General features: G+C 42.1%; 3 protein-coding genes across 3 annotated transcripts; 2 read left to right on the top strand and 1 right to left on the bottom strand.

Moving 5' to 3' along the window:
* Positions 1-14,230: 14,230 nt before the first annotated feature.
* ankrd6a (ankyrin repeat domain 6a) lies at positions 14,231-21,535 on the top strand. Its single transcript, XM_070920664.1, has 13 exons — positions 14,231-14,380; positions 14,515-14,613; positions 15,191-15,289; positions 15,451-15,549; positions 16,349-16,447; positions 17,472-17,549; positions 17,700-17,804; positions 17,989-18,150; positions 18,581-18,730; positions 18,906-19,058; positions 20,198-20,474; positions 20,712-21,013; positions 21,350-21,535. The coding sequence occupies exons 1-13, from the start codon at positions 14,231-14,233 to the stop codon at positions 21,533-21,535; spliced, it is 1,959 nt and encodes a 652-aa protein (XP_070776765.1).
* Positions 21,536-29,267: 7,732 nt separating this feature from the next.
* Positions 29,268-31,907, top strand: gja10a (gap junction protein alpha 10 a). Its single transcript, XM_070920976.1, has 2 exons — positions 29,268-30,677; positions 31,869-31,907. Exons 1-2 carry the CDS (start codon positions 29,268-29,270, stop codon positions 31,905-31,907), a joined length of 1,449 nt encoding a protein of 482 aa, XP_070777077.1.
* Positions 31,908-37,851: 5,944 nt separating this feature from the next.
* On the bottom strand, positions 37,852-53,818 carry bach2a (BTB and CNC homology 1, basic leucine zipper transcription factor 2a). The gene is made up of 4 exons (XM_070920975.1): positions 53,552-53,818; positions 47,266-48,684; positions 39,673-39,879; positions 37,852-38,292 (listed from the first exon to the last, which is right to left on the bottom strand). Exons 1-4 carry the CDS (start codon positions 53,816-53,818, stop codon positions 37,852-37,854), a joined length of 2,334 nt encoding a protein of 777 aa, XP_070777076.1.
* Between the last annotated feature and the right edge of the window lie 3,497 nt (positions 53,819-57,315).

Here is a 57,315-nt window from a genome sequence, read left to right as displayed (position 1 = left end):
GTCAGAAGCATACTGCACTTTAGGGGATAATGTTTCATTTCAAAATAGTTGTTGGCAACATTACCGAGAGCATTAACACTTGCTTTTACAGGATAATTTAATGTGCAAGATTCTCAGAGTTGTAAATGTAGTTGCATAAATTGCATTGATTAAAGTGCACTTACCGCCAGAGTCCATGTCCGTCCTTGCAGACAGCCCCAAACAGAATGTCCCACTCCATTACATCAAGCTGCAAGTGATCATTTTAAGACGGTATACTAGCATTTTTTTTTTTTAAAGCTAACTATTATCCTTACCTTTTTGTTATTATAACCCTTGATGTGCCATTCCAAATTGCCATCATTTCATATCAATAACTTAACCAATAACTAACTCTTTTTGCCACACATAAGCACTCAAAATCTACACGGAGAAAATATTCAAATTAACTTGCATATCATAAAGGCAATATCTGAATTCAATTCAATTCAATTCAATTTTATTTATATAGCGCCAAATCACAACAAAGTCATCTCATGACACTTTACAAAATAGAGCAGGTCTAGACCGACTCTTTATAATGTTATTACAGAGACCCAACAGTTCCCACCATGAGCAAGCACTTTGGCGACAGTGGCAAGGAAAAACTTCCTTTTAAGAGGCAGAAACCTCGAGCAGAACCAGACTCTAGGTGGGCGGTCATCTGCTTTGACCGGTTGGGTTTTAGGGAGAGAGAGAGAGAGAGAGAGAGAGAGAGAGACACATAGAGACATAGAGACACAGATAGACAGACAGACAGACAGACAGATAGGTAGGCAAAGATGTATGGCAGCACTAACAGTAGAAATAGCTGTAATATTAGCTGAGATTAATAATAGGAGCTTTAATAGTGACAGAACTACGACTAAACATAATAACTGTAGTGATGAGAGTCAGGCAGGCCCATGGCGGCAGCAGCACCCAGGCGTACCAGGACCACGATCCACAGCGACCTACGAGTCGACAAAGCACAAAGAAACTCCGGGGAAGAAATAAAGTTAGTAACATGCATTGGACTGTGATGAATGTGCAAAGATGAAGAGGGAGAGGAGGAAAGCTCAGTGCATCATGGGAAGTCCCCCAGCAGTGTAGGCCTATAGCAGCATAACTAGGGGGCTGGTCCAGGCAGGCCTGAGCCAGCCCTTAACTATAAGCGTTATCAAAAAGCAAAGTTTTAAGCCTACTCTTAAAAGTAGAGAGTGTGTCTGCCTCCCGGACCCAAACTGGGAGCCGATTCCACAGGAGAGGAGCTTGATAGCTGAAGCACCTTACAAAACAAGACTTGCCCCACTCTCCACTGCAGATCTCCGGAGCCCAGTACCTAGGAGAGAACCGTTTATATGGCCCCAATTTTGACCACAGAATCTCCCCTTTTTTCATATTCCATACATCTTCGAGAACTGGAAATTTAGAACATTTCAGTTATTTAAAATGAATATAGTGTGTGTGTATCATTATTATACTTTAGGTCACATTACTGAATGGGAGGTACCATTGCTATGGATGGATGGACTCTCTCTTGCTGATGTGGCAGGTGGAGGGTCAGAGGACTTGATGGCAGGAGGAAGGTTGGCAGTATGTTTGGCAGGGCTGGAGGGACTAGGCGGTGGTTGTGGTGGGGGGGCAAGGGGAGTTGCTAACTTTTAGGGTTAGCTTGGCTGGAATCCTCTCCTCTGGCTCAGCGAGAGGAATAATTTGGTCAGTATTGGCCACTGTTTTTGTCACGTTGTTAGCCAGACTAACAGTTTTCCCCCTTTTTAATATACAAAATTGTGAATGGACCCAGCATCACCCTCCATTTTCCCTTCATTGTTATTCTGTTTTTTTTTTGTTGTTGTTGTTGTTCTCCAACTTTAAAGTTGTCCTACCATCCTTTTTTTCCAGCTTGCATTTCTGGATTTATTTTCTTGCGTTTTCTGTACATTCTCTTGTTCACTTGTCACATCATCAAATGCTCCACTTTTTCTGTTGTCACCTAAAGTACAAAAATGCCAAGTGGTGTTATATTTTGAATATTCCACAACAAATACAGCCACAAACCTAATACTGCTTTGGCACCTCAGATGGGTATCTTGCCTTCCTGCCAAATATTAAATAATAAGGATTGTGCTGGGTTGTGAGACATTGTGGACCAGAAAATTCCACATTAGATTAACAGCAGGCATTTTTTTTTATCACTAAATCTATAGCATTCATGGTGTGTATGATATCTGCCAATTTAACAATATACAACTCACCTCTGGATGGTGCCATTAAACTTGTCACCCAAGCCATTGGTTTGAGGGTGGTATGGTGAGCAGAAGCTCTGTTGAATGCCAAGGGCTTCACAGAGTCTGACATTCACCTTAAATTCCATTTTGCAGAAAACAAGTCAGCATCTACCGTATGCTTACTGAGAAATAAGTAATGTTTCTCATCAGTGTTCTACTTGCCCCTTGGTCTGTCAGCAGTCTCTGAGGTGAACCCAATGTGCATACAAAATCAAGAATACAATTGGTCACCTCCTCTGCAGACTTATTCTTCAGAGGGTAGGCCTCTGCCCACTTTGTGAAATAATCAGCCATTACACAAATGTACTGATTTACTACCCTCAGTTACAGTGAGCTTCAACAGGTCCATCCCAACCAGTCCAAATGGCCCCGTTACCTGGAAAAAGTTGAATGATAATTAGACATCTGTATAGGAAGTAACTGGTATGTAAGCACATTTGGCTGCATGGGACTCGCAGTTGCACAAATAACCTCATCTCTATTGGGTTGTACTGTGTCTTTTCTGTTAGACTGGCCTGCTTTGCTTGGCAATCTGGACACTGCACAACCTGAAGCCGAATAATCAAGTTAATGTATATCATAGGCCTTTGGTCAAGCAGAACTAGTAAATGAAGGGTTGGTTTTAATTGAATTAATTCAATTATTGCTTCGATCTGATCGACTTGTTTTGTTAAGTTGGCCTTAATGTAATATAACTGAGGTAAATTTGGGTGACCCTTCTGACTTACCCATTTGCGGATGTCAGCTTGGAGAAATGTGGATCTGGACCTGGAGGAAAGGAAATCTACGTTCAAATCTGTAAAAGCTTATAAATGAATGACTAAGATGACGTTTGTTACGTATAGACGACTTGTGATGTGAAAAAAAAAGCAGAAACCCACAGTAAATAACAAATCAAATTACATACTTCTATGCCCACCCCCTGGAGAGAAAAAAAAACACTGGCAACTGAGTTAGCTTACAAAATTGGAATTTTAATAATTGCAGTGTAGGAGAAAGCCTGAGAGAGCACTGTGGAATACTTCCAGCGCACCAGTTTGTCATAAAATCCAAAAAAAAAAGAAATGAAAAAAATCTAACTATGATCATTAGGCAATACATTTTAAAAGTATACAAGCCTGCGAATAGAGAAATATTCTCACCAATATGTTTGACCAAGCCCATCAGTTCCCTGTCCCTCGACAGACTTCTGTCTTGGACCAGCGATGACACCTCCTAAAAAGCTATTGTATCTCTCTTCAGCCACGCCCTCTTCCTTTGTCCATAGACAGTTACACGTGCATGAAGACACTGGTGCTGTCGTCCGTTTTCTGTCCATTCGTGACCACCACACACAAAGTGGGAAATGGATGTCCACTGCCGTTTCTGTTCCTGTACGAAATAGTAATTATTATAAGTTGCAATTAGCACATTGGAAAGACATTTTCAAACAAACAATATCAACCACACATAAAAAGTTGAGATATTACAGCATTTGATCCCTTACCTCTGTTTTACCCTTGCATGTTGCAGGAAAAACAACACATGAAAGAACATATATACATATATATATACATATATATATATATATATATATATATATATGTATATATATATAATCAGTAATCTTGACACATTTGCAAAAAAATCCATCCTGCCTCATTACACACCAACACTGGACCATGAAACCAGTTCCTCCCGTCCCCATGTTTTACCCTTACTCAAAATCTTCTCCTAGAAACCTGTGAGGAAAAATGTGTAGTCAAACATTTTTGTCATGGCTTTTGTGTTCCAAACTTTTGACTGGTGTTGAAGAAATCATTCAAGCCCACTCCAGAGGTTTGTTGAGCCTGTGAGCTGACCCAGAGTGATGACTTTTATACAGTCAAACAAAGGCAATGATCAAACAATATTCAAATAGTAGTGATCAATGGGGATTGTAAGGCAGTGATTAGACGGGATGCAGCTGGGAACAACTGGTATTGTATACCCATTAACACAAATTAGAAATCACCACGTCAATCTGATGTTTTGAGCTCAGGGAATTCTGTCCTCATCATTTTACAAATAAATGGGGAGCAGTCCATGGTCATCGCCTCCACATCAGCCTTGGTTCAGGATCTTGGTCATACCCCAGCTTCTCACCCAGTAGGAGAAGTAAAAAAACATGACGTGATCTCACAGTGCTCGCCGGCTTATCCAGGTGGCCGTCAGCCTGGGAACTGTGGAACGAGGTGCGAGGAGGGCTCTCACAGCAGGATGGGGGGCTGTGATGAGGATTCAGTTTGTTGGCCTGGTCCACACTGCCTTCAACTCCTCTGTTGTTGGTTGGCCTGTAACCCGTGATGGTTCTCATTCCACTCCAGACCTCTGATGTTGTTCTGTCCCTCTTCTTTGCATTCAGGATGGCCTTGATGTCCTTTGTCACCCATGGCTTGTTATTTGAATAACAATGAACAGTTCTTGCTGGGACAGTGGAGTCGGGTAGGTTTTGGACCCAATTGCAGCACAGATACAGGCAGGTATGTTTGGTAATGACTTTTATTTTCAGCACGTGCAGGGAATAATGCAGACATGTAAAACTGGAAACAATGCAGGTCTTGCTTCTGACCGTTAACCCCCAGAGGCTCTGCGGCGCGTCGTGAGCTCGGCTCAGCTGAGCCGAACCAGGGTGGAGGTGAGTACGGGTCAGGTAGACAGTTCTTGTACTCACAACACAGCTGGCAGTAGACTCTCTTGGGGAGCCGGTCGGTCCAGAACCAGTGGAGCCTGTAGCTGAAGCCGAACCACCAGGAAGGGGCTGATGAAGGGAGGGCTGCAGGCTGGAGGCGAGGAGCCAACAGGCGAGTATGCGCAGACGGTGGTGTGTGTGGCGATACTGTGAGTCTCTGATCCACTGAAAGCCACAGGGGAGAAGATGACTGAACTCACGCTGTGGAGTCGATGCAGGGAATCACCAAACAGCCCAGGGGAGAGGCAGACAGAAACCAGCGATCTCACGTTGGGGAGACATGGCTTATATCTATGGCTTATATCTGTGGAGAGGGTTATGGTTAGGGTGCGTGGAGGGTCAGGGGACTCCTGGGTCATCGTTCAAGCCCCTGGGTGTAGTTGTGCCCAGTTTTAGAATCCAATTTTTTTCTGCTCTCTTTCTCTGCCCACCAGTCCAACAGTCAATAGACTCTAGATCGGATATTACTAGGTGGTTAATAGAGTGTATTTGGTTTTCCTGAAATGGGTTTATTAATCATCTCGCGAATTATGGGGGGTGTGGGATAAAAAGAAAATATGATCATTGAATGGGTGAATGAGACTTAGCTGTAAAGCGCTTTGAAGCCAAATCAAGGCTAAATGTGAGTCACCCCATGAGACTGAAGATGACACATTGACTACACTGTGGTTAATAAATGCAGCATATATATGCACAAAACCAAGTCTCTGCAAAATTATTTGTAACTTTTATGTAATCACAGAGAGCTGTTCCGGTCAAGGCAGATGACCGCCCACCCAGAGTCCTGGTTCTGCTCGAGGTTTCTGCCTCTTAAAGGGGAAGTTTTTCGTCGCCACTGTCACCAAAGTGCTTGCTCATGGTGGGAACTGTTGGGTCTGTGTAATAACATTATAAAAAGTTGGTCTTGACCTGCTCTATTTGTAAAGTGTCATGAGATGGTGAGGGTTAGGGGTGTCAGGGGGAGAGAAAAAGTCTTGGAACAGATCAAAGTTCCACAGTGCCTGGAGCACATTGGACAACGCCTTGGTGCGAGCTGTTAAAACTAAACTAAACTGCCATCACAAACAAAGCATTATTTATTCACATTTATTCATCAGAGCATTCACAATAATCGCTCAAAACCATCAGGGGGAGGCGAGGAAACAGCTGTTTCTACAGCTGCTGTTTTACAATATGCTGCCAAAAGTTAACTTTTGCTTCATTTATGGCGGTGGTTCCTTTGCTGCAATTACTCTTGATATTATATATTCAATACGCGCTGCTCTGTGGCCATGAAATTATCTTGAATTAATGTGACAAAGTCATGAAATAAAATCTGATCTCATCAGCTCAGAGTTGGCTTTGTGAACCGGATTCATTCCAGTTCTGTTCGGGTAGGCTCATTCACGACAGACTGTACACGACAGGCCCTGCTTTTTCTGAGCCTCCTTTATGAAAACACCCTGAAAGGCGACAATGGATAATTCTTTTTATCCATGGTCCAGACCAAATGAAGCATGAGCATGACAAGTGTCAGGCACATCCTAGTGAATGTCTACCAGTTTCTCATGTCATAGCACCTGATGATCTCTGAAGTCTGACCAGTGGATTTTCATGTTTGATAAGAACTACACAGTATGTGACCCAGCTGCCATTATATTATGACCTTACTTGAATTTCAATTTAGCTGGAGATTGTTTTTTCTTCTCCTCTATCCCATTTTGTTATCATGTGCAACAAAAGCTCAGATTAGAATGACAACTTTCCCGGCGAAGCAGATCAAGTCTAGAGACTTGACCTGGGAGTCCTGATCCTAATCCACACGGAATGCATTTCAGAAAGATTCACCAAGACTTGCAAGCTGGCCCTAATACAGTGTGTGTGTGTGTGTGTGTGTGTGTGTGTGTAATGGAGATTTAAATCACGCTATTCCTCAGACGAGCTGGAAGTCAGCTGTCACTTTGTTGTACTTGCACATCACAGATGAACCGGCCATGAACACCATTAAACCCTTTTTACATGACAGTGTGCACGTGTAGTTGGAGGGTTAAAGGTATTATTGTACATGTATGTACTGCTCCCATTCTCTCTCTCTCTCTCTCTCTCTCTCTCTCTCTAAGCTGTAATGCACTTACAACAGCTGGCATCCTCTCTCGGCACATCTTCCCACACTGAGTAGCCAGCCTGCTGTTGTTGCAGCAGCAGCAGCAGCATCATCCTCTTACACACCACAAACACAGATACAACTCTTCGAAAGGCTTGTTCTGGATTTCGCAATGGATGCTCCTTTTTGCTACATCGGGAAGGAACAGAGGTCGGGCAGGCGCTATGGAGGATAAAGGTAAAACGTCTGGAACCGGACAATGCACTTCTTGTTTGTGAGAACCGGTAACTGAGCAAACGTTTTTAACGAAAGCCAGCCTCGTGTGGAAATGTGCTTTTAACATCAGCAAATGCTATAACTTCTCTTTAGCGTCCTACTGAACACAGTTTCTTACGAAGGTAAGCAGTATACTATTTGTTAGACCATTTGCTAGCCTTTAATTAGACATACCCCATTTGCACTATTCTTGCTCGCTCTGTGCTTCTGTTATGTCAATTCAAACTTTATGCACAAGTGCTATTTTAACCCCTGCAGTCATAGGGCGGTGACATGAATGTTAAGGTTAAAGTTCAGCTTTATTGTCATTATGCGACACAGGATTGTACAATGAATTTCAGTTGTAGCCCCCTCCCTGCTACACACACAGAAAATGTACATGCAGATATTGAAATATTTAAATCAGAATAGGGTACAAACAAAATGACAATAAAATGCGTGTAATATGAGTGTTTTTTAAATTATAGTGCAAATGGACTTGGTTATAGTGGGAATGAGGCAGTGGTATGGTAATGTGCAACACCAGGATAACGGAAAGTTCCATGTCATGTATTAATGGTGGAATGTGGTGGATGAGGCGGAGTTGTGGAGTCTCACAGCCTGAGGAAAGAAGCTGCTCTGTAGTCTAGCGGTATGACAGCGGACACTTCCGTACCCAAGTTGCAGTCGTGGGTGTACAGCGTGAACAGGAGGGCACACAGGTGTCTGTTCACACCTGGCATTAACATGCGCCTCCAGTGACCACCTGTGATTGGATATCGCCATTGTCACATTGATTGCATGTTGCATTGTTGTTGTTGCAAATTAGACTGATTAGCTGAGTCTGTGCACGCATTAGCCAGATCGCCGTATCTGTAAAACGTCTTCTTCTCTTGGACTGCTCAAAGATTCCCGCTGCTCTCTTGGTTCCTTTTCCCTTTGGGCGAGTGGGATGCTGGCCAAGGGCTTACAACCTTCAGATTGAGAATGGTATGAAATTCTAAGGGTGGTGCCCCAAGGTGAATTTAATGCAAGTTAAATTCTGTTACTCACTATGAATACTAATTATATCTATCATATCTGAAGTTGAGTGCAATCACTCTGCTTCATTCTTTTGCCCCTTGAAGCTCGTATTTATATAATGTTTGTTTAACCTGTACATAAACAGAAATGTAAAAAATACCAGTTTGTGATTGGGGGTGGGAGTGGGGGACTGGACTGGAACAATTTCTGGACAAACAACAGTTCATCCATCCATCCTGTACTTTGCTGCAGCATTTATGTCTGTTGCCCGGGTTGCCCTGCCAAAGACAGTGTTACGGTCTCGGGCACGATGGTACCACCAAACCTGGCAACCTCACTGTGATGACAAGACTCCAGGATGCTGCACACAGTCACTACACTCACTGTTGTTCATCAAGAAATACATTTTTTCTTTTTGGTGTAAAAGTTAAACAAACAAGATAGAACATATTAATTAGCAAGCACCAGCCAGAGATGTTGCGTGAGCTTTGAGATCGCACAGAGGCGTTTATGCTTTTTATGGTGATCTGTTGCAGTACTCTTCGAAACGGCGGGGGGGTGTATCTGTCTTTTATCTATTAAATGTGGTGGCAGTCTCTCTCTCCATGAGTCCAGAATCATGTGGCCGTCCCCTGTGGTCTCTCATCGAAGGGGGTCGTAGAGGTGCTTGAAAATGACGTACCGGCTTGGGCCAGTCTAGTTTCACAGGCACGTTGAAATGTGGTCCCGCGTCAGCTTGCGGAGCCTTCGGCATGGTGCGATGATGTCATTTTAGGTGCACGGAACCTTGCACCAGAGACACTATGGCGACCATGAATCCAGCTGTAGAGGTGTTGGTAGGTGTATTTTTTCCACTTTGGTTCAAAAGTTCAATATTTCCTGTCGTTTCCCCCCTTTTTCCAGTCTGTATGCTGTTGAGATTTGAGCATGCAGCGGACACAAAAGCAGGACACAGAACTCGAACAATGGTTTAAAAACGGTTTATTAAGAAAGTCCAAGTTATAAATCAGGGGTGGATGATGGCAGAACATGAACATGTTGGCTTGAGAACCGATGGCTCGAGTGAGCAGTTTGGCAGGGCAGGTGTGGCAGTGGATAGTGAACAAGGCCCTCATTTATAAAACAGACGTATGATCAATTTTGATCGTAAGTATGGCTTACGCAGAAAACCATGTATAAGTAGTTATTTATAAAACCTTACTTTGAAATGGTCTCATCTCTAAGCAAACCCCCGACTTGATGTAAGTGACTCTCCTGCTGGTTTTGTCTGGGTACCACAGTTTGGGAGGCATACGTGCCCAAGTCTGTGGTGAACTTTGCATTTGTTTTATGAACAATGTGACAGGAATTATCAGTTAAAGGTGTGACGAATTAATTGCTAGATGCAAGGTGTATGTATAAATACTGTGTTGAATTAGAAAGAAGCAACCGTGGCTGTTCTTGTGTTATTAGAAGGCATTAAAAACTGTTTTCAGAGACTGGAATGACGTTTCTTTTTGCGCCTGATGATCCGTGGCTTATAAGTTGCTATTGTCTCCCAAGAAATGCTCTGTTAGTTGTGCGTGGATTTAGCGCCTCATCTTGAAAGGAAGACACGCCGTAATCATGCAACACACGCATCTATCCAAGTTCTGTCGGCTTTGGGATATAAGGGGGAAATCGCTCGTATGGAAGGTGTCGTCAATTTTAAGCTCATTTGAGATTTATAGATCACAAGTGGGTAAGTTGCAAGGGGGCAGGGGGCAAAAAAATGGAAACAAGAGAGAAAACTGGAATTTCAGCAGGACCGTGACATTAACACGCAGACATGAGATTGATATCCATCTTTTTCCAAAAATATGGAATTCCTTTAAGACTTTCACACAGCACTTTAACACAAGAAGGTAGAAGAAGATGGATTGGGGGACAGGGAACTGCAGATAGAAATGCAATGTCATTTCCTCTGAGCCACGCAGGTGACCCTTGACCCTCAACGCAGATCAGACCATGTTGGCCCAGAAAGCACAATTCCCTTAATTCTGCAATCCAAATGAAACGACATGAGATGAGAGAGGTTCCCGTCTGATTTCTGCATGAAGGTACAATCTGTGATCCAAACGTCAACAAACGGCTCATGATTCTGATTGGTCCCTTGAAATTGCATTCTGTATGCCTCAGGACATCCGGATGTTGTTCTAACTGATACCATAGGATAAAACTCCACTCCGTTGAGCCACGTTGAGGGCAGAAAGCATGTCGCTGTATGAGGTGAATATAAATTCACAAGGACTAGAACCAATAGTGATGACAGTGATTATTATACATATTTCATAAAGGGCATTCAGTTATTTAAAATGTTGTTTGATGTTGAATTTCTCAAAACTCAATTTAAACTAATAGAAAAGGACAAGTTCATCATTCATTTGTCATTGGACATTTGTCTGTATATGTTAAATGTCAATGCTTGCCTGTGGACAAATGTCACAATTTAGCAGTTTCAACAAACCTGTTGAGCACTGACTGAATGACTCTCTAAGTTACACAGCAACGAAACTGAATGAATTACATGCAAATGTACTCATTGGAAACAATGTTTCCCCCTTTATAACTGGTACCAGTATATCATTCCTTCTAGGAAAGGAAACTGAAAAGGTTTGGAAATGGTTTATGTGTAAATTGACTAGTAACTATAACAAATATACGGAGCCAGCCTTCATTGCGCGGGATAAGAATGTGTATTTATACAGAGAAAAGATTTTGAACAATTGTATGTGATACAGATGGGATTAGTGAAGACTTAAGAGTGAATGATGAGCCCTAAGTGTCTCAGTGTTGTATGTACACATGCTTTGGGCTCAATACTGTTTATACACCACCAACAAAGATTAAAGGCATGGAGCATAATCTGACTATCAGCTCAAATACTGCAGCGTTTGACATGAAATCCTCCATTTGGGTCAGATACTTAACATTAAAGGAGTGGGACGGTCAATGCGAGAATTCAGGTCAGTGGTATTTAGTGAGTGAGCCAACAACATGCTAGTGAGGACAATACCTGACATGTATGGTCTGAATTTCATTTGCCCCCCCCCAAAAAAAAAACAAAAAAGAAAAAAGATCTGGATTGATGATCTGTCAAAGCAAATCGAAGTTGCCAAAGTTATTCCCCTCGTGGTGTGACTTTTCCACTTGGTGGGGCTGCTAAATCTTGGAAGGCTATCCACCGTACTGTCACGTAATAAATAATAAATAATAATAAAAAAACAACAACTGTGTATTGGCCAGAAAATAAAAGGAATATTGAGAAAAAAAAGAAAAAAAGAAAAACATCCGCACTATGGCCAGATTTTTGTCAACCCACCCAAGATAGTTTTCACGGACATAAAACCATCCTACAGCCACCTACATGGGCGGATCCAGTTATTTTTTGATGCGGCGTCAACCAATAGGGTCTCCGCCAGGCGCCCTTGTTCAGCACGCGGAAAAAGACAGCAGCGCCTTTTCTATTTGTCATCGCACATTTCTGTTATAGTGTATAATTTATGTGAGAGTAACAACTTAAATTTACACACACACACACACAACACAGAACACAAACGATTTTTTCATTAAAATATGTATTTCACAATTGGAATTGCAGCTACCTTAATGGACCACATGCCACTGTAGTTAACTATAGACTCTATTATAGAGTCTATTTTGCTGTTTTTCGAAAAATAGTACCAAAAAAAATGCACATAAGAGGATTCTTTTTTTAAAATCTAGATTCTATACAAACACCAGTGTGGTTTCCAGATTTTTCATAGGTTCACATTCGTCACTCAACTCGTCAATCCTCAGATCTTCATCCTCCTAAACCTCTCACTTGCAGAGTGTCAGTTTTCAGTAAGATTTAGAGGGACCCAGTTATGGAATATCTTTTCCCAAAATGTTACAAACGACAATAATTTGCATATTCATTTTGTGTTCTCTATAGCTGTGAAATTTTAACATTGTTTAGGTGGAGGCTTCATATATGGGGGAACTACTGGGAGCTGGGCATGAGCTCCCCAAAAAGCCTCAGATGAAAAATTTAGGGGGAGCTCTACAGTATTGTTGTTTTTGGTGTCACTGTTTTTTTTTCTGTATACATTTATATTTTCCTGTATATTTAGGTTCCTGATATACATAACAGTATATAAATAATAGGCTAATAGTAAAGGACTTGTCAACGTGCGCGTTCATTCGTGCATAACGATTTACGATAATTAGTGTCTAATAAACACAATGCTGTCTATTCCTGCTGTGGCCATCCATGTGTGGGGTCGCATGTTCATAATAGAGTGCTTCAGGAATGAGTCCTAAAATGAGGAAATGAGCCAGCATTTTTACACTTCCTGTTCGCTCGTCTGGAAGTCAGTGGGTTTTTTTTGAATGGGTTTTTGGTTAGATGCCTGAAGTAAGGTCTGCGGTTAACGCAAGCTGAAGAGATTTCAACGTTTTGTTCTACGACATAAAACACGCCAGTAGATACCCCCACTCGTGAATTTTGAAGCTTTTAAGTGTCTTAAAAAAGGCGGTTGGTAACAAGGGGCTAAATGAGACTACAGAGGTTGTCACGGACATTAAAAGTCATCGACTCACTAGTCCGCCTTTACAGCCTCGTTGTGTTCATACTCTACATTTATCTGTCTATATATCTATATCTATCTATATTCTCTTAAAAGTGAAGCTTAGCGGTGGTGACGTGGAAGTAACGCGACTGTGGTGTAGTTCCTTTATAGCCTAACGTTTTTACTTCTGCTGATTCCATTTACGCGTCAAACATCATATAAGTGGTGTTCATTAGTGAAGATTATCTTGCTGAACAAAACGTGTAAGTATCATAAACTTTTGTTTTGCCACAGAGCTTATTTTCTGCATTAATCCAAAATCCCATGGAACAATCCCGTTGGCTTTTTGTCGAGGGAACCAGGGCGTTGCTAGCTTCCGGGTTCGCCTACAAAAATACATCACCCCAGCTGCACTCTATTATCATGGGATGCAACCTTCTGTTTCTGGTCAGTTTAACAATAACTAATGTAAACCATTGCCACTGTGCGTTGGCATTTTTATTGTTTCTCTTTTCCTTCAGATTTTATTTTCATTTCCATTTTGTCAGTAATTATTATGATTTTTCCAAATGGAAATGGGATGGGATAAATACCAAACATTATGTGCAGGCAAACGGAGAAAAAATTAATTTCAATTTGATTAAATGATTTGATTTTAATATTGGCACTCCTGGACTTTCATATCCTGTAAACATATTATCAGTTGGACTGAAGTCAGGTGACTGTCACGAACAAAATCTTTGGTTATGTTTTCCGTATATTTTTGGATCATTGTCCTGCTGCATTATGATAAAATACCAATATACAAGTCCTATACCTGATTTTATCCTGCTGTACACTTGAGCAGCAGCCAGATGGATCCAGCCGGTGGATTAAGTATTGTCGGCTGTATTTAATTCTGCGACACACATGCTCATGTAACTGCAAAGTCAACAAACACACACACACAGAGACAGAGCCAGCAGTACTCAGTACCCAGGGCACTCGATTACAGCAGTGTAGGTAGGCCGCTCTCTCTTCATCCCATCGCAGCATCAACTCCTGCAAAGCAGAAAATCCTTGGAAGCACCAGAGCTTTTCTAGATATTGTTTCAGTTGAGTTCAAATGTTTTATTTTTGTGACAACAGGAAGTGCAAGATCCGTCATGCCTGAGCACTGCAGGGTTGAAGTCATTCATCTGAAGGTGGGTAGGAAAAGGACACTATTACTGACAAATGTCTGTCACTGTTACAGAGGTGTTGTTTTTGTTATGCATGGGCCTATGTGCATAAATGTGTGTGTGTGTGTGTCTCAGCAGTGATGAGCGAGAAGGAACTGGCCCATGTGCCTCCATCACCGCGCCAGGGCCAGGGTCACCAGCCGGCCCTGCACCGAGCCGCCATGGTCGGGAACAGCGACGCCGTGGCAGCTCTGATTCAGGGCGGCTGCGCTGTGGACCTGCAGGACAGAGTGAGTGGTGGCTGTGCACGTGGAGAGCTCTCTCACACACACCCACGGGGGGGGGGGGGGGGACAAAAAAAAAGAATTCTCAATTTGTGTGGTCAATTTAAACTGATAATAGTTTGTGATGCGATGTGTTTGAGGACGGCAACACTGCGCTGCATGAGGTGTCGTGGCACGGCTTCTCTCACTGCGTCAAACTGCTGGTCAAGGCGGGAGCTGCTGTACACATCAGGAACAAGGTAGGATTATAATAATAATAACAACACATATAATAATACACTTTATATAGGTGAGAACATGGCAAGCCATAGACAAGAGACACAGCCCGCTATTCTATTGTACATTATTGTACAGTATTGCAGCGTAATTGTGCTTTTGTAGTCTATTCAAGGCACCACAATCAAAGCTAGCAGCAAAGGACTGTGTCTCGAAGGAAAGACGTTTGAGAACTTTATTTATTTTGCAGTTACAGATGTAATGCAGCGTTATCTCAGTCAAGGTTCTCCGTCAGTGAAACAATATAACGTCATCAATACAGAAATTTAGGCACCATTTCTAATTCTTTTGTTTGGCTTACGGAGCCCTCGTGGGAGCCCAGACTTCGTTGTACCCCACATTTGCCTTCGCCAAATGTCACAATGTCAAAACCTCATGCCATTCCAACCCAAACCGTAACTAACTTTTCTAGTTGCTTACATGTGCGTTCTAATGTGACAAAGAATGGCTCTATGGACCAGACAACCTGCCAAATACCACTTTAAATATCGGGTTGCAGAGCTCTATTTACTCCGCAGTAACTGTATTACGTTGATCCAGGCAGGAAACACGGCACTCCACCTGGCCTGCCAGAACGCGCATGCTCAGACTGCTCGCCTTCTGCTGCTTGGAGGATCCGCGCCGGACGCCAAGAACAACGTGAGTCCTCCAGCATCCCACCGCGCAGCTAATGCAGACTAATAAATGATTAAAAAAAAAAAAAGTTCCCAATGGGCTGGAAAAAGTGAGAAAGAGCCTCTACAATGCACTTGATGCATCACATAAAACATGAAACTAAGAACTCTTGGTCTTGGTTCCAGATGGGTGACACCTGTTTGCACGTGGCTGCTCGCTACAACAACCTGACCCTGGTGAAAGTCCTGCTGACGTCTCTGTGCCCCGTGGCCGAGAGAAACCAGGTGCAGTGTTTTCCGTGTGATTGCAGCCGTAAATGAACAACTGAAAACATCCCTCACCCATTAGCAAGAGCACACACGCCAGAGAACACACTGTGGGTCTTTTCAGTCATTTGAGTCATGTGACATGTTGTATGTGCGACATGTTGTCTTTTGTGTGTGTGTGTGTGTGTGTGTGTGTGATTTCGGTGCTGCATTTGTCTTGTATTTGCAAGAGGCCTTGTGCACGCAAAGCATCGCTGGCGTGTGTTCACTAATATGGTGTGTTTGGTTTTGCCTGCGAGTGTGAAAAGGCAAAAGTTCAGTTACGTTCCATACAGGAGGTATGGCATAAGGTAACGCTTTATTTCATAATTTTCCAGTAAGTTGCCAGGAATGAACTGTGGAATTTGGTAGTAATTATTATGGGAAAAAAGGGACAAAGGGGAGGAAGTATTCAGATCCTTTACTTAAGTAAAAGTATCAATACCACAGTGTGAAAATACTCCATTATTAAGTAAAAATCCTGCATTTTAAGTTTAGTATATAAGCATTATCAGCTAAATGTGATGAAAGTATCAGAGATAAAAAGTACTTCATTCATTTATTATTGGAAACTTTATTTGTTGAATTGCACGCTTGCCTGTAGACAAATTATACATCGTTGCATGTTCACTTGATCTACCACGCGGCGAAAAAAGTACAGCTTTATTACACAGTTGGACATTATGAAATGAAGTGTTACCAGTACAGAAACTGCAGACAGTAATGTACTGTATATGTGTGTGTGTGTGTGTGTGTGTGTGTGTGTGTTTGACTGTAGGGAGGAGACACAGCTCTCCATGTGGCCGCTGCTCTGAACCATAAGAGGACAGTTCAGCTCTTACTGGAGGCGGAAGCTGACGGAAAAATCAGAAACAATGTAAGCTGAATGCTTAGTCCCTCTGCAGGTTCACAACTGAATTGTTCTGACATCGCAACAGTATCAAACTGTTATTTCATTTTTTTTACCCCCTTATTCCTAGACACAGTAACAAGTGGTGCTCCTAACAATATTATTATGTGTCCTTCTCTGCTATTGCTCTGTTTTGCTCTGTGAAGATAATGGCACATTTAATTACAACTAGATAGAAACACCATCGCCACCACCAAAGCATTATTACTATGAGTGGTAACAGCTTTCACAGTCTCAACGAGTTAATAGACTGTTACCAGAGCACCCATGCTTCTTTAGTTGATGTTACTGATTGTTTTCACAGAAGATCTGACTTTGCCCTCTCAGAGGTAGACATTTCAACCTGTTATAGTGCTGTTTTAAAGGTCCCATATTGTAGAAAGTGAGATGTCCATACCTTGTTTGATTATAAAGCAGGTCTGGGTGCTGTATAAATACTGCGAAAGTATCAAAGCGCTCGGTCCACGGAGAAACGCACACAGCCTGTATTCAGACACTGTGCCTTTAAACGAGTCGCCAGGACTTCCGTAAGGTTGTGATGTCACAACTATGCAGCCACGCCCCCCCAGCAGGTCATGTGCTCCAGGTACAGCACTCCCCAAATACAGGGACACTCATCCACCCGCTCAGTCTGTCTGAGTTATTGGAGCCCTCTGCTCAGGAACTACTCTTCAAGTGTTTGGAGGTTGTTCAGTTTGTCTAAAACGGCTTGTTTCAGACAGGGGGGGAACTGAGGGGGCTGCAGAAAGGGCCAGGAGAAAATAAATAAGGACTTTTTTCAACTGTGAATCTTGCAAAGCTACTCTAGTGGAGTCCCAGTATAAAAACATAGAGCTGGAAATGAGCACAATGTGGGGTCTTTAAACCAGCGGAAAACTGTGGCAATGCACAATACTTATATTGTACCAGATATAGCTAGAAGCTAATTTTCTTTAGTCATGTGACATGTCATGGCGGTTTCGAGTGCTTACAATGTGCTGTTCACTTCCAGGCAGGTAAAACGGCCCTTGACAAGGCCAGAGACAACAACCACAAAGAAGTGGCCCTTCTCCTGGCCAGAGCTCCTCAGGTTGGTGTCTGCATTATAAAGTGATACCTAGATTCTATTGGGTCATATTTTTAAGATACTTTAAACCAAAACACTAGGGTGTACAGTGTCCAGAAGTGTTTCACTCTGAGCTTATAACTTATCATAATACAGTTTTGTAACTGTCTTCAGATACATCGCTTCATGCGAGGAAGAACAATAAGGAAACAAAGAGGAAGACTGAGAGCTGAGCGCAGGGCCCAGTCTGTCCCCAAAGTAGAAATTCTACCAAACAAAGTAAGAAAAGACCAGAAACAATAACTCTTTATAGCATGTGGAGGTAAGAGGATTGGTCTCAAGAGCTATCGAGAGAACTACTACAGTTTAGTCTTGAACGTTTCAGAGATTAAAAATGATTCCAGCATTTGCTATCGTTGTTTCATTGTCTTGCTGTACCCTCTTGTCTGTGTGTCCTGTGTAGGACAGCAGCTCTGTGGTGGAGGAAACCCCCAGCAGTGAGCAAATAGAGAGCAGAACTGCAGTCAAGGTGGGTCCTCACCCGCAGCAGCAGCATTACCACGAGACCCCGGCCACCGTCAGCAGCCCCTACAGCCACCACAAGAGGAGGCGAGTCAAGCAACAGGTAGGAGAACAACAGGGACTCCAGGACCGGCGTGCTCGGCTCCTCCTCGTGTGTTGGGTCTCTGTGATGATATTATAAAGAGTCGGTCCAGACCTGCTCTATATGTAAAGTGTCATGAGATGCCTTTTGTTGTGATTTGGCGCCATGTAAATACGACTGAATTGAAAATTGACTTTGCTAACATACGATATGGCTTGTAGTTCATATATTTAAGGATTAGTTCTTCCAGCACACAATTCTTTGAGAGCTCCGTAAAAGAACTGTTAGGGGCTGCAAATCAATCTTTTCCCTCCCCTCTGAGGTTTGTTGTCACCTGATCCAGCTGCACCTTGCCGGAACGATGAACGGGGTCGCCACTTTCTCCTGTAACGGAGCCGATGATTGTGTGAAGGATTTCATTAACAGTGTGTTACTCTCACCCAATTTGCAGGCTCTGAATGAAGATGAAGGTCTGAGAAAAGGCAGGGGTGACTCCCACAATAAGAAGTGTCCGCTCTGTGACAACGGTGAAGACACCCAGAATGGGAAAACCTATCAGCTTTTCACACTGTACCGGGACATGGATGGCAACGTCAGACAGGTCACTGAAAGAATAATCAAGTTAAAGCTGCGGTTTATCGGAGCAGAGTTTGAGAAAGTCTTGGTTCTAAGATTGAACATGTCCAGCGTGCTGAACTCAAAGATGAACCATATTAAGCAGGGCACTCCTTCCTTCTGAGTGTGCAGTTTCGTGACCTTGCGACCGTTCTCTTTAGGCACCAGCCAATGGATGCCGCTGTAAGCCCCTGCTCAAGAAGCTGGAGGGCCAACTGAAAGCCACAGAGGAGGGGATGAGGCTGCACATCCTGAAGGTCCACGAGCAGGTCAACAGTCGACTGAGCCAAATGGACCGCAGGAGCAGACACCGGGTCTGCCTCTACTATTGTCTCCGCTCACAGATCACATGACTTCAGTTCACTTTTAAAACTGACGGTTCAGTTCATTTGGGTTTTCAAAGCTTGATACCATTTGATTTTTTAAACTGCTGGTTGCCTATATTTGGTGTGTCTTTAAAGTCAAACTTCTGAATTGTCACTCACTACTCTCACTGCTGTTGTGCACATTGTTTGTCACATTTTTGGACACAAGCAACATTGTCCGTTGGAACCAAAACTTCATGCCTGCTGAAGAATATTGAATTTTAAAGGTGATCATTTACATGCCAGAAAGTTCCAAAATCGGAAAAAACATAATTGCTTGAATTGTCAGATTATTGAAATTGAAAAATTGGAATTTAAAGCTACAGTAAGCAATGTTATTGAGTTCTAATTTTGGCTGAAACGACACATTTTGACCATTGCATGTCACTGACAATATCTAATTGAAGGGCTCCTAATGAGACTCTGTGAGCACCCACCCCCCTTTGTATTAAGTTTTTTAAAAAACAACCAGGTCTGAATCAAACAACCAATCAGGGTTAACTAGCATATAACTGGCCAATCACAGCGATTCTGTACAAACAAGGTTCCACCTTCTGGATTGGAGTGTGAATCAAAATGGTTGGAAGAGAGGAATCAAAACACAGAACCCCAATCACCCTGATTGGTTGCTTGATTCAGACCTGGTCCAGTTCCAAGACTAAATACATATGGGGCGGGTGCTCACAGACACATTTTTTTTTTAAAGGAGCCCTTCAATTAAATATTATTAATTAACATGCAATGGTCAAAATTTGTTATTTCAACCAAAATTAGAATATTGCCTACTGTAGCTTTAAGTTGGAAGAAATGTTATGTCATGGTTGGAACCCCCGGGAGACCGATCTGGAAATCAAAAATAAGTAGTTTGAATTTAATCGCACAATCCCAATAATTAAGTCAGACATTAAAGTATTTTAAAAAAAAAAAAAGAGTCAGAAATGGACATTTAAGGCAGAATGGATTAGATTAGATTAGACCAACATTTTTGGTACAAATGGAAGTGAGAAATACTTGCTGTTAATGTCTAATGAGTATGTGCCCTCATTACAGACAGCTTTGATCATGCAGAGGCTTTGTTTCTCATCTAGCAGGCAGCAGCAAGTCAGGAACTGAAGAGGTGGTGTGTGTCCCAGCTGAGGGACATCCCAGCCAAAGCGCAGTATTACAAACTCCTCCACTCGCCGTCTGTGGAGCAGTCTGTGGCAGACGCAGACTTGGAGTCACTCCCCCTGCTGTCCGTGGAATCGGGAGACAGCAGCACTTCGCTGGCTACCTACGTCAACATCCTGCCGTCTAAATCCGCCCACGGTCAGGAGCAGATGGGCAACGGGGCGTGCCTTAATATGAGAGTGGACAGGTCACCAGGTATGTCAACAGCTTCCACAATGCGTCGCGCGCAACTGCACACAGAGCTCCATATGTGCCCCGGTGGCACTGCACAGTAGAATATCTGACATCCTAGAAAAGTGGAGCTTGGGTGTCCCATTTTTCCTCATTTTTTGTTAACTTTTTGAAAGCTTGTCATTCGTCCGTTGTGGTTATACGCAATGGAGCTACATAACTGGACGATTATTATCTCTAACCCGCACCTCTCCTTATCAGACGACTATGAGAACACTGCCCTGTTTCCTCTGCCTGCCAACCACACCTTGGGCCTCCTGCTGGGCTCTGTGGACCCCCTTGAGGGCTTCTCAAGCAGCACCAGCCAGTCCAACATCAGCGAGCACAGACCCAGACTGATCCAGTATCAGGAACACAGCTATAACAGACAATGGAGGAGACACTGTGGAGAGCTGACGAGTGCCCAAGGGCGCGCTGAGGGCACCAGAACACTGGAGTTCTTTATTGACCGTCCCACTGAGCCCACATTCAGCCAGGAGAGGAACAATCTGCACGCTATGGAGGTGAGAGTACCAACGGGTGGGATGAGGGACCGGGTCTGTCACTCAAGCAAACATGTTCCAAAACATGCTTTTCTTAATCCCTTTTTATTACGGCTATGACCTACGCCACCTACTGTAATTTCCCCCATCTAATGAAGGATTATTAGCAACATTCAGATCAACCTTCAGCTTGATTAGATTAAACTAATGAGATAGAATGCATTAATTATCGAGCTTTAGAGGTGTTGGCAGGTGTGGGTTGTTTTTTTTAAACTTTGGGCAGAACCAGGCTAGCTGTTTCCCCCCTTTCTCTCCTTTGAGAACTTAATTTCCTGTGGGACTTCCACTTCCTGTCAGGTGACTCAGCGTTTCTTTGAGACGGTGTCGACTCAGTTGGAGCGCTGGTACGAGAGGAAGATCGCGGAGGTGGAGCAGCAGACGGAGCTCAGGGCCCAGCAGGACAGGGGGGAGCTGCTGCAGCGAATCAGCGCCCTGGAGGAGGAGCTTCAGAGGCTGAAGACCAATGAGAATGCGGAAAGCTGACGGCCCTGACAGCAATGAATGCTGGAGGGAGACCGGCTTTTTCACTTTGGTTGAACATTTCAGATCAGCTTCAACTGACAGCAGGAAGCAAAAGAGGAGAAAATGGTTAGAGAGTCAAAGTATTAATGTCTGAAAAGATAATAAACAAATAGGTAAGGACAAACCGCATGCAATAATTCATACTGTATATACAGTTAATACATGAACAAAAGTATTGCTTACATGCTATAAAGGACAGTTATTCCATAAATAAACGCTTGTCACGGATGTATTTAACAGTTTTATACTATTTAATGATTTGTTAAGTGTCGTAAAGCACATAATGGCATAAACTGGGGGGGGGGTGCAAAATGAAGTCAGAGGCAAACACTGTATATAAAAGTCACATAAATGTTAGTTTGGTAAATTTAAATGATCTAGCAAATATTCAATTCGGATTAAACTGGTTATCATGCTTTCCATAATATTGGTGGTATATGAAAAACAAAAAAAACACATATAAACATAAATCGTCTGCATTATAACACACTAACCCATATTCAAACTGTGATCTCCAATGTCAACAATGAACAATTTAAACGAAATAAACAATGTTTTATTTCTGTCTTTACTACAAGAGCATCATAGGCGCCGTACAGGATTGTTCTGATCCCAGCTGAAGGGGATCAATACACCCGAATCATGTAGTTTAAATACATTTATTAATGTTTTGCGCTTGACTTGTTGAACTACTACTGTGGTAAAGTAAACATTAGGCTGCATAATAAGCCATTCAGTACAATAAATGGAAAACAGGATTTCATATTAAAAAAAAATATCCCCAAACAAGTCAATATAAAATAAATGCAGTTCTTTTAATGACCATTTACCACCGTAAATGATTTACAATGAAACAGTTGTCAGAGATGACGCAGTCAAAAGTAATTTTGAACAACTGGTCGGTGGACATTCAGTCAGTTTGTGTTAAAAATGTGTCTTTGTGTTAAATTCTTCATATGTTTGTTTGAATGTACTTATTGTGAGTAAGCTGACCATTTAAAAATGGAAGAGCATGTTGGTATTGTAGTCTGTCTCTTCAATTAAAAACACTTTGAGTGGCCCCCCTGCTGGCTGTTACCTGTCCTTACCATTCAGAGCGCTGGTAATACGGATTTGGTGATCCCTAAAAAGTTAGATTTTTGGATCAGGGTGATCCCGATCCAACTGGGACTGACCCTTGGTCTAACGTCTTTTCAGGAAAATTTCAGTCATCTCATGACATTTTACAAATAGAGCAGGGAAAAACGTCCTTTTAAGAGGCAGAAACCTCGAGCAGAACCAGACTGTGGGGGGGGGGACTCCATCAGCCTGTTTGAAGTCCAAAGACACACAACTATTACTACTACGGTGAAATTGGTTTCTGCGTTATTGTTTGCAATCTTTCTGGATTTTTTTAATTATCGCTTTTTTTTAAAATCAGTGTAATACTGACGTAACTGATATTATAGACAGGCCTGGCTGCCCAGAGAGGACAGACTACAAAAGTGCTCCGGAATTCCGAGATCTGACAGAAAGGGAGAGATTACCCGTCATTCTGGGGGGGGTAATTAGAGGAATTCGATATAGACTGATAGACCTGTACTCACCACATTATACTCTCCGCCACCATCTCCATCTGCATTTTTTAAGAATTTAATTGTATTTCAATTTCAGTTTTATTTGATTTTATATGTACATGTATGTTTGTAATTGTAATTGTGCTTTGGCAACACATCAAATGTCATGCCAATAAAGCCTATTGAATTGACTTGAACTGATTGCTGTTGGAATGGGTCTTGCAACACACATCATTGTTTCGAGTCTTTGCTCTGTCAACAGCATCATGTTGAGTGAGAAGTGAGATTTTGTCCTTTGGGATTCGAGTGGAGTGGCCCTTTAAGCCAACGGTAGCCCCTAACTCTCTCATCCCCAGCCCTGCCCCATCGCTCTCGGGTTCCTGTTGGACCTGCCGTCCTCTAGCTGTCCACCAGATGTCCTCTGACTTTCCCCTCTCCTTTTTTTCTCATCACCTGACCCCCACCCATCCACACACCTGCTCCCACTTCTCATCCTCAGTGGCTTTGACTGTTGAAAATGAGAATCTGTAAATATTAACGTTGCCTATCTGAGAGAGACGGTAACAATATTGACATCCAGATTGATTATCGAAGTGCACTGATCTATCTGTATGCGTGTTTTGTAATAGTCTTAATAGTCTTGATCCCAGGCTAGACTGTTGGCCCTGTTAATGTACATTTAATCAGTTAATGGTCATTGAGCTTGGCCACAGAAATCATTCATTAGTATTGTAAGTTTCCTTTGATTATGATTTTCTTTTATGCTGAATAGTTTCACTGAGACCGGGCTTGTATCCCCCAGATCCCGAAGTGCTTGTCATCCACCACCATCATCAAACACAACGCAGAGACTGCTGGCTGTGACCACTGTCAGCGATATAAAGACTACACCTGCAGTCACCTGAGCTCCCCCACCTGCACCTCATTCCCTAATCAGCCTTCACTACGCATACCAGCTCACTTCTATACATACAGAACCAGCTCTCAAACGTCAAAAACATTTACATGAAGTGCAACACTCCGACCCCATCTCCTGTGGAGTAGCTTTTTAGTTTAGGAGGTTTGGTGCTACTAGTCAAAAACTCCACAAGGGGCCTAAAAGTAGCATTTTTTTACATTGTAAGTACTCCATTACAATAGTCCTGGGTTCAACTACTTACCACTAAAACTCCACTAAAATTGTCAGCAAAATCTACTTCAAGCATTAAAAATTAAGTATGGGGAGCGCCCCGGTAGCCTAATGCTTAAGGCACATACCACATAACATCCACAGTTCGATTCTGGCAGAGGACCTTTGTTGCATGTCTCTTCCCCCCTTCCTCACCCTGTTCCCTGTCTACTGTCAAATAAATTATTATTACAAAAGTGCCTCAAAATTGTAAGTACGCCATCACGTTCCACCATTAGCTGCGAGGTAAGTTGGGTGGTTACTAACTGAAATTAAAAAGGCCTAACAAGGATGTTAAGACCAACATGTGGGTGAGACCAACAAACAGAATGGGCCGGACAAAGTCCCGCCCCCTAGCTTCTCAGCTGTCAATCAGGCCATGGGCGGAGCTCCTGGGGAAGCAGCCGTTGGTTGTGTAACCCAATGATCCTGGTGTGACATCTGGCATTTGGCCTCTGCAACCACAGCCGCAGCTTCTGAAGGGAAAATCAAATCAATGCTCCATTGACTCTGTCAGAGCGCGATGGAAACCTAATTAAAGCCCCCCCGGGCACAGCTGGTCATTTTATGCAACCAAGCACCAGGGCTCTCAAATCAAGCCAGTAATATGTACTATTGCTTTACTCAGTGCACTGGGGGGGGGGGGGGGGTAGTGTTAGTAGTGTTAGCATTCATTATGTTATAAACTCATGCCTATGTCATCGTTAAACTTTTTCTTTTTTTTGAAATACAGCAGTGCATTCTGGTGTAAACTACTACCTACTCTTTACACCATGACACCCCAAAGTCTAAAGAATGAATTAACAATGCTCCAACAGTATTAAGACATTTACACAAGTTGTGATGTGAATGGCAACAACAACAACTTCACAACAGTGAATAGCATTTGGTTTGTTTATGAATTTTGTTTTCAACTGGAGAACTTTTCACAAACAATGTTATCAAGTTAATTAAATGTTGTAAAAAAGTTTCCCCGCATCACACTTTTTGCAAGTTGAATATCAGACCAGGATTGGCTTCCAATATTATTTGTGATGTCACAAATCATGCTCGTAGGCCCCGCCCCTGAAAATGGGGTTTTCAACGAGCACATAGAAATCTTCTACTTTCAGCAGATGAATGTCAAAAAAAAACCTTTCTAGTGTCAAACTCTGCATATACATCATTCTGCACAGTGAAGCTCAAACAACCAACTGTAGGAACAAGATATTATTTTTCAGTGGGGGGGGGGGGTTTAAGTACAACTTTGAAATACTACTACTATTTACTTTTTTCTGCTGCTTTACACAAATACAAATAGATCAACAAATAAAATAAAACATAACGTGTTCAAGATAGGATTCACAACTGGCAGTGTGTAAAGCAGCTCAAATTATCCCCACCTTCACCAGCTGCCACATTTAAATGATGTAAACATACATGCATCGATGATCACAATCCAATGATACGGTATACATTATTTTGAAACGGGCCAGTCTGCATAATGAGTACTTTTACTTTTGGTACTTAAGTATATTTTGATGTACTTTCGCTGCGAGAACAAAATGGAAATTCAGTGCTTTTACTTGTAAGAAAGTATTTCTACAGTGTGGTATGGCCACTTAAGTAAAAGATCTGGGGTACCTTTTTCACTGACACTAAAAACAAAATCTTAGTTATTAAAGTTGAAGCTGCATCGATTTCAGTTTTATTTTGTTTGTTTTGTTTTGTTTTACTAACATGTTTGCAATGGCGAACAGAAAATCCTGTTTGGAATTTTGATTGCAGGACTTTTTGTAAAAAAAACAGTTGCCTGCTTTGGCAGGAAACAAAGATGATGAGAGCTGTGACACTAAACCAGAACAGTAAGCAACTAAAATATGCTAAAAAAAAAAAAAGCTAAGTAGAGTTGAGGGGAAGTGCAGAGTTGGTGATAATTGGTGGGGTTTCTCAGTACGAGCGACACCTTTCACATTGCATATAGTCATTTGACCAATTGTTAACATAAAAAATTTGGAGCAGCTTTAACAACAAACCAAATTATGCCAAAAGCAATTTTCCTAGTACTACCATGATCTTCATCTTCAGCTCTTTTTTTTCTCATTTTCGTTTTTTCTTTTTCAATTCTTTATGCCGAAGATAATTGAGAACACCTCATCAACTACAAAACGATAACCTTGCAGTTGCTGAGAGAGAACGGCACAATATTGAGTAATATTGAGTGATTTTCACATGAAAACTTTTGCAATGTCCCTGCACATGGTTGGATTGAATTTGCACAGTAGGGATGCCATGCATAACCACCCCCAACCCCCCCCCCCCCCACCACCACCACATCACCAAACAAAAAGTCGTGCGCGACATAGCAGGTAGGACATGATCCATTAAACCACATTTGATAGGTGAACTGAGTTGAACTTAAATGTTAAGGCTTCCCTATTGGCTCAGTTACATCTTTATGTTGAGGGCAACTAACCATAAACAAATATCACCTCTCTCTGTCAGAGGGGGTGATATTGATGGCGCTGGTTGTAGTTGGCACTGTTGGCGTGGGAGAAGGGAGGGGGGGGGCATTGTCCCGTCGGGAGGCGATCGATGCTCACATCCTGTGAACCCTGCATGTAACACGGGAGAGCACTCCCAGCACACTGGGCGGCCAACAGCACACATCCAGATACACAGGGAGAGACAAAGACAGAGGAAAAACAGAGGGATGCGGACTGGAGTTTGGGAACCAGCGCAAGAGGACCACCAAACACCTCCATGGGGTAGCCATAGAGACACAGTCAATTCCTAGGATGCTTATATAAACATAATGAAGTGCATCAAGAGGCAAAGAGGGAACCCACACCAGCGATATGTAAGTGCTGCTGCTGAAATGGTTGATACATTGAAACACTGGGTCATTTGGTGTAATGTCACGCGCCACAGAAGTGTGCAACACATTGGTCCAGGAATGTAAACATAGTCTTCTCAGATGGCCTAAATATACTTTTGAAATGTCATGCTTGTATTCATTCATTGTAAAAAGCTGAATTTCTGACCTTTTCTGACAGAAAAACCTGACTCCACTTGGTGTATTTCATTTGCATACTTACAGAAGGGAAAATCCACCATAAAATAGAATGTTATTTCCATGGTACCTCGCAGCTCGAGTGTATTTTGAGCGTGGATGCCTCTGCATTATGGGGCTGTATGGTGAACGCACACCCAAAATGAGGTTCTTGGTCATGGACAATGACATATTTGGAACTGACTGTATTGGTCACACGTTGAGACATTCACGGTTTATACGTCAGCCGTGCAATCAAATCACTGTCCTTTTCTTGAAACAAGTGTCTCTGAACTCCAGACTGTTGTGATGACGTCATCCAGGGATGAACTTCTGAAGCTGCACCATAGACTGAATAATGAAACGAATGCTAGAGCTCTATGGCAGCAGCCATGGTGATATACTGGGGTTATAGTAAAAGCCCTATATTCAAGTCTTCAAAGCCTTCATTGTCCAGCTTTGGGCAATATTTGTGGTCATGGTATTTTATTCCAAAACAGCCTGCATCTAAATTCTGTTTTCGGGTGTAATTGCACTTAACACTAAATGAATTGCATCACAATGCCAAACCACAGTTTGGCCTCTCTCTTCTTCTCTTTGGTACGACCAGACATTTGCTCAGGAGAAGGGGTCAACGTGAACCCTGCTACACCTGGCGCCACTCGCTATAGGATTCTCAGTCAGTGTTCACAGCAGTTCTGAAAATGGTTTAAAACTACAGCAGCTTTCGAAGTTCTCTGCAGCTGGCCATGACAAGCTTAAATGAAATATCTGGAACATCTCATTGAAGTAGCTGTTTGCCATGTTTATGGAATTACCTCCCTTATTTTCGTGACCGGTCCAGTATGTATTTCAATACATTCTCAGTGTAAATGTTTTTGATTCTGCTGATATTTCTTGTTTTTCTTCTTGTTAACAAAGCCCATGTGCACATTCAAACCAACAATGAATTGATCCTACTAACAAGTATTGTGTATGTATCCCAGCCTGATATATCTTCTTCCTCTGAGCCACAGAGCTCCATTATTGTCCAGAGCACATCAGTGAGCCACACTGTTGCACTGGGCGACATGCTCCTCCATTACCATGAACACACTCTGTAGTTTATTTTGACTCGATCTCACATAGACTGTCCTGCTGCCGGAAATACACTCGAGCACCAAATGTGGATTAAGCCATGGTCCCAAGCAAATGCAACTATATATTTGACAAACATTTGTTTTTTTTTTCACGGGATTTTCAAAAATATAGAATAACCAGCTTTATTCGTATAAGGATAACTGAGGTTTATCCCACGCTTGGGTTTTTATTTTACATTTGAAGATTTGGCCGCTGATTCAATCTGCTAAGATAACGCCGTACTCACCAAAGGAATTCCTGAGATGTTGTTGGAGTGCCGCGATGTTGCCAAAAATAGGTGCAACAAACACAAGCAGTCTGACGGTTGGAGAGGTTGTAAACAAACCCCCCCCCCCCCCCCCCCCCCCCATGTTAGCTGAATTTATTTGGAAGAGAAAGCAAATGCATGCAGTTGAATTACAAGCCAAACTGTCTGTAAACAACTTACAGCCCAACTTTCTGGCACTTGAGCGTGTACAATGAGGTATAAGTGGCATTACTGCTGCACCCACTATCGGTTTTTACCTCCAAAGGACGCAGTAGCTTATCTGGCTAAACTGTCACCTTGTTTGCAACCTGTCTGATCACCTGACTGCTTTTGTTTGTTGCCTCTATGGGTTTATATTTAGTCCTGTCGCTGTGTCCCAAGATCTCAGTAATCACTTTTTTGATCACAGTCATGACCTATTGAACTGATGGCCCGAGACTGTAAAAACTAATATGTAGTCCAGCTTTGTAAGGGTAATGTGTTGTGTGTGTGTGCATGCTGTGTCTCCACAGTTTGAGGACATGTGGCAGTGAAGTGGTGAGAAGCTGACCATGGGTGACTGGAACCTGCTGGGCAGCATCCTAGAAGAGGTCCACATTCATTCCACCATTGTGGGCAAGATCTGGCTTACCATACTCTTCATCTTCCGCATGCTGATCCTGGGTGCAGCCGCTGAGGACGTATGGGACGACGAGCAGTCCGAGTTTGTCTGCAACACTGACCAGCCTGGCTGCAAGGCGGTTTGTTACGATCGTGCCTTCCCCATCTCTCTCATTCGCTTCTGGGTCCTGCAGGTCATCTTTGTCTCTGCGCCTTCGCTGGTCTACATGGGCCATGCCCTCTACTGCATCCGAACACTGGAGAAGGAGCGCCACCGCAAGCGAGCCCAGCTGAAGGAGGAGCTGGACGAGGCTGAGTTGGCATTGGGCGAACATAAGCGCATGGAGAGGGAGCTGAGGAGGCTGGACGAGCAGAGGAAGGTGAAGAAGGCTCCTCTCAGAGGCTCTCTGTTGAGAACCTACATCATCCATATCCTTACACGCTCTGTGGTGGAGGTCTGCTTCATCCTGGGCCAGTATGTACTCTATGGTATCCAACTGGAGCCACTCTTTAAGTGTGAGAGGCTGCCTTGCCCCAACAGGGTAGACTGTTACATCTCCAGGCCCACAGAGAAGACCATCTTCATGGTCTTCATGATCGCCATCGCTGGGGTGTCACTTTTCCTCAACATTCTGGAAATATCCCACCTGGGCATCAGGAAAATCAAACAGACACTGTATGGAGAGAGGTACACGGAAGATGACAGTTTGATTTACAAGTCCAAGAAGAAGGCGTCCATGCCACACCTCTGTGTAATGAGCAATGTATCACCTCACAACGGGCCTTTGACTCAGACCTTCAAAGTGATTCCAGAGGCGGACATGAAGCCTCCTCATTACAACACTGGGCTCAAAGCCAACCAGCACATCTTGGCTCATCTGGGACACAGTCAGACCAGCTATATCTGCCCCCAACCTCGGATGCCACCAAGGTCTGGCCAGAACTGTGCAATCCAAGCCCCCCAAACCCATGAAGGTCCAGATGTCCACACAGCCATGGTGGACCACCATCCAGCCTGGGCTTCTGCTGTGTCTAATATGGAGGAAAGTACAACACGCCATCATGGCGGAGAACATCCTGACCCCAGCCATTTGGAAGCTCTGCTGTCCACTAGCACCTTAAGGCCCAGCGCTATCAGAGACATGGATGAGGATGAGCGAAGGGAGTCAACGGGGAGCGAGGTCTTGATCCCTAACCCCAGGAAAACCAGCTTCATGATCAGGCCACCATCTGAGAGCTTGTCCTCCATCAGTGGCTCCACGAGCCCTTCCTTACATACCTCAGAGGAGTCAGATGAACTGGGCTCCCTGCAGGGTGACATGCCCATGATGCCGCCTCCCGGAGGCCGAAGGATGTCAATGGCAAGTAAAGAGCAGAGATTGTCTCATGCGTCTGAATCCCATTTCACACTGGTCCTGAACATGAAAGGCGACACCCGACAGTCTGGGAGAAGCGTATCTGGGTTTCATCTGCCATTGTTGTCTAGAGCATAATAGTCTTTATCAGTTATATTGATAAAACATGAAGCTGGTGTATTTTAAGTCAAAGGGGGAAAAAAAAGGTCTGAAGCTTGCTCTCTGGTAGAGTTATTAAGTATTTCTTCGACTAAGTCAACCAACAAATTTGGCAGAAATACCCAATATGATCGCCCAAAAAAGATCTGATAAACAGTCGCTGATGAAAAGGAGTCTCATCTGCTTTGCTGCTTCGAAAAAGAGAAAGCGGGAGAGAGAGACACCTCCATTTCTGTTGATCTGGACGAAGCCCAATAGTGACAAATTGGCAGCCTCTCTCCATTCAATGTGCTCAGTGGAAGTAATGAGAAGAAATCAAACTGCTCTGAAGTTATTTCAGACAGTGCCCTTCAGTTCTGACAGGAGGCCAAACAGATGAGAGACCATTTGAAAAGCAAAACAGCAACAACAACAACAGCAGACACAGAATTGGCGACACGGACACAAATTCATATTTCTTGTATGTGATCAGATAGATAAATTTAAAAATAGTATAAAAATATATAACTGTAAGTAAACAATCTAAATTAAATACATCTAAAATAAAAAAGATTTTCTATTTAAGTCCCTTAACAAATAACATTTAAACACAAACGAACAAATAAATGCGTATAAAAGATATTAAATATGTCGCACCATTAGATTCAGTGTGAACGTTTTAGGTTACGACTAATCTTTCATAAATGCAGATAGCTGCGGAGTCAAAATCATACTCTCAAATGAAACATTTGCGCGCACTAATTAGTATCTCGTGCTTTGTTCTGTCGCATTAAACATATCCGTTTAACATTTAATGTATGTGAAAGGGAAGAACCATGGAACCATTGACAAGACAATTTAATGTTCTGTTACTAAATGAATGAATCTGCACCTACGACTACTCTTACATTTTTTTCGTTTTGTTTTATTCATGCCACCTGCCGGGCTCCAAAGACTTCATATTTAAGTTTTATCATTACAGTGCTACCTCATCAACACACGTATACATCACAGATGCTTGCTTTGCTGAGTTCCGGCTGTCTTTTTTGTCTTTCTCAGAGCATGTTTCTGGATATCTCCTCTATCATGAAGAAGTGAAGCGGCGAGGCATCATGTCTGCGGAGGCTGTGTTCCAGAGCCCAGCTGGGTCAAAGACAGGAGAGAAACTGTATCAATGATCCAGCCATCAACATTGATCCACTGCTCAAGTCACATGAGGCCAAAACCAGTCCGCCGTGATGCAGGCAGCGGACTCAGTGCCAAAGCCTAGTGTGTTTTGGATTTGAAGCACCTTAGAAACGCCTACATGTGGGTACTAACAGGAATCGTTTTAAAAATGTGGACATCTTTCCATGTGTTGGCTGAATTTTTGAGATTGCGCAGAAACAACACAATGGATTATGGAGCAAACTCCTGTTTGCTTCTGTAACATGGACTTTATAAGCTTAAAATACTTTTTTGTAAGTCGAAGACTTGAGTAGAACCTGTCTGTATCTGTGTATAGTCATTTATATACAGTCATTTCATGAGAAATTATGATACTTTATATTATATTCAGATTAAATGCTTCTTAACAAAACGGCAATAATTTTGTCAACAGATATTTAATCAAAATCCACACACCAATGCCACAACCGTAGGATTCTCATGCTTTTTGTTTTATTTCTCAACAAAAATTGCCTAGACAAAACAGTGTTGTTTTTTTGTTTTTTTTGTTCTTTAAAACATTTTCATATCAAATAAACAAAACATGACATGTTGTACAATATTTACAAAAGAATCGAAAACAAAACACAGGTCATTTGAACATTCAAAGATAAAAAAAAAAAAAAAAAAGGAAATCAAAAATGCTGAATCTGCATTTAACAGTCATGACGCAGGTACTTCAAAACAATTTTTAAAAAAAGGACACGTAAAAAATGGCTCACCAAAATCTACAAATACAATGAAGTAACCACTGTAAAAAGTTAGAAACAACGCCACAGAAACTGTCTACATGTCTATCATACAGTCCTTACCCATAAGAAGAGGTATGCTGAATCATCCAGGTAGATAAGTGCTTAGAGTCTGTTCAACTAAGATTAAAAAATAAAACCCTCAAACATCACAATTCAAGTGGAGTGAAGATTCAAGTGGCCCCCAATTGACATATTCTGTAAACACATTGGATTAAATAAGTACTTCCTTTAGTCTGCCACCATGTACTGTAATTGCAACTTGAAGGCAACTGATTCCAAAAATACTAACTTCCATAAGGGAAAACTCTTCCCTGATAACCCACTGCTCAAGGTATTAAACAATAACGGCTGTGCCTAGATTAGCATTGCGTTCAGAAGTGTTGAAAAGTCGGAAACACAAACATCCTGGGAAAAGGAGTAGTTAAGCCCCAAGCTTGTTGTACTGTGTAAACCAGTGGCTCTCGATCACGCACTGCAGGGGGCCCAAGAGTCTGCAGGTTTCTCCTTCAATCTACTCATGAACGCCCCTTCAACGTGGCCAGATTTAAAAAAAAAAAAAACATGCAGACATTTGCTAACGCACAGAGCAAAGAACAACTGTTGGAGACGCCATACACATCATTTAAAAAAAGGTTGTTTTTGAATGTTGTCCAGGCAGCTCTTGCTTTTCGTTTATTTCAGTTGCAGTTTGACAATCAACTTGCAGAGACTTGAAACTTGCTTGTGTTTGCTAATCTGTCACGGTGACCATCGTCAAGGCATGGCAGTACAGCGTAGAAGTGTTGATTGATCGGATCATTCTGCAACAACAACTGTAAGTGACCCTGGAGACAAAGCATGCGATGGGTTGCCCAACTTGGAGTTTCAAGTCTCCATGAGTTACTAAAATGAAGCGAAACCGGATCAGAACAGAAGAAATAATTCAGAGATCCAGGGTGCGCTTCTAAAGACCGAGCGGCATGAATAAAAAAAAGTGTATCACCATTTTGAATTCAAAATTACACTGGTGTTACAGATGCTGCAGAACCAGTCAATGGTCAGTCTGTTGTATGTATATGGAAGAAGATTAGGGCCACTGAATTCTGAGGTTAATGTCAGAAATCTAATTTCAGCATTCAGTTTTGATTTGTTCCTAAATGTATATTTTCATACCCCTAACAAGTGGCTATCCTTCTAAATTCTGCATATTTTGCTCTTATCGTGTTCCACACATGAAGAATATTGTGCAGTGTCCATGTCGTTCCCTGACTCCAACCAACTTGAAACACTAGATTTTTCACATCTCTGAAGCGCAGCCTTCAATTAAACCAACCACGAGGTGTCTTTGTTTTTATTTTTAGCGCGGCAGTAAGCTCAACAAATTCAAAATGAGGCACAGAATCATTTTTATGGCATTCATTCATCTGTGTTGTGTTCTGCAACTGAATGCTACAAAATGATCCGATGCCTCATTTTTGATGTTTACTTAAGAGCAGCTTTTTTTGATTTTCAAGAGCTCAGTTGCAGAAAAATGCAACTGATGACTTACATCAATTGCAATTTGAAGTCCTCTATTGCGGAGGAACACTTTCTTGGGAACACTTAGAGGAGCATTTGGCTTTTCTATATGGAGACCCCCAGCGGTCAATATTAAGAAAAGCAATGATCATATGAATAAATACACGCAAAATATATAATGTAGCCGTGAAATTGTAAAATAATCCATTTAAAAAAAAAAACATTGCTGATTGTCGTGAAATGTTTAATTTCACAATAACAATAGCTTTTATTTTTTTCATTTCACAGTTTCGTGGCTATATCACATGCTTTGTCTGTATTTATTGGCACGATTATTTATTTCATTTATTTAATATCGGACACTTTGGGTCACCGTATTTCCAAAGGGGGTAGTTGTACTCGGCTGATTTCACTATTTGTCACAAAAGGGAGCTTTTATGAACAGTGAAACAAAAAGTGTGAAATAAACTTCTACTGTTTGTCTTTCCCTTATAGCTGCAGCGTAGTTTCCACTGAATAAAATCCTTTGTTCCCTTACTGGATAGTTTGGCCTCTGAAACCTCTAAGGCAAGAAAATGTAGCTGCACAGATGCTTTTTTTTTTTACTCTCTCACAAATTCATCGACACTTTTCACTTATGTAAATAAAAAAAAAAAAAAGAGCTTTATCAGCTTTTCTTTTCAAATGAATTCTCAGGTCTTAATTATATCTTTACAAAACAAAACAAAAAAACAGGTTAAATACACAAAATTGTAAACATACTCACACCCCTTTAAGTTAAAATGTTACAACTTAAGTAAGTACATGTGCGACTTGTAAATGAAAACTTATTTTTCAGGAAATACAATAATAAAAAAAAAATACGACCATTAACAAATCAATTCTAAGAAAGGGTAGCGACCTACATTTTACATCTATGCAAATTTCCTCTACACCCAAACCCCAACCCCCAACAACAAGTCCAAATAAATAAATTAACAAGTTCACATTAAGGAATTAAAGTATATGAAAACCAGCTGAACAGTGTTCTTCAGTGTACTCTGAGGATTTCGTACATTCTAATGAGATTATCAGTGGCTAACAGTGTCCTGGCGATATGATGGGTGGGATCGGTTTGCTTTCCTATCAGTAACGTACGCCAATTTGTTTTCATTTTTAGCTCATTCTAGTCCACCAAAGCTATCGTGGTCTAGCTGCCATCATTATCCTGATACACATGAAGCTGACAGAGTGTTGGGCAGCAACAAAGCAGACGGCAGGCAGCAGCACTCACCCCCCTGCCACGTGCCTCGCCCATCGACTTTTCAACAGCAGATGAATTTGGCATCTCCCTAAATCAATAACGCGCCAGTGTGTTTGTTTGGAGCTTTGAGCTTCATACCGTACACTACCAGGGATACTGATGTCGAAGTAGAAATTGATTTAGTGTTTGAACAAATTCACGTATGATGTGTGGATTTGAAAATGTCCAACATACTGCACCAAATAATTTGAATAAGTATGTACAATACTAGAACGGTGCAGCTAAATACATGATTACTATAAGTACAAACACTCAATTTATACTACTTATAAGACAATAAATAAATGGGTCAAAAAGAGCACCTCTGATTTGTTTAAGCGGTTGTTTAAATGACCACACCGATTAGTTTCAATTTTAGCCCATTTAACATGGATCACTTTACATTCCTACCATCCATTTTCCAAAACATAACATAGTGTTTTAGAGTATTTTGTATGTTTTTTTTTTTCTACCTTCCCAGCCATTGGTTTCCATTCATTTCACACTATAACAATATATAATACATAGCTTAACTATAAGAGTTGCTGGAGATTAGGAATTCATCACAGTGAACATCATGTCTGTTGTTATTTTATATGATATTTGTTTCATTCATTTGCCATTTTATTTTATTTTATTGTCCTAATGAGTAGACTTTTCAAGTCAACCTTAAAAATATGAAATAAGAATATTATTGCCCGGGAAGTTTCCTGGAAAAGGACCCCGTATAAGGAAATAGAGATGATGTTCTAAGGCTGTGCACATAGTAAATACCCTGTCATTATCATGTAATATAGTAACATAGTTGGGTTTTGAATTTCTAGAGGGATTTTCTTGATAGACCTGCTCAAATCTTTCAGACTGGAAAATGACTGGAGATCAGTTTAAAAGTAATCACGCAAATCAATGTGTGCTTGACATCGAAATGAATGGAATCGATTGAGAAAACACTAAAGCATGCTTTGGAAAATGTTCAGCAGGAATACAATTGGTGGCATTGGTATGGTTCTTTAACCCCCCCACCCCCACCCCAGTGATTGGCTTGGGACATGTTTTCCTGTAAGTGCCGGCGGTCGCAATGCTCTTATTCAATGCCAGGGCACTTCCTGGAGGTGCTGGGCAGTGCTTCGACTTTGTAATGTAGTTCTGTCTCTTAGCGCAGATATGAAAAAAAAGGGAGAGGGGGGAAATGTGTAGAAATGTCCATCTGAGTACAATTAAAAAGTAAAAGTGAAGTTTGACAAAAGCAACTTTGCATAATGAGAGTTCATTTGACCATTTCATCTAATGTAAAATCTTACAAATACACACCTTTGGTAACATTTTACTTTAAAGTCCTGTGTCACTCAACAGTTACTGGATCGCTAAAAGTCACATGGCAAAAAGAAAGCAGCTTGACGTTGCACCATATCTATTGGCTCATTGAGAGGGTTAGTTCAACGTTTTGGGAAATACTCTTATTTGTTTTCCTTCTTAGAGCGAGGTGAGAACAAACAGAAATGTAAAACAAATTACAATTCGTGATTGTGATTTAGTTCGAGTTACGTATTAGAATTCTTTCCTGGCAAACAACAGTGCAGTGACTGCGCACAGCTTTCTTAAGTCATGTTCACCTCATATTGTTCAGAGCGTAATTGTAAGCAGCAGACTTGGGGGGAAAAAACAAAACAAAAACGTTGATGTAAACCTTCTAAATTATAATTATAATAGTGTTTCTTGCCAAATGTCATATCAGGAAATTCGGTCTGCTATGACGTTTCCCTCTTGGTGAGTTCCAGAACTCTCATATTACGAAATGATCACGTTTCTCCTCATGCATGGGTTAGACAAAAAAAGACACATTGTGGACAGAAGCCTGACAGATGCTGAAAATGACAACCAAAGGTCAAATTGAAATGCTCTCTACAAATCCACTGTATGCACCGAAGTAATTGTCAAGATTTTACGGGACTTTAAAGTAAAGCGCATGTACATGTTAACAGGGACATTTACTGAACATTCTGAGGAATTCCTGAGTTTAACCTCCCATGATGCATGAGAGAGGGAGGGAAGCTGACAGGAAGAAAAAGTCAGGATTAGGCAGAAAGAAGAAGAAGAAGAAGAAGAAGAAGAAGAAGAGAGAAAGAGAGAGAGAAAGCTGCCAGTGCTTGTTTTATCACCAGTCCAAAAAATACCTGTTGAACAGTATTGCTGATAAGACAACGCTTGTGTCATCCATTACAAAAAAGAAATATAAATACTTCGAATATCAAGGTATAGACATGTATGAGTGTGTCATAGGCCAAACTGTTTGCCAGACCAGACTCTAAGTACAGTCCTGTCTCTTCTGTTCCTCCGTTGTGCATTTCTCAGTCATTTCCTGACAGAAATCCACTGTTACAGTGGGGCTACATACTTCCTCAGTGGACCCAAACACCAGTGGACACTCTGGGTTCTCCTGCCCCAGACCTGACACCTCCACCCCAGGCTGCCTGTCCTCCAGCCCCCCGTGACTGGGGCCCACGTCGGACAGACACGCAGCGTCGCCTTGTTGCGGCGCGGGTGACCTGGGCTGGGACGAGCCCTCGTCAGAAGAAGAAGGCGATGGCGGGTTGGACGTGAGGTCGATGCTGGCGGAGAAAGGAGGCTGGGCGCCCTGCACCTCCCTGCACACTTGCTGGGAGAGGAAGGAGAGGTTCTGCCACAGCTCCGACATACAAACCTTCAGCTGGTTGCGCTCGCTCAGCAGCTTCTCCTTCTCGCACACCTGAGTTTGTAAGACACAGCATCATCAGGTCTGCATGACATAAATACTGTACACTCCTCAGTGAGCACTTTATCAGGTATGCCGAGACTGTCTTCACCATAGGACAACAAATACAATCTATGTTAGCTCAATTTCAATTCAATTTCTATTCATACAGCGCCAAGTCACAATAAAAGTCATCTATCGTTGCAACTAAAAATAATAGTCACTATTTCTCAAACTGGGCTTCCTGGACCGTATTTCATGTCTCACTGGTACCTTAAACAACAATTTTCGAGCTGAATGCCTAGCTTAAATGTCCAACAAATGACCTCTAGTGGCTGTGTGATTTATTACTCCTGTCCGTCACGAACAAAAGGTGGAACTCGTGTGACGTTGCTGTACTGTCTCAAAGCTCAGGGAGGAGGATGGGGTGATTGGATAGCTCTGCAAAGCATGCGACTTCTGTTGGTTTCCTCTTTCCTACAAACAGTCAGCAGTTGTTCCTTTCAAGCATGCTTGCGATTGGTTCCTTAACCTTAACTTGGTAGTTCTTCTTTTAACCAGAGAGCAACAAAGGATCCCTAACCTTTGTCAAAGAAGTTATTTTAACCCAAACCGTGATCTTTTTTTTTTTTTTTTGCCTAAACCTGGCAGATAACAGTCATATCAATAGTTTTTCTTGTGGTCTCTGCTGATTGGGCCATCAGACCCAAAAACGCAATGATGGGTTGTTTTTAAAGGCAATGACAAATTACATTTTTCCCCCCTTTAAAGAATGACTGCAATTTATTTATTTTCAAAGTTTTCTTTCCTGAATGGCTGAATGATAACATTGTGCTCTCCAAGTACATTGCTGTGATCTGGGAACACAATGATGTCGCTACGACGAGGTTCAGAACGATTACAACAGTTCAACCTGTGACCACACCTGAAATGTTGGAAATAATTCCTCATTTCACAGGAAAACATCATCTTATCATAACTGACAGAAGTGATCACCAGTATTAAAAATACGAAAATGAGACCCAAGATATAATAAACTGGAATGATCCTTTAACCCTTACGTCTCCAGACAAAAGCTGCACTCCAGACAGCCAAGTTGCAACTAACTTGTTTGTCAACCACTGACAGAGATGTGAATATCAGTGGAAAATAACCTACATAACACCTGATTTGTGGCGTTTCACTTCATCACAATGACGGGGAACGGGTTAACAGCCATCAGTAGTTGCTAAACAATGGGACTGAAGAGCTACAATTCTCCAATATGGCCACCAGAGGATGTGTTGCATCACATAAAAGCGACGAGTGTGTGTGTGTGTGTGTGTGCGTTTGTGTGTGTGTGTGTGCGTGTGAGAGTGTGCTTAACTATGGTCTGTATTTGTTATATGGTCATACCAGTTTGTGGATCTCGCCCTCCAGGTTCTGGATACAGTCCAGCTTCCTCTTGCGACAGCGCTGGGCGGCGATGCGGTTTTTGCTCCGGCGGCGGATGTCGTGGATGAACTCCAGCTGCTCTGAGGTCAGCTTGTGCATCTTGATGAGGATCTGGAAGTCATTGCGTGGCAGGTTGGTGATCTGGTCCACGGGGAAGGGCAGCTTAACCTAAAAGGACCACAGGGTTTTGTTTCATTTGGTAGGATTGTATTATTTGTAGTATTTGTTCATTGCATGCTTAGGCCGTGTCTCCATGACAACTGAGCAAACTCCACTTGCTGATGAAGACAATGACGTTGTGGAAAGCTCCAGAAAAAGATAGTGAGTAGACCTTTAGTAAGGATTATTTTGTCAAACTACTGTATCCAAGTCAAGGCTGAATTTCACGATAAAAAAAAAACTTTATAGTTTTTAAGTTTTTCAGTCAGTGTCATCTGACTGCCCAGCTGCCAAAATCCAGATGAGAGAAACTCTAAGTTGATCAAAATCTTTCTCACGTGAGTCGCCTTACGTTAAGTTGTGTGGGCGAACATTAATGATGAGCAGTATTCCATGCTGGAATGCCTAAGCTACAATGCAGTGTGGTCTGCTGCTCAACACCAGCCCAGTTGTGGGTGTGAATGCACCTTTAAGATGGTTTAAGGACCAACAGACAGAATCAACAGACATGAAGTTTGTGAAATGCTTACTCAACTATGGCAGGACCTCCACTGGATAGCAATCTGTTCTCCTTGATGAAAATGATTGATAATGATTTTTTATCAATAATTTTGAAAAATGTCTCTTTTGTCTCCTTTATTTACAGCACAACTACGTGCTTGTAGAACATTTTTGATTTAATTGCTCTATCTCCTTGATGCATTTTGGTTTTTCGCCGTCATTTCACTGTAACTGTACTATGTACGATTGACGAAACGTCTGAGGTCCATATTTGCGTGACACCCACTTTAACAAAGCGCGTGAAGTGAGCTCTGATAAACGTCTGCAAGCTTGCAGTCTCAATGGGCGCTTGGGCACTGTGCCAGCTACTAGAAATACATCACACAATACCTTGTGTGGGTATTGGGATGGACGATCTGATTGGTGAAGCTTGTTGGGACTGTATGTAGGATGAGACAAACATCTACAATCAAAGGGGACAGTGCTCTTTGGAATTAAAATGCAAAATACAACATTATGTATCTAAATTTAAAGTAGTTCTAAGTAGGTTGTTGGGTCATAAATACGGCAGCCTACAAAGCACTTCTAAGAAGCCAGTCTTTTATGACACAACCATATTTTAAGCATTATAACTAGATCCATCATAATGTCAACATGTGCTATATTTATATAAATGTATATACTATACTATGCAAGTAGCATTACACATTATCCCGTGTATGTATATAAATATTCATAGTTTCAGAGTTCACTTCTGAAACCAAAGCTACACTCTTGCATCAGTAATAACAATCCAGTCATATAATATACAGCAATGCAATGAAGAATTTTGAATTTTGAATGTTTTTAATTTGCCTCTTTTTCCTTAAGCAAAGGATCTAAATACATCTTATCAGTCACTAATATGCGTAGCACTCAAGACTAGTTCCAACTAGGCAATGTGGCGCAAAATCCACTAGGTGTCAGTATTGAGCTGCTTCTTGATCCCCGCAGCTCTGACACAAAGAGAACGCAGGATGGGCTCTTTGTTTCAGTCAGCAGCTAATTTTGGTCCTGTTTGGAAACATTTTAAATGTGTATTAACAGTTTCGTACTTACTATGAACACATTTGATTTAATGCACTGTTTGTTTGTTTGTTTGATGGGTTATGTATTATTTGCATTTCATTAAATGTTGCATGTATCCATTCATGCTGTAACATTACATACAACATAGTCTTTTCCCCTCTCTCTTTCTTCACAGTCTTGTCTTATCAATGTATCCCTCTATTGATCTGCCTTGATTTGTGTGCAATTATGCAGGCATTCTTTCGTTCATTCACTGGTTTTTGTTTGAATTCTAAACTGTGGCCATCTAAAAATGAATCCTTTCTTTTTAAATATTGCTCATTCAATCCATTAAAGTGTTGATGTGTGTTCACTCCATTTGCAGCAGTGTGCATCAGAACAGTCTGCTCCAGCAGCCCATGCTGCTCCCTTTGTACCGGCAATGTTCAGGACAGAGCTGCCAGTATACAACGATGACATCATTTCACTGCTCTGACAACAGAGGAAAGGGAAAGGGAGGCGAGTGTGTGTGCATCTTGTGTGTGTATGGCGGTTTTTAGGTGCCGCCTGTCCTTTACTCTGTAGGCATCTATATATAGCTCCATGACTCTCAGCAGTCACATAATAAGGTTGGAATGACAGAGTGAGCCTTGGATGGTAATAAATCCCCTCACCAATCTCTCTCTCTCTCTCCCTCTGGTGCTCTGGTTTCCATTTATAACACAGTGTGTATCCTTTGAGACGCTCATTCCACTTGCTGGTGTTTGAAAGAAACTTGATCACATCAACATTTGTAATGTCATAAGCTCAAAAGAACAATTGTGCTCAATGAACTGTTGACTGTTAAATATCCATCTGTGCAGTCGTATCCTACAGTACATCCAAACCTACAGAAGAGGATCAGGGCCACATGATGTAACTGCATTTGAGTTCTGAGATCAATCTATGAGTACAATAATCACTGAGTGTGTTCAGATGAACACTAGCATCCTGGCTAGTATCTCGGTATCCATGTTTTCAGAAAACTGAATAAGACCTTATCCCGGTTTTGAGAAACCTGGATATACCTGGAGTCCTCCAATAGAAACCAGGATACTGTGGCATTTAAACACACACTTGTCTTGATTTCTGAACATTCTTTGTTGGTACAGTACTACCTGCAGGCAGACCATCATAAACCTAGATACTGTTGTGATCAGGTCAACAGGGATATGAATAACCAGATTTGTGTCATGTTCCATGTAAGCGTGGTTAGCCTAGCTTAGCATAAAGACTGGACGCAGAGAGAAACAGCTAGCCTGGCTCTGTCCAAGGTTCAAAACTATGTTTACTTCTAGCTTCCAGTCTATATGCGAAGCTAGGCTAACCACATCCGGACTCCAGTTTAACTGATTAATGATTAATATTGATCTCTCAGAAACAGAGCAACAAGAGTATTTCCCAAAATGTTCAACTACTCCCAGCACAGCTATCTCTACCAGCTTAGCTGGCGACAGATTGTAGTGCAGTGGGGCTATGAGTATTGAAACCTTTCATACAGTACGTTGCATGGCATAATGCCAGTAAACGTGATATATGCCAACTGAAACATCAATAAAAATATCTTAAAGCAATTCAAGAAGGCTTGAGCCAATACTTGTAGTGTCTGTTTCTATGATTTATTATATGTATTGATAAATAATACATAATTTTCCATCAATAATATTAGCAGTAATGTATGTGTTGTACAAAGGAATCAGGTGCCTGTCTAATGAAGCCGGACTAGTTAGCCAGATAACTTTGGGTGTAACCCTGGCTTTTTGGTCTCACAAAGATAGCTCAGGTACAAACTGAGTCCTGTGGTCTGTTTATGCCGGCATTAGTTACCACGACAGGTAAACAGCAGTTTTTATTCAGATTTTGTAAGGAAAATCTGAATCACCTTTTCTACAGAATCCCAGGACAGACAAAATACTGCACCCACATTATACCAATATAGCAAATAAAGACCGCAGAGTGGGATCTTTATAAACCCAGACTTTGCTTTACATGACAATTTATTGTATTATGTTGGAAATGTTTGTACTAGAAGCATCACCCCAAGCTCTTAAGAAATAGGTAGGTAGGTTTTAGTAGTGTCAGTTATAAATACATGTATAGTTGTGTGCCTTTGCCTTTCTCGGCTCATTTAACATTAAAAACCACATATCACAGCCTATAAGTCTTTTACCAAAATTTCCCAGCAGGGACCAACAGTTTCATCTATTTGCATTCAATAGGCTGCTCTGGATCTGTTGACGTTGCATGTGATTGGCTGTTTGATACAAACCCTTCCTCTTTCATGTGCATGGATTGGGAAAGCCGGCTTTAATAGAGGTGGTTGGTAAGATCACTTACCCTACTCGTGCTGAATTTAGTGACCCCAGATAAGAAAGCCTGACTTAGTGACACAGGGCCCTGGTCTCTGTACAGTCACTTATAATTAAATTGTATTTTTATCTTATTACTCCACTAATTGTGAAATAATCAGTATAATACATAAGAAAATACTAAAGCCTAACATAATAATCTTGTAAATGCTTACTACTACTTAAATTTCGAAAGCAAAATGGCAGGATGCAAAGTGGGGCGCGGGGGGGCAGGGGGTTCTGGGCGAGCTGGCCTAATTGGAGAGGGCAGATCTGGGGTCAGGAGTAGCAGATGGTGGAGGGAACATGGACAGGACACCTTCCACCTGCCTATAGGGCACCCTAGGGTGAGTGTGTGTCCGCTCTATGGGTGAGACAACTGGGTCAGGACAAAGAAGTGGGACAGGCGACAGACCACACACACACACGCACACACACACATACATACAGGAGTGATATATGATGCAGGTATTAAAACATTTAATTGTATATACTCAAACAGGAGGTTTCATGAAGCCTGGGGACCTTTCTTAGATACATTCCAGACTCTGTAAAATGATTTACTGTCACAAAGTACAGCTGATCTGCAGCTTTCACTATTCACGTATTCAAGTCTTTTGGTGTGGCAGGTGAATACAGGTGTGAATGAGGGCCACTGGCTTGACTGAATGGGATTATTTTAGTAACTGTTACTGTTAGTGTTGTGTCTGTTTTTTCTCCCTCTTTTTTCTTTTTCTGTGTGTATAGTCTTTTAACAGTGCAAACTCATCTTATTTATATGTTAAATGTATACATGCTATGTGCATTACTTCTCATTGCTGTATGGTGTCATAGTGTCATTTTTTTTTTGTTTCTGTGTGTTTGCACTGTAAAAACTCAATAAAAACCCATTTAATTTAATTAAAAACAGAACTAAATACTAAAACTAAATTCTGCTTTACAAAACTACACATTTTCCCCAGCTGCTCAGTGCTTAGGTGAGTTAGGTGTAGCCTTAGCATAACTGTGTTTTAGCAGTGATTCAGGTCACATTTCCAAAGGTAAAATGTGGTGACGTTTTATCTGCTTTTGTTCAGATCGATTGTGTCACCATTGTTGGTTGCCTTTGTAAAAACACAGTACATACTGCAGTCTAACACAACAGTATACCTATCTTCCTGAAGATTATAATGTGTAATTATAATACTTTTAGCTGATGAACCTAATAAAGTGCTAACTAAGTGTATTGAGACTGCTGACAAGATGCCGGCAGCATTTAAAAAGCCCTACTTTTCATTTGTTTGAATGATGATGTTTAAGATATTTAGACGGTCCTTTATTGAAAGTGAGTAATTGAATTGGCAAAATATCTACAAGTACAAATTAAAGAAAACGTTTGTCCAAATACTTTGTGGCTGTGATAGACATTGAAATGTAAGGCGGCCATGTTAACGGCTCTGTAAGGCTCAGGTGTTGCTTTGAGCTAAATGCTAGCATCAGAATGCTAACATGCTCACAATCGCCATAGGTTAGCGTGTTAGCACATTTGCTAATTACCACTAAACACAAAGTACAGCTGAGATTGATGGGAATGTATCATTCGTTTTGGCAGATTGTTTGTTCATAAACCAAAGCATTCGACGAATTCAAATTACAAGAAGAAAAAAAAGTCAGGGGAAGTCATTAGAATTTCATCCTCAGAGGACCATAAATGTCTGTACAAAGCTAATTATTATTAAGATATTTCAGTCTGCACCCGAGTCAAGCATTTGTTTGTGGGGTTTAATGTAATCTTTTTTTTTTTATGTTGACATACACCACTACACTAATTTTCACAATGAACATTGTGAAGTATAATGGCTCTCCAAGAGTCTGTTCCAGTAGGTCTATTCAGAATAGCGGAGCACCTTATAATACATTAACCTATGCAACACATCTTCACTGATTCATGTACAGGCCAGAGGACACAATTACTCAAATCTAATACATTCGTGTGTGTGTGGGGGTGTGTGTGTGTGTGCGCGCACGTGTATGTGTGTGAGAGAGAGAGAGATATGAGATATGAAACCCTTCTCACATCTCATCAGATATTGCATGTGCTTAGGCATCACCATGGCAACCATACAGCTCTTTTAAGTCCATGGAGCATGTGTTGGAAGTGTTTGCGTCATTTCTCCTGAGAGAGAAAAAAAAACTGTCTAAGAATAGTCCCAGCTGTAAATCACACCAAGAGTAAGCTTGAAAAATGAATTTATACATGCTACTAGCATGCATGGATATGTACTTTTAAGGCTCTTAGGTTAATAAGAGGCCAGATATTGCCCAGAGGAAGTCGATACTTTGGTAACATAATATACTGGCAAACTGAAAACCTTGCCATTTATAAGCAGCACAGAAAAGTTAAATGTGAAAAAAGCATAAACAACATGCATAATACATGTGTAGTTAATCACAAACAACGCGAATCAGATCTTATATGTTAAAATCATGAATGTTTTTTGAACCCCAAGCTGTTAGGCTGGCCTTCACAGTGTTTATTAACAGGCTTATGGCAACGTCAGTGTGTCTTAGCTAGGCATGCCATATATTGTTATTCTCAGAATAAGTTGGGCTACTTAGAAATGTTTTTTAGTACACAATTTAATTTAATTTAAATTAGCTTGTATGCCCACAGGTTTTTAAGACACCACACATGTGTGTATATGAAGAGACACATGGAACCTGGATATGTTGATGGGACATTTAGAGCCTTAGTGCTGTCAAACAAGACAAAGAGTCTACAGCCATCCTAGCTGCTCTGTGAGTCCGCACAGCGGTGCTTTGAGAAAAATGCTAACATGCTATAATGTCAATGTTAACATGCTGTTAGTAGTAGTGGATGTTAAGTAGGAATAGTGTCTACCATGTTCAACATCTTAATTTAGCATTTTAGCGTGAGTTTTGCTAGCACCTTTCCCATCAGGGCTTTGAGTACATAGGATATAATGCTGCCATGGAGTGACCATGGCCCTGTTTTTTGAGCCCATATTTGTTTACATTTTGAAAAAAAATTCTTATGGACTAACTACTAGTAGTAATCTGTTTTTAGCTTATGTCAGCTTACTTTAGATAACTGCTGACTAACTGATATTAGTGACGCCGGGATATTAGCAGGTCACAGATAACCATTTCAGTGTACCAAAGTGGCAAGAAGACATGTTTGTTGTTCCCTGCTGGTGATGCCATTCCACTCTCAGCCCGGTCGCGAATGATGATGTCTTTAAACAACTGAACCACCAGAATCTTGGGAAAAGTCGAGATTTTCAGTGGTCCCATTGCGTTTTGTGATCAGTGGAGTTTGTTACAAAAATGACATAGTCTCACTCTAACAGCTCTCATACCAGTGTCAGGGTCCAGACTAGATCGCTCTTAGGAGTAGCTGGGTTTACCTTGATGCTAACAAAAAGAAAAATCGTGGGCAATAATAAACAACCATACTAACCTCAGGGCCAGAGACTCTGGAAATGCCGCTTTCACTGTCTCCCTCTGAGAAAGAGCCTGACTCGTCGCTGGAGTTGCCACCACTGGCACCAAATGCCCGCTCACTTTTGATCTTGGTGCAACCCTGAGAGAAGACCACCTCTCCGCTGTGGGGGTTCCTCTGCTCCACTACCCCAGCCAGGCAGTGAGACAGTCCAGAGGTCGAACCTGAGTGCGGGGATGAGGAGAAGTCAAACTGGGGAAAGCTGGAAGGTGAGCTACCACTGCCTGTGTCCTCTGGGTAAGAGAATGAGGAACGGGAGCTGGAAGTCTGGGTTGGGGGCTCAAAAGGAGGAGGGGAGTGGGCTGATGCCTTGATGGGAACAGGGCAGCTGGTGTTGAGGCATGACCGACCAGAAGAAGGAGCTTCAACCTGCATCAGGGTTGAGACTTTTTCTCTGAACTTCTCATCCATGTAAGAATGGGCCAACATTTGTCGCTCTCCAGCTGCTGAAGAGAAAATGACACTGCGTCTGTCTAGCTCCCCCTCATGCTTAGAGGAGGAGGCTTTGGACACTTGCCTTTCCATGTTCTTGCCAATGCCAGTCAGGTCTGCTGGTATTACATTTGTGATGCCAGTCTTGAGGTCCACTTGACCCATAGATTCCCTCTTATCCCTCTGCCTGTCTTTGACCAGTTCCCTGTAGTGGTTGAGGGACAGTCTGTTGGTGAGTAGCTGCTGGATGGTGGTGCTGGGCACACCGCTGAGATCTAGGCCACCACTCTGGAGGTAAGAGCGCAGGCAGGAAGATGGTGAACCTCGGCTCAGAGAGTGCTCAGCTGCTACTGGAACCCCTTCTACCTCTAGCTCCATCTCCAGTACTTCCTCAGTACACAATTCTGGGTTGCAACCACTCCTTTCATCTCCTTCTTCCTCGAAAACAAGTGGTTCCTGTTTGATCCTGGAGGGTATAAGAAGAGTTTGTGGAGCATCACTGATGTCTGCGAGCTGTGAGCTCACAGGGCTGACTGAGGTATGGTTGGCCAAAATGACTTCATCACTGCCATGACGGTTTTCTCCATTGTGCTTGTTGTCACAGATCTGGTACTGATATTTCCTGTATTTAGGACATTGAGAAAGGTCAGCCTGAAGTGACGCAGTGCTTTGCTGCCTTGTCTCTGCAGAATCATCCGAGGATATTGCCTCAGAAAAGACTGTATCCTCGGCCGTGATGTCATCATCATATTCCACCTTGCCATTACTGGCATGTTGGCTGTCATTCTGTAGCTGAGCTTGAAGGAATCTGAAGCAAGAGTCCTCCAAATTGTGAACACCCAGGAAGTCAGCACACAGGATGACCTCATGGATGTTTTCCCGACTTAAAACCAGCTTGGCTGTGTAGGCAAACTGGAGCAGTGGAGCAAAACCCTTAGCTGTCACCTGCAGAGGAGAGTAGAGAAGACATATCAATAAGTCTGAGACGAAAGAATGGTTTTACTGTCAGTGCCTCACTTGAAAGTGAGCAAATGTTACATCAAAAAGATTCCTTTTTGGTGGAGCAGCAGCTCCAAATGAAGGCATGGGCAAGGACAATATTTGGCATGCACAAAGCCTAAAAAGTATTGCCATACATCTGTCGACCTAGTAGCTTTCATCTTATCCAGGAAAGCCCAGGCTGTGCTTCAAGTCTTTTTTTGCTGCTAATACAGGCTGGGGAAAAAACATTGAGGGGGTTGAAATTACCTCTATCCTAAACTACAACAATTCACATGGTAAATTAAGTATAATGTACATTTCCACAACACTAATTCCATCAGTACAACATCAGCGTCAACACTTCACAATGTTTTTTTTTTCCACATTAAAAGCTTACCTATACAGAGAAGGCCGCAAGACATTTAATGTGGAAATTCTGGCGGAAGCTCAACATCGTTCTGGGAAAAAGTGAAACGCCTGACACGACTCTTGCTGTACTGATATAATTAGTGCTGCGGAAATGGACATTTGAGTTTGCATCTAATGTAAGCCTGTCCCAAATAAAGGCCCCTCTGCCAGTAAGGCAACTTTTTGAGAATGTACGGTAACTTGCAGTAGAGCGCTTTTGTCCTGTAAAATACAGAACACAACAATGTAATATTATGTAAATGAAGGAAGAACAATATTGCGTGTTACAACATCATAAATAAATACAGATTGGGACAAAGAGGCACTGAGCTAGAGATGGATGAAACTGAATTTTACCCAACAAGCTTTATTTCCCGCTTTATTAATCTTACATGTCTTGTTCTCTTGCCTGGATCCTTTTGCTTGTTCCTTCTCTCCCACCCTTCACCCTCTCTCATCTCCCCTGATTTCTTCTTGTTCTCTACAGTAAGCATAGCTTCTATGTGTGTTTATATGTGTGCATGTGATACAGGGGATGTTGAGAGCGTGTGTTGCTGTGTCTATGTGTTTACTCTATATTGCTGTGTGTGCATGTGTGTGTACGTGAAAATATGTGTGTGTATGCTGGTGTGCATGTAAGCCTATTTTCAGCTTGCATCAGCAGCTGCTGCGTCCTGTGCAGAAAAACATCTTTATAGGCACAGAGAGGAGCCAGGAGAAGCTCCATTCCACGCTTGTACCAAACTTACTAATGAGAAGCAGCAGAGAGAGAGATGTCATAGTAGGGAGATGGGAATAATCTGTATGATTGATCATTAACCACTTAGCATGTAGCTTTCACCTTTTATTTCCCCTTAAGTAGCTTTACGGTTAAAAAACATAGTATTTCACACTCTCTGACAGTATGTTATCTTAAAGCCGTATGATATTTACACTGAACGAAATATTCAAACCCAAGACTCATGAGACTAATCTCAGTGATGTATAGCCGCATGCCATCATTCAACCGCTGGATGCCGTGGTGGTGTCCAGCTAATGATGTGGGCTTTGTAGATAAATCGGCGGACTTTCTGGAGGAGACCTGGTTTTCATTCATCACACTTTGGATGGAGCGGCTCTCATATCTGGAACTTATCTTGCAGCCGTGGGCCTACTTGACTCCTGATGCTACAATTCTGACATAGTCTTATTAGTCATATTTCTATTTCTAATCATAATAACTTTTTCATTGCCACTTTCGCCAAGTGCTTGCTCATAGTGGGAACTGTTGGGTCTCTGAAATAATATTATAAAGAGACCTGCTCTATATGTAATAGTCATAGTGTCATGAGATGACTTTTGCTGTGATTTGACGCTATAGAAATAAAATGGATTTTTTTTTTTTTTGCCAGTACCATTCCATCAAATGGAAATACTCTTGCTGTCTTGAAAACCCTTTTACACATGTTCAGACATATTAGGATATATTTAGCAAATTTGGGATCTTCAATTTAAAACAGCTTTGTGGGTTTGAACAATTGTAATCTTGGCCCATCGGCTGGTCAGTGAGGTTTGAAGGATGAATAACAACCCTCAAGTTCAATTGAGCTATATGTATCAGATATATGGATCAGATGTATCAGGTACACAGAGCTACATGTGCACTGCATGACCATGAGAATTTTCAGAATTGCAACCATGACTGCAATTGCAACCAAGAATGATACTGATCAACCATTATAGACCATTATTCTTTCCACTACTGTGAGTAAATGGATTTAGTTCTCTTTGTGGTGAACCATGGCCATGACATTGAATGAAAATATATCTAAAACTATGTTTTGACGGCTAAGAAGCCAAGGAAACCACATTCAGTGAATTTCTTCACGCACACACACATTTTTGATTTGATCTAATTTGATTTAAGACCTTGTCTACACACAGCCATCACAGCCTAAAGGTTATCAATTCCTTTTAATAAATACATTAAACAAATAGCAAACCGACATACTTATTATAAATTAATAACTTATTAGCTGTGTCGCACCATCCAGCTTTATATAACTTCCTCTGTTAGTTATCACTCGTACAAATATGTCTCTTGAATAAACTCTGTAAACGTGTTGTACCAGTAGCGACCAAGCTGACTAGTGAGCAAGCTTTAAGGCCTCAGGCTGCTGGAGGAGTATTGGTCCTGGAGGGATGGCAGATTGTAGGTGAGGATGGACTCAATGATGGCGGTGTAGAAGTGCACCATCACTGACTTTGGCAGGTAGGACTACATAGAATTACATCCTCTACTGGGCTTTCTTGATGATGGAGCTGATGTTCAGCTCCCACTTTAGCTCCTGGGCGGTGATGGTGCCCAGGAAGTGGAAGGACTCCACAGTGTCTACTGGGGAGTCACACAGGGTGATGGGTGGGGCTGGGCTCTGTAATCCACTACCATTTTCAGAGCGTTAAACTCCAAGGTGTTCTAACTGCAGCAGGTCACCAGATAGACAATCTCCCACCTGTAGGCAAACACATATCCACAGGAAGTCTGTGATCCACCTGCAGGTGGAGTCGGGCACGCTGAACTGGCAGAGCTTGGGATGGTCGTATTGAAGGTGGAGCTTAAGTCCAATTTAACACTTGTATAAAATGGGACTGAGGAATGATTCGTTACGTAGCTGCTAAAGACAGCTTTACTTTAATATTGAAGTGGATCAGATGTATCAGGTACACGGGCGGCATGGTGGTGCAGTGGTTAGCACTGTCGCACGGGAGGTAAAGCTGGTTAGAGCGGGTTGGGGGTTCGATCCCTGGCTGCCCCTCATGTCGAAGTGAGCAAGACACTGAACCCCAAGTTGCTCCCGATGGAGACCAGCACCTTGCATGGCAGCTCGGTCGCCATTGGTGTGTGAATGTGTGAGTGAATGGGTGAATGAGACTTAGCTGTAAAGTGCTTTGGGAACCGTGAAGGTTGAAAAGCGCTATATAAGTGAGATCATTTACCATTCATTTACATGTGATGGACGACTAAAAAACATGTCAGGGGTTTACAGCCTGTAACTCAGTATCCTTTATTTCCATGTTACGAGAACCAAGACCATGGAGTTTCCCCTACTGCCAGAATATACTAGTGAGTTCCATTAATTTATGAGAGGGTGAGTGAATGGACAGTAGAAAGGATGTGGAATATAAGGATATCCTTAGAGTCATTATGGAGATGGAGTCTGAAGTGGTGGAGGCCTGTGCGAGTGATTACTGTACAAGGTAGAGTCACAAAGACATATTAATCAATATGACAGATCTGGGGCATTATATGTTAACGTCAGCCACTTGGATCAGGAGCTGCAACTAACAAGGCAACCGCATTGATATTCATGCCCAACATATTTTCATAAACAATTTGATCAATTTGTGTCCACCCTGCGGTTTCCATCCTCTTTTAACCTTATTTATCCAAGGAAGGTCAAGTTAGCTCTGTGCTTTTGTCCAGCACCCACCTGCCCCTGCTTTACATTCATACTGGGGGCTGCCCACAATCAAAGCGTGTAAAGAGGACTTTAAAGGTCCACTTGGTTCCCAAGAACTGAGACCAGACTCAGACACTGGGCCTGAGTCAAGTATATAGTGCAGCATAATTGGGTGTGGGTAGAGTCCACTTCTATTGTGCTGTGCTGCTGTGCTGTGCTGCTCCCTGTTGCTGCTTGCATGAAGTTCAAGTCACTAATGCTCGCCTACAGAGTGGTCTCTACCACGGCACCCACCTACCAGAACACCCTTATTAACGTTAATGAGCCTCCTTGTTTACCGTGAGAGACCTACCGAAAATGTGCACCCGTACCCCTGCCTTCAACTGTGGCCATACTGTATCAACACCATTTGCGTTTAGACGTGGTCGGAGTCTGTGTGAGAATCTTGATGATTAGTAAAGTATGTGCCAGTATACAATTTACTGCTACTTACTTTTACCTTCACTTATTTTCTGGTCTTTCTGGATAAAATGTTAAGGTTCTCCAGGGATTAAGTATTTCTCTTCCGTAAAGTTGGAAGCCTTGCAAGAGACAGATTTAAAAAAAGTATGGTCAAAGCAGCTGAGGCTGAGATATTACTGACTTAGTCCCTTGTATGGATCAAGCTCCAAAAACACTAGATCCTGTTGGTTTTATTGGTTATTGGTTGCATTTCCCATAAAAAACACTAACCCCAACCCATTTTTGTTCAAGGGCAAGGATGGAAAGATGTGGGCGTTCCTCAGGGTAGACGCCCACATATGTTTGAACCACAGGCTTTCTGTTATAAATGTGTAGTTCCCCAGCCCAACTGAGAAAATGTTATAGACTTCATCAGGATTGTTTTCCTAGACTTTTTGTGTTCCCTTGTTTCTTTTTTTTTAAATGACCTCAGACCACTCCCTGAGTGTCCTTTTTTCTGTGTTCTCATTGTGGTCTTTTACCTTGTCTGGCAGGTTAATGATGGGCTCCACTTCGCCTGGTGACCCGTTGTGCCCCAGCAGGGCCTGCAGGAAGTAGCGGCTACTTGCAGCGAGAATGGCCCTGTGCGCACGCACCTCCCTACCCTCCACCAATACAGTCACGTCGCACAGGATCCCCTGCCGTCGCTGCTCCTCCAGGCTCAATAGTACGTTGGCACAGTGGACCTTGGATTCATATACGTACACGGGCGCTGCCGCCTCACCATCCCGCTCCTCACCTGCCGACATCACTCCCTCTAGCACCCTGTACAGAGGAGAGAAAACAAAGAAAGTAAGAATGGACGCCATGTCAGCTAGCTACACAGGTACAATCTTTGCATGAGAATGCAAAGGCTACCTTTTCATTCTGTCCAGTTTCTGAAAAGGCTATGGTACTGTAGGAATTCTATTAGGTCCTTGTTGGACTGTCATGTCCAAAGCGAACATGTTTCAACATTGGACAAAATATGGTCTAATGCCACCAACAGACTGAAATGCTTTCAGTGTTGCATGCAGATGGCCCTGATATCTGAGTAGAATTGGGGGGGCAACATGGTAGCAAAGTACAGTACTATTTTAAAATGGCCGCTCCTTCACAATTTGAGAGGGGGGGGGGGGGGGGGGGGGGGACAAACGCAAATGAGTTGGCTGCTAAAAAAAGAATGCAATTGCTGCAATTTGGAAGCATTGTGAATTTGTAGCCAAAGAAAGTGTAAACACCTATTAGTGAGTAAGATTTTCAGTATGTCCACTTCAAATTTGGATCCCCATTTCAGAATCAATCGAAACCACCCACTAGCTACTGTGGCATCACTTGCAGATGCTACCCAAGCAGGACTTCAAGCCCTTACCAACCAACATTGATACACACAACCAAAAATAGACAGTACTGAGCTATGTATTGTACTATACTATACTATAAGAGCTGAGGCAATGAGTCGATTAATCAATTAGTCGAGCAATGGAAATTTAATTGGCAATGACTGTGATAGATTTTTAAGTAAATCGAACAAGCAAAACGCCAAACATTTATAGTTTCCAGCGCGTCAATGTGAGGAATGTACTATTTCTTTTTGTCTCATGTGATATTAAGATCACTGGTCAAAAAGGAAAAACAAACAATTTATAGATATTATATCTCATAATCGTCAGATTGCCATGAAATTATCTGAGCACATTCATGCTAACCAGATTCACGACTCCTGCCTTTAGTGCCACCACAATGACGAGCTTTACATTGTTTGCCACACCGGTAGCAAAGAACCTCACCACACCTATCTGACAGAGTCTCAGACATTTGAACAGTAGAGGGATATAAGAGGGTATTTAGCTATTCAATGCAGGGTTAGTGTACTGAATTGTAACATAATATGTATGTATATATCCATATACGTATATCTAGAGGCAGATATTAAAGAAGTAGATGTAGACATATAAAGCAGTCTTCCACATTGATTGCAGCTCTGACCATTGTGTTTCATTTCACTGCTGTAGCACATAAAGCCCCAACACAGACAGCTGAGCATGCAGTCTGTCTGTCTCATCAGCCCTCGGCTGTGTGTGTGTGTGTGTGTGTGTGTGTGTGTGTGTCAGCAGGCATAGAGGGGGCTGCTTTCTGCTGATTCATGGCTTTTGAATAGGCAGAGCGCAGCACTGGGGGCTTGCTGAAGTAGTGTTCTGGCTTTTCTCCCTATGGCCCACAGGCCAATCATCTCAGCATTGTAGATCATCTCCTGCCTCCCCTCAGGAACACTTCAGGCTCAAGCCGTTCTCTATTGCTTTTCATGATGCTTGCATATTGTTCACTGCCACTATTTACCCTCTGCACTACTCTGTTCATATTTTTTTTAGCTACTCTGCCTGCTGAAAGTGAAAATGCATTCACTAACACTGCTCTACTGCATTCCTATTGGCTAAGACCTCGCTTTGATATTACTATATTGTACTCTACTGCGGGTGGCATGGTGGTTCAGTGGATAGCACTATCACGGGTTGGAGGGGTTCAATCCTCCTTGAGCAAGACACTGAACCCTAAGTTGCTCCCGATGAAGGCCAGCACCTTGCATGGCAGCTCGGTCGCCATCGGCGTGTGAATGGGTGAATGTGACCTGATCTGTAAAGCACTTTCAGTCCATTTAGCTGTGTATAGCTGTAGTTCTGATGAGACCTCATGGTTTGGGTGACCCACTGACCATTTATTTTGAGCCACTACCAGTTCTCACTAAACAGTACAATCTGATGTTATTATACTGTTATATGAGAAAGCGCTATGTGTTATGTTGCGTGATTAACCATTGGGTTACTTTTAACTAGTTCCTGATGGAGGCACTAGGAAAGGTCACCAAAACCAAGACGATTCATGAAGACCCGGGGGTTTTACACCGAAGACTAGATCACTAGAAGAATGAAAGGACATAAGTAGTAAAACATGGTCAACAACAAGTTCATTATGTTGGAGAGAGTACCCTTGCGGCATGGTGGCGCAGTGGTTAGCACTGTCGCACGGGAGGTGAAGCTGGTTAGAGCGGGTTGGGGGTTCGATCCCCGGCTGCTCCCGTCATGTCGAAGTGTCCTTGAGCAAGACACTGAACCCTAAGTTGCTCCCGATGGAGACCAGCACCTTGCATGGCAGCTCGGTCGCCATTGGTGTGTGAATGTGTGAGTGAATGGGTGAATGAGACTTAGCTGTAAAGCGCTTTGGGAACCGTGAAGGTTGAAAAGCGCTATATAAGTGAGATCATTTACCATTTACCTTGGAAACTGCAACTACGATTCTTTAAGCTACCTGTTATTGAACAGAACTGAGCTACATTATGGATATCATACTTCAATGCACAATGTCTTGGGGGCCAGAGCAAGTACCTCTTTAGAATTTTTGAAGTAACAGTGCTTAGGCAGACGCAGTGGCTCAACCCATAAATTAAACCACAAATAGGAAAATGGAAGGTGGTGATTAAGGAAATTTACAAAACGGCAATGATAACCCATATGATTGGGAATTCAGTAATGAGTATCCATAATGAGTATATGTAGCCTGGCATTGCAAGACCAATTAGGAAATACAAATTAGTCTGGAACCTTTCAGTTCAATTTTGAATTCCAAAGGCCGTTATCAACGGGCGCAGACCGAAAATGTCTCTGGACACTACAACCAATGTGAGCAACGAAACGGTGATGTACCGGTAGGCTGCTAGGCTACGTAGGTAGCTCCAACATACAATTCATATGGCTTCTCGTTCAACATAATACACAGACGTTTGGTGTGACATGATTTAGAAGCCAACACTTCGAACTGCCATTCGTACGTAACGTGAACTACCGTCCAGTTCGTTTGATACTAACCCTAACCCGTACCCAATATCCAAAACATTAATATCATCTTTTTATTAACAACAACTTTTCATGGAGATCCAACAATTCATCCTCTGTCATGGACTGAAGAGGAATTTTTAACCTGATAACTGGCCCTGGATATAAAATGGGGGTTGCCAAAGTCCAACCAGAAATCTAGACAGTAGCAGTCGATATCTCGTTCTTGGAACAAGTGTTAGGATGGCCAGATCGTCATCACCATCATTAGGAAGTAGCACAATACACGTCAGTGGAAGAACGCACAAGGTCAGACATTGATTTCTAAAGATTATAAAAATGAGGGATATTAAAATATTTAAAATCACAGAGGGTGACCAGAAACTCTGTCATTACAGTTGAACACAAACAGCCCTGTGAGCATGATAATTACTGAG

Source organism: Enoplosus armatus, chromosome 15 (genome assembly GCF_043641665.1).
Source record: "Enoplosus armatus isolate fEnoArm2 chromosome 15, fEnoArm2.hap1, whole genome shotgun sequence".
Taxonomy (NCBI): Eukaryota; Metazoa; Chordata; class Actinopteri; order Centrarchiformes; family Enoplosidae; genus Enoplosus; species Enoplosus armatus.
This window is presented reverse-complemented; position numbering and strand designations above follow the sequence as displayed.

Coding starts and splice junctions, on each gene's coding strand:
- gja10a (XM_070920976.1), top strand. CDS start 29,268: ATGGGTGACTGGAACCTGCTGGGCAGCATCCTAGAAGAGGTCCACATT. Junction 30,678..31,868: donor GAGGCCGAAGGATGTCAATG/GCAAGTAAAGAG, acceptor TGTCTTTCTCAG/AGCATGTTTCTGGATATCTC.
- bach2a (XM_070920975.1), bottom strand. CDS start 53,818: ATGTCGGCAGGTGAGGAGCGGGATGGTGAGGCGGCAGCGCCCGTGTAC. Junction 48,685..53,551: donor TCATTAACCTGCCAGACAAG/GTAAAAGACCAC, acceptor TCTCCTCTGCAG/GTGACAGCTAAGGGTTTTGC. Junction 38,293..39,672: donor AGGGCGAGATCCACAAACTG/GTATGACCATAT, acceptor TTACAAACTCAG/GTGTGCGAGAAGGAGAAGCT.
- ankrd6a (XM_070920664.1), top strand. CDS start 14,231: ATGAGCGAGAAGGAACTGGCCCATGTGCCTCCATCACCGCGCCAGGGC. Junction 18,731..18,905: donor TGGATGGCAACGTCAGACAG/GTCACTGAAAGA, acceptor CGTTCTCTTTAG/GCACCAGCCAATGGATGCCG. Junction 19,059..20,197: donor ACCGCAGGAGCAGACACCGG/GTCTGCCTCTAC, acceptor TTTCTCATCTAG/CAGGCAGCAGCAAGTCAGGA.